At 36.7% G+C, this 62,846-nt stretch overlaps 5 protein-coding genes and 1 non-coding gene across 12 annotated transcripts; 1 reads left to right on the top strand and 5 right to left on the bottom strand.

The window, feature by feature from the left end:
• Positions 1-3,540: 3,540 nt before the first annotated feature.
• On the bottom strand, positions 3,541-6,037 carry sdhaf1 (succinate dehydrogenase complex assembly factor 1). Of its 2 annotated transcripts, none has more exons than XM_046868015.1 (2): positions 5,845-6,037; positions 3,541-4,232 (listed from the first exon to the last, which is right to left on the bottom strand). In XM_046868015.1, exon 2 carries the CDS (start codon positions 4,221-4,223, stop codon positions 3,975-3,977), a length of 249 nt encoding a protein of 82 aa, XP_046723971.1. In that variant the 5' UTR covers positions 4,224-4,232; positions 5,845-6,037; the 3' UTR covers positions 3,541-3,974. The 2 variants fall into 2 exon arrangements, with proteins under 2 accessions (XP_046723971.1, XP_046723970.1); XM_046868014.1 differs by having other exon boundaries at positions 3,541-4,257; positions 5,845-6,031.
• A 2,953-nt stretch (positions 6,038-8,990) lies between these two features.
• On the bottom strand, positions 8,991-23,766 carry qpctlb (glutaminyl-peptide cyclotransferase-like b). 5 transcript variants are annotated; one of them, XM_046868710.1, is made up of 10 exons: positions 23,520-23,766; positions 22,475-22,571; positions 22,265-22,331; positions 16,247-16,394; positions 15,636-15,782; positions 14,911-15,204; positions 10,997-11,158; positions 10,807-10,906; positions 10,117-10,233; positions 8,991-10,024 (listed from the first exon to the last, which is right to left on the bottom strand). In XM_046868710.1, exons 4-10 carry the CDS (start codon positions 16,373-16,375, stop codon positions 9,879-9,881), a joined length of 1,095 nt encoding a protein of 364 aa, XP_046724666.1. In that variant the 5' UTR covers positions 16,376-16,394; positions 22,265-22,331; positions 22,475-22,571; positions 23,520-23,766; the 3' UTR covers positions 8,991-9,878. The 5 variants fall into 5 exon arrangements, with proteins under 5 accessions (XP_046724666.1, XP_046724664.1, XP_046724667.1 ...); XM_046868708.1 differs by lacking the exon at positions 22,265-22,331 and having other exon boundaries at positions 16,247-16,456; XM_046868711.1 differs by lacking the exon at positions 22,265-22,331 and having other exon boundaries at positions 23,520-23,765.
• Positions 20,571-20,644, bottom strand: trnak-cuu. Its single transcript has one exon. It is a non-coding gene; the product is annotated as a tRNA-Lys (tRNA).
• Positions 23,767-24,165: 399 nt separating the features above from the next.
• Positions 24,166-39,802, top strand: LOC124397592. Its single transcript, XM_046867149.1, has 12 exons — positions 24,166-24,237; positions 24,485-24,552; positions 28,236-28,335; positions 28,447-28,555; positions 28,670-28,792; positions 30,205-30,402; positions 32,213-32,336; positions 33,333-33,547; positions 35,659-35,705; positions 37,079-37,299; positions 37,393-37,482; positions 39,163-39,802. Exons 2-12 carry the CDS (start codon positions 24,506-24,508, stop codon positions 39,314-39,316), a joined length of 1,428 nt encoding a protein of 475 aa, XP_046723105.1. The 5' UTR covers positions 24,166-24,237; positions 24,485-24,505; the 3' UTR covers positions 39,317-39,802.
• Positions 39,803-39,945: 143 nt separating this feature from the next.
• LOC124397591 lies at positions 39,946-46,885 on the bottom strand. Of its 2 annotated transcripts, none has more exons than XM_046867146.1 (11): positions 46,763-46,885; positions 45,742-45,853; positions 45,553-45,650; positions 45,156-45,460; positions 43,936-44,520; positions 43,327-43,474; positions 43,083-43,221; positions 42,457-42,597; positions 42,235-42,343; positions 40,758-40,839; positions 39,946-40,641 (listed from the first exon to the last, which is right to left on the bottom strand). In XM_046867146.1, the coding sequence occupies exons 2-11, from the start codon at positions 45,785-45,787 to the stop codon at positions 40,495-40,497; spliced, it is 1,800 nt and encodes a 599-aa protein (XP_046723102.1). In that variant the 5' UTR covers positions 45,788-45,853; positions 46,763-46,885; the 3' UTR covers positions 39,946-40,494. The 2 variants fall into 2 exon arrangements, with proteins under 2 accessions (XP_046723102.1, XP_046723103.1); XM_046867147.1 differs by having other exon boundaries at positions 40,502-40,641; positions 42,293-42,343.
• Positions 46,886-49,823: 2,938 nt separating this feature from the next.
• itpkca (inositol-trisphosphate 3-kinase Ca) lies at positions 49,824-60,040 on the bottom strand. Its single transcript, XM_046868426.1, has 7 exons — positions 59,395-60,040; positions 54,634-54,721; positions 54,290-54,503; positions 52,786-52,990; positions 52,597-52,698; positions 52,442-52,513; positions 49,824-50,762 (listed from the first exon to the last, which is right to left on the bottom strand). The coding sequence occupies exons 1-7, from the start codon at positions 59,770-59,772 to the stop codon at positions 50,550-50,552; spliced, it is 1,272 nt and encodes a 423-aa protein (XP_046724382.1). The 5' UTR covers positions 59,773-60,040; the 3' UTR covers positions 49,824-50,549.
• Between the last annotated feature and the right edge of the window lie 2,806 nt (positions 60,041-62,846).

Here is a 62,846-nt window from a genome sequence, read left to right on the forward strand (position 1 = left end):
AGAGGTTTATTCCAGGTAGATCAAATGCTGAACCAACATGGCTACTATTTTGTACTTTAACACCAAGCAATTCTGTCTGGATTTCAGCTAATTAAAATCAACTTTGCCAATGCAATAAGCATACATCCAAGCTTTATACGTGTTATTTAGAGAGAAAAAAGTCGGCTGGTGTGTTAACTATCATGGAATGTCCTGCCCGGTCACTGCACCTAAATCAATCTGAACTGCTCTGGAATGAACTGGATCACAACATCAAAAGGAAATATCTAACTAATGAATAGCACCTTCAGCCATTTTTAAAGGGAGCATGGTAAAGTATTCAGCTGAAAGTCTGGAGAAACGAACTGTCCAGATGCCAAGAGTGTGTAAAGTTGCTATTCACGCTAGTCAAAGATTTTTTCAATAAAAATAAAATCTATAAAATGTAAAAAAGTTTTGGCCAAAGTAAATCTTCATAGCGTTAAATTATATAGTTCCAATTAAAATGAAAGAACATGCATGTGTCTCTCAAAAATGATAAAGCTTTTAAAAAGCCTTGTCTACAAATATACTGTAATTCCTGGACTATAAAGCGCACCGATATATAAGCCGCACCCACTGAATTTTACAAATATTTTTATTTTGAACATTAAATAAGCCTCACCTGTCTAGAAGCCGCAGGTGTCTACAGTAATGAACTTTACACAGGTTTTAACGAAAGACACGTTACACACGGTGTAACAAGTGAAATATTTTGCGCTTCCTTTAGGAGCATAGCGGTATTTTGGGAATAGCATGCCACTGCATTTTTCCAGTATTACTGCGTGTGTTCAAGACTAGGAATATGTCCTTATTATTTTCTGATGCTCATTTCTAAGTTTCTTTGACTAACCCGTAACGCTGTTGCCAAGAAAAATAAAAAAGCACGAGTTTTGGAAACCTGTCTGTGCTTATATGATTTCTGTTGTAACTGGAGTTAGTGAGCTCTCTCTTCACCCAGACTCAACGCGTTACAACGGCTTGTATCTAAACAGTAGCCTTCCAGGAAAGTCATTGTTCACTGTCTTCTTCCTTCCTTTCACAACTATTTTTCTAGGGATTTTATCTTTTGGCATCGTTGTGCGTTTAAAAAAAACTTTTTTTCTCCCGATGCCGTGCAGCTCAGATCACAGGTGAGGTGCGTTTTTTCGTTTCCGTTTGGAAATTTCATTGGTCTAATGTTATGAGGTTCAGTTTTTTGGCTTGAAGTTTGTGAAACCGGGAAAAACCAAGGAAAATTCATAAATAAGCCACGGGGTTCAAAACGTGGGAAGAAAGTAGCGGCTTATAGTCCGAAAAATACGGTAATGCTTTCTTTAACCATATAGATACAGAGTGTAACACTGCCACCTCTGAGCTCGATCCAGAATACGTTCCTAAGCTCAGATCTGTGTAGAGTTTCACATGTTCTCCCCTGGTCTCTAAGGATTTCCTCTTTGTTCCTCCCACGGTATGACCAAGTGTGTGAATGTGTGCATGTTGTGTGTATTCTAGTGTTTTCTAGACAGAGCTCAAAATACATCACAAACCTGACCAGGATCAAGCACTAAGCAAAGTTGAATACATGAATGATCATCTTTTTTTAGATAATATAAACTGCAATCAATAACATGTTTGACAGAAACACCTCACCCTGTAAGCATCCACTTTGCTTTGACCTGTTAATCTATTAAAGACTTCTCGGACCACCTGCATGCCAGTAACCACTGTGAGGAACTGTTTGCACTCCACACTGTCAGTTTTCAACCAGCCAAGCAGAGCTAACTGAATTTAACACACAAGGCACAGATTAACAGTTTAGAAAGCAGTATTATCAAAAGCATGCCATTTTCATACTAACAGAATAACACAATTTATAGAAATGTTTGTAAATGTTTCTGTGTTGTGTTGTGTATATACTTGTATACTATAGTATATAGTACTATAGTGTCTATTCTTTCATATATTTGCATTTATTTTAGTTATTAATTTTTTTCTTTGCTGCTGTAACAAAGATATTTCCCCACTGTGGGACGAATAAAGGTATATCTTATCTTAAATTGGTTTGAAAGAGGCAGATGTAGAGGACAGAATAGCATGGAGACGGATGATGCACTTTGGCGACCCCTAACGGGAGAAGCCGAAACCAGAAGAAGATAAGAATGTCTGTAACTATATGTATTATACTATATACTATATAGTATACTATAACTATAATATTTTCATTGATTTATAATGAACATATATAAATAATTATTCCTTCACTTTACACACTTTATTATTATTTTAGCTAATATGAGCATTTGTATAAAACAATTAGTAAGTTCCTCTCTCGGCCTCAACCTCAAATAAAGCAAACTGATGGATTTATTTTAATATATATTTATATCACTTATTGGATTTGAATGTTTTATTACACTGTATGGTTTTGATATAGTCTATATTGTTAGCATTATTAGAATTGGACTAACCTGCTGAATTAACTGCGCGTCTCCCATCTCGCTGCTCGAGCTTGTTTTTGCCGACTCCGCCATTTTTGTCTGCCTGTGTTAATAGATTGATATCTAATAATTTAAAAAACTTACAGTAAAACTGAACAAATAATCATACAACGTTTTACTATCTTTATAACGTATGTTTTACACTCGTTTTGTTTAACTTCCTGTTTACAGTGCTTATTCTGTTGGATATTTAATGGCCTCTTTCAGTCATCAGCGCCCCCTAATGGGTTAACATGATCAGTGCATATTTATTGCTTTTTTTTTTTTTTATTGATCAGTGCATATTGATTTATTGCTTCTGTACAACTACACACCGATCAGTTCTAACCTATTATAATATCTATTATAGTTCTATTTGTCCCAATTACAGATATACCCACTATCTCAAGATTCTATCATTTCTAAACTTCTATAATTTTATTTATAACTTCTATAATTTTCTATAATTCAGGACATTTTGATGCTGGTTCATTAGGGCAAAGACCAAGAATATCATCTAGAGACTTAACCACTAAAAACATCAGTATTATAAAATTATAGTTAGAAAAGCAAGGTTTGTTTTGGTTTGGTTTTAAATAGGACTGGCTATTTTAAGTACTGCTGGAAGAGAAAGGTTTTTAGACATTATTTGAAGACAGTTAGTGAATCAACTGTTAAAAATCAATAGGACTTTCATTCCATTACCTAAGTGCCAGAACAAAGATGATTCCCTTGTACCCCTAGAGATAGTGGAACCAGTCATGCAGTGGTTGAGGACTGGACACTCAGTATTTAAGATGTTGAACATTTGATTGGAAGGTTGTGAGTTTAAATGCCAGCATCATCAAGATGCCACTGTCGTGCCCTTGTTAAAAATCTTAACTGTTTAGTTGTTTAAAAGAAATAATTGTAATTTGTTCGGGATAAGCGTGTCTACCAAATGCCATTTATATTTACACACGGAATTAAGCAGGTTTAGTGTCACTCAACTAATACCCACATTTTAAATGGCCCACTGTCAGCATTCAGCTGACACACAATAGATCCATTTCTCCTGTCAACATTCTCTTCCTCCAACTTCACATTTCTCCTTTATTTTTTAAAAGGAATGCAACCGAAGCATACTATACAAAAAAATAAATAAATCACATAGCACATCATCACTGAATGTCTAAAATTAATGATTAATTATCAGTATTCATATGTAGCAAAACACTAACTTTTATTTAGCTAAAATCTACAACATGACCATGCCGGTAATTATTTTTTGGTGAACAGAGTGTGTTTGAGTGTTGAGCAGGTCAATTATTATACTTATAATTACTCAATGCTCCTCACACCAACACTCACTAAGAATAAATCATCAGATTCATGCTGCATAAAGTGACACGATTGCTTACCAACACATTTTCATTTAAAAGATTGATCAGTTATTGTGCAGTTTTAGTGGCATCTCAAGAAACCCTGTATGTCCATTATATATACAGTATATATGAATTAGCTGTCCTTCTTGGCTGTGCTGAAGAATCCAAGTTGTTTGGTGTTTACATCTCGAAGTTGCTCCAGCTGTCTCTGGGCTCGTCTACACAAATATTCTATATGCATCACATCTGTCTTTTGGATGGCAGCGTTCGTGCGAAATTCCTCCTGTATTCTGGGTAAAAAGCCTGGCTTGTCCCGTCCGGCACGCAGGAACTGTCGGTAGAGAGATAACACCTGCTTCTGAAGCTTACTGTGACGCATCATGATGGAGATCTAGAGAGAGCATGAAGACGTAAACCTATAAAAAGCAAAGAGGTTGACAGCATGTATACATGCATAAGGTTATTGGATTAAGTACAAAGATTATTATTGAATTTGTATTTATTTATTTTTCTATTCCTAGACCTCAAACATTCAAGTGTTCGAGATGTTTAAAAAGCTCATACGATTCTTAGGGTCAGGTGTCTACTAGGGCTGGGCGATAAAGTCTAAAAAAAAAAAATCCCCGATTTTTTCACAAAAAATCCGATTTGCGATTTATATTGATTTTTTCCCCCCTGCTTAAACTCAATCTGCATATGACAAAACATTTTTTACTTTATTAAATAAAGTTTATTTACCCTTCTGGGATTATAACCCACTTTGGGTTAAAGTGCAATCAGAAACAACAAGCCAAAAATACAAGATGTCGGCCCTGCCATTGTAAATTGTGAAAATAGAACGTAACATAACATAAAATGAGCAAACCTACAAAGAAAAATGTTTTATGAGTGTTTAAATGTGGAACATGATTGAAAATGCACCTGAGCTTTTGAGTGATTTTGCCTTTACTTTTCTCCAAAACTCCACAGTAAAATGAGATCAAATTTAAGAGAGTAATAGACAGGGACACTGTAAATAAGAAGTATTTGAAAGATTGAGCAAACCTATAAAGAAAAATGTTTTATGAGTGTTTGAATGTGGAACATGGTTAAACATGCAGTGATGCTTTGAGTGAATTTGCCTTTACTTTTTTTTAAAAACTCCACATTAAAATGACTGTTTATGACTGTTTGAATATGGTGATTTAAATGATCTGATTTTTCTGTTTCTTAAAGGAAACGCCGTTCTGAAGCGTCTTTACATGTATTTTGGTCGCTTCCACCACCCGTACCGTAAGTGTACGATTGGACGCGCAACACTAAACAAAGTGCGGCTGCTTAACTTTACTTGGGAACGAGTTCTTCTCTGCTCGCTGCCATGTTGTTTGTGTATCTCTATGGCAAACGCGCGGGGGGAGGGGGGCGGGGCTGAGTTCGTTCGGAACTATGGAAGCCCAGAGGGGAGCGTCGGCGGACATTAAAGAGAAAACCGATTTTTATTAAAACAGATCGATGTAAACTACACATTCGAGTTAATCGATAAAATCGATTTATCGCACAGCCCTACCTCCAATCTTCTGTGAAGATGTTTTATTAGATTATGGATTGTGCTTGTGGAGATTTGTGCTCATTCAGGTACTAGCTGTCTCTTTATTTTTAATAGTACACCCATAGAAATGATAGAACCATTAAATAATTGTTAGTTGTCCCTCGGGGAGAATCATTTCAGGGTTCTTTGAGGACACCTACACCAACAGAAACGATCATGTATCAGAACTACAGCATTAATATAAGCATGTGATTTGCAGCTGCATTACAGTCAGAGCTGCTTTTCTAGAAAATGCACCACCACTTTTGACCAATCAAAACACCGCCTGTAATACGAATATCTTACATTTAAATAACTATTTAAACTGTATAACTCCATTTAGGCTGTAAGACACAATATGACAGAAATGTCACGTTCATAATGCTGAATAAGCTGCACTTTGATTTATCTAACAGAGGAAATCAAAGTCACACACCTCAGTGATTCGCTGCTGTCAGTGAGCGCTCGGTACTGCAAAAGCTCGATCAGGACTGATATCACTCATATTTATTCCCAAACTCTCAACTCACTCATTAAAACTATGCTAACTAACTAGCAGACTACATGCTACTGTATTCATGCTTGACCTTCATTTTTTTGCTCGTCGCTGTGAAGTAATAACGGGATCACATTTCTATCTAACAGCGCCCTCTGGTGTTCTGGCTGTAATGGCGCTGTCATTACTGTTACTGCAGCATTGAGCTCTTTCATGCACACTTTCAAGCATACATAACCATTCATAAACCCTTCATGCATACTTAAATGCATACATTACCAACCATAACCTCTCCATGCATACTTAAATGCATACATAACCATTTATAACCCATTTTATGCATACTTATATGCATACATTACAATTTATAACCTGTTCATACATACTTAAATGCATACACAACCATTCAAAACACCTTCATGCATACTTAGATGCATACATAACTATTCATAACCCCTTCATGCATCCTTATATGCATAAATTACCATTAATAAACAATTTGTACATACTTATATGCATACATAACCATTCATAACCCCTTCGTGTATACATAGCCTTTTTAACCCTTTCATGGATACTGGCAGCACTTCCAGTTTGTTCTTTCCATCTAAATTAGTCGTACCACAAAATGGAAGTATGTTTTCAGTCAGTAGCTTGCTGTGGGATAAACCCCTGACCAACTACAATCTGTGCTGGGGGGTACTGCAGGGTCTTGCAGGCATCTTAGCAGTGGCTTTTCTTCTGCCACTCCACCTGTCAAACCTAAAGCTTGAAGTCTGCACTTTACATCTGAAACTGATAAAGACTCGATTACTACAAGCAGTGTTAAGCCACACTTAAAGTGGTTGTCCTGTGAGCCACCTAAATGCAAGCTGTTGACTCTCAGAAACTTGTCTTCTGATTTTCTGGCTTCTGATATTTCTTTGGGTCTGCCAGATTCTTTTTTGTCAGTTTTTCCTGCAGTTTCCAAGTGCCTCTAAAGCAGGAAATTGTATTCTCTGCCACCATGGCTTTTTTTTTTTTTTTTTGGCAATTTCGCATTAAAAAACAATTTTTATTAAGTATAAAACTAACAAACTTTAAAAGAGAATTTTTTTGTCACTGACACAACACTATTATCACTGCTTCCTAATAAATTAAGCTCCATAGCATAATTGCTAGTGCCACAGTGGCTCTATTAGCTTATCTGTCATGTTGCTACCAACACTACTCCCTCAACTCTGGGGAGGTGGAAGCTCAGTGGTTAAGTCTCTGGGTTACTGATCGGAAAGTCAGAGGGTCAAGCCCCAGTATCGCAAAACTGCCACTCTTGGGCCCTTGAGCAAGTCTAAACCCCACTGTGGTCCAGGGGTGTGTAGAAAATGGCTGACCTTGGCTTGCCCTCTGACCCCAGCTTCTTAACATCGATGGGATATGCAAAGAAAGAATTCCGCTGTGCTGTAATGCACATGTGACAAGTAAAAAACACCTTTACCCTAATGTGGGACATATGACCCAGAGAAAAGCCATTTAAGTTGTTTTTCTTGCCTATAGTTGAAACCACTTTGTTTTCAAATAAAGTGGACCACAAAATTAACCACAAATGAAGTATATGTGAATCACTTTAATTCGATCTGAGTTTATTTGTTAATTTGTGCTGAGTCTTGAATCTAAGACCACTTGAAACATTAACACTAAGCAAGTGTTGAAACAACCCACAAAATCTGAAGAAATGAAATAAAGCAAAGGTTCCTTCAAAATAATTAAACATTTTCTACTTAAAAAACAAACAAACGTCAAATAGACAATATTCTTTTCTTCTGACATACATTTATTTCTGAATGCAAAAAAGTAATATTTGGAAAAGTAAATTGTTTTTACTTTTGTATACAACAGCATTCTGACCCCTGTCACTCGAACACAACAATATATTAGGAAGATACCACAGGAAATTCACTGAAGAGCACAGGAAAAAGAAAAGAAAGTTCTCTCTCTCTTTTTTTTAAACTGACATTGCATTTTGTAATATTGTGTGTCATATGAACATACAATTCTGTTACCAAAATTATAGATTTGAAAGAAATTATAGAAATTATTCATTTCAAAAAGTGCATTTTAAGTAAATTGCTATCAAAATTCCTTTAATGGCCTCATGACATTAATATAAACGCTTGTTAAACGCATTTTGTGTATTTGTTATTTTGTGCAAAACCATTCTCTTATTGATTTAAGAGCAAAATGCAAACGTTTTTAACAAAAAAATTGTTTAAAAATTTCATTTAATCTATATCATGCCACATTCTGTAAAGCTGTAGTTTTCCGTAATACGATCATTTCACTGAAGGTAATCTATACATTATTCAGGTGCATCTCAATAAATTAGAATATAATTAAAAAGTTGATTTATTTTTGTAATTCATTACAAAAAGTAAAACTCGTATATTATATGGATTCATCACACACTGACTGATATATTTCAAGTGTTTCTTTCTGTTAAATTTGATGATTATGGCTTACAGATAATGAAAACCCAAAATTCAGTATCTCAGAAAATTTGAATATTAAAATATTAAAAATGAATAGATTTTTAACACAGAAATGTTGGACTACTGAAAAGAATGAACATGTACAGAACTCAATACTGAATTACTGCAGCAATGCGGCGTGGCATGGAGGCAATCGGTCTCTGATGCTGCTGACGTGTTATGGAATACCAGGTTGCTCTGAAAGCAGCCTTCAGCTTTTCTATGTTGTTGGTTCTATTGTCTCATATCTTCCTCTTTACAATAACCCATGGACTCTCAATGGGGTTTAGATCGGGTTAGCTTGCTGGCCAATCAAGCACATGAATACCATGGTCCTTAAACCAGGTGTTAGTACTTTTGGCTGTGTGGGCAGTCCTGTTGTAAATTTAAATTAGCATTTCCATAAAGCTGGTAAGCATGACACGGTCTAAAACTTCCTGGTAGACGGCTGTGCTGTCCGTGGACCTGATAAAACATAGTGGACCAACACCAGCAGTTGACATCTCCCCAAACCACCACTGACTGTGTAAACTTTACACTGGACCTCAAGCAACTTGGATTCTGTGCCTCTCTTCTCTGTTCTTCCAGACTCTGGGACATTGATTTCTAAATTAAATGCAAAATTTTCTTTCATCTGAAAAGACAACTTTGTCCCACTGAGCAACAGTCCAGTCCTTTTTGTCCTTTGCCCAGGTAAGTCAACTATGACACTGTCTCTGGTTTCACAAGATTCTAATTTTCTGAGATACTCTTTTGGGTTTTCATTAGCTGTAAGCCATAATCACCAAAATTAAAATAAATAAACACGTGTGTGATGACTCTATATATTATATGAGTTTCACTTTTTGTGAAAGTGTCGAAACATCATAATAATATATCATAATTTAAAAAAAGCTAAAAGTAGTTTTCATTCATTTAGAAAATACATAGAAGAGTATTTTTTGCCATCCTGCGTGCTTACATCTACAACTGCGAGAAGTGCATCAGTGCAAATCCTGGACCTTTAAAAGGCCTGTAACAGCAACATTATGCTAATGAGGAGAACGTATCCTGAAAGGCAGGCCTATTTTATACAGAAGGATTCCTGTTCTTTTTCTTGTCATAATATGACAGTATTCCACTGCATTATTTAAGTGCATGTAAATAATCTAGATCTTAAGTTTTGTTCAGACATTACAGGGTGTGTATATATTGATACAGAACTGCAGAAATATTTATTATTATTAGCATTCTTTATAGAAGCAGTGTAAACTTTACAGAAATGCTAATGCTAATGCTCTGCTCCTTTCGTACAATCTAAGGCTATTGAAAGGTAGCTTGAGCTTATTGTGTATATTATTTAGTATAATGCAGTATAGCACAGTCCCAGTCATACTGTATTTTAGATTTAAACTGACCAATAAGGCAGCTTTACATATTTAGCATAGAGGTATGTGAGAAGATTACAAAGGTACACAGTGTACTTATCATCTACAATCCGAGATATTCTGCTAAAAAGACCACCAGAACTTTGGTAAGATTCTCCACTGTATGGCCATCAACCTTGTCAGCACCGTCTTCCACTGTATGTCGATATGATGGGAATGGTGTAGCAATTATATGTAGAACTGGAACCCCTGCAATAAGCCAAACAAGAAACGTGGACATTTTCAGTATTTTTAGAAATAGGAACGAGCTAAATTAAATAGGCTAAACTTCCCATTCTTACCTTGCTGAAGGAAAGGTATATGGTCATCATCTACCGGTGCCACAGTTAAATCCTTTCTGAAGTACACCTGCCCGCTGGGGTGAGAAGACAGCAAGCCCAGATTATGGAGTCTCTTTTCTTAGACAGAATCAGAGATACATAAAAATATAACAATTATGATGATAAATGAGGGATAAAGCAAGGCCAGGTGTGCGTCACACACTGTGCACAACGTACTGTAGAGGCAAAGAACCACATAAGAAGTAAATAGCAGACCTATCTGTTGAAAAAAAGGAAAAACTGTCTTTTAAATTTGCCATGTAAAATTTTACAAAAAAACTATAAAAATATCAGTTAATTTTCATCAATTGTTTTATATAAGGTTTTTATTGTTTGATGTAGAATTTCGCCTGCCCATAATCTAAGTGACGCGATAAGATTACATTTAAATGTGTTATATTAAGTGCATGTATTTAATTTATTTTATTATTATTAATACACATGCTTTTTTTATTTAAACTGTGTAATCGTGGATTTCAAATCAACAGCTATTTATTCAATAACATTAATATTATTCGCAATTATACAGCTCTACTAGTAGTAAACATCAAAAATTTGACCCGTATTTATCTTATTACAGATATTTAACAGCTTTAATTCAGTGGGCCAAGTCAAAACACTAAAACTTTGCTTGAATTTAAAACCATTTACCTGCCAATACAAGTCGATCAAACCAGCGAGCACTGTTCTCAAAATGATTCACAAATGTTGGACTTCGGGCACCAATCAGAGCCAAGAGAATGAAGAGATCCTGATAAGTGCAATAATTTCTTGTTGTTATCAGAATAGCTGATTACAGTGAAACAATATATATTGAAGAAAAAAAAAACCACATTCCTACCACGGCATGCAGCAGAGTTGTGTGTTCAGAGCCTGGAGGATGTGGAACACTAGACATGTGTTCAACGAGGTGCCGGGAACCATACAGAGAGTCTGTGGTAGACCACTCCTCAAATGCTTCTGCCCCATCAAAGAAGACCAACTGCAGTGTCACCTGAGACATCTTCATAAAGAGCAGACACACTGTTCAAATCTATTTACTATTTACATGTTACAATCTAAGACAACATACTGACGATTTAGTGTGAATGAACATATATGCATTTAAAAGTGATCAAATGATCACACTCTTGATATCACAGAAATGAGGATGGGTTCCCCTTTTGAGTCTGGTTCCTCTCAAGGTTTCTTCCTCATAACATCGAAGGGAGTTTTTCCTTGCCACAGTCGCCATGGCTGCTCATCAGGGATAAATACACATTGTTCACCTTAACTGTTAAAATTCTGTAAAGCTGCTTTGAGACAATGTTTGCTGTGAAAAGCGCTATAGAAATAAACGCGACTTGACTTAAAAGTAAGGTATTGTGGCGCTAAAGTAGAAAATACTACTAAGGTTTTATAATTGTAGGTTTCTTTTTTTTTCTTTTTTTTTTTTTTTTACAGTATGTAATAATGTTTGGATCTCCTCAAGACATTTTAAAATCTGTTAACACCTATATGGTGCAAATATTTAAAAACCTATATGGTCTCAACCATAAATACAGAAACAGCATTGGAACAGTTTGGAACATTCATCTGCCTGGAGCACAAGACTATGTGTATTAATATCAGGTCTGGTGAGAGACTGGTGAGCAGCCATTATTCCAATTTATCCTAGAAATATTTAGTATTTGATAACAGGCTACTGTGCAGATCACTCCAGTTATTCTACTCCAACTTGGCAAACCATGTCTTCATGTGTAAACTCCTCTGTCCTGAACACTTTTCCTGTGTCCCATGATGTACAGTTCATGCAGCTATGTAGTTATTATTCTTCAGGGGGAAAAAAGTGGATTTATGTTTTTGAAAAAAGAGAACATTTTTTTGAAAAAAATAGTGGATTAAGGTGATTTGTTTGTCCTTGTGTTTCAGAGAATAGTATCAATTATTCATCTGAATGACCCCAACACAACCTTATCATGTACAGAAATTCAATTCCACTGAGAAGATGCTAAAAATATAACATCTCATTCATTTCCCTCTCACTTCTGTGACATGTAATATGACATCTACAGTGTACATCAACCCAGTGTAAAGAGATTCTGCCATCAATATAAAAAAGAAATCACCTTGTTAACAATTATCATCAATAAAGATTACATGGAAGTAAAAAGCAAAGCCTGGCCGTTACAAAAGTATGACAGACTTATTTTTAATTTGTATCTATATAATATTAACTACAGAGAGAAGGAGCTAACCATAATAGCCAGTTACGTTAGATATGACAGCAAGATAATTCAATAAACTCTGCACTGATGTCCAAGAAATCTTTACCTAGTGCTTGTTAAATCAACTTAAAAAAAAAAAAAACCTCAACCAGCTTGCTATGAAATGCTGTGCCAGTGTTGTCTTGTGTTGGAAATTACATCATCCTTGGAACAGAATAAGAACATAGGGGTGAAGGAAATGCACATAAGATAAACTGCACACCCAAACAACACCCCCCTAAACCCTCTTGGCACATTTGAACATTTTGTAGTGTTCCAATCTGAAACGAAAATTCAGGATTTGGGATTTTACAGAAACAATAGGTCCTAAATCTGGGCAAAATATTGAGACGAAAGATAACACTGCTAATCACTTTTTAAACATAGTAAAGCATGATGGTGCTAGTATCATGCTGAGCAGTGTGAAGTAAAGCATGGTGGTGGTAGTATGTAAGGCCTCTTGGTTGCTTCTATGACTAAAGCCCTCCTTACCTGGTTAACTTTTTTTTTTTTTAACTTTTATCCATAACTAATGCTCAGCTATTCTGGTTTTATATTTTATATAGCTTTTTTTGTCATTATGATGCTCTTATATATTTTTTTTTAATAGAATTTGTTAGTGAAAACATAGTGTAAAATGTTATTCCTAATGTTCCTACAGGATTCCCACAAATTTTAAGATAATCCGCAACTTGCTGTTAGTTAGGTTCCAAATGAGAACCCACAAAATTTCCGAGCCGCGAGTTCCAAATTATGAATTATAAGGGGGAAGACTGTATACATTTTCTTTTACATTTAATGATCTACAGTGCTGTGAGAATTTTTTGGTTAAAAATTTCTTGTTTTTTTTGTCACACTTGAATGTTTCTGATCATTAAACTAATTTAAATAATAGTAAAAGATAAAACAAGTGAACACAACATGCATTTTTTTAAATGAAGGTTTTTATAATTAAGGGTGTTACAAATTCCAAAACTACATGGCCCTGTGTGAAAAAGTGTTTGTCCCCTAAACCTAATAACTGGTTGGGCCACCCTTAGCAGCAACAACTGCAGTCAAGCGTTTGCGCTAACTTGCACTGAGTCTGTTATAGTGCTGTGGAGGAATTTTGGTCCACTCATCTATGCAGAATTGTTGTCAAAAATCAGCCACATTGGAGGGTTTTCGAGCATAAACCGCCTTTTTAAGGTCATGCCACAGCATCTCAATAGGATTCCGGTCAGGACTTTGACTAGGCCACTCCAAAGTCTTCATTTTGTTTTTCTTCAGCCATTCAGAGGTGGACTTGCTGGTATGTTTTGGATTATTGTCCTGCTGCAGAACCCAAGTTCGCTTCAGCTTGAGGTCACGAACAGATGGCTGGACATTCTCTTTCAGGATTTTTTTCTTAAACAACAGAATTAATTGTTCCATTTATCACATTAAGTATTCAAGGTCCTAAAGCAGCAAAACAGCCCCAGACCATCACACTACCACCACAATATTTTACTGTTGGTATGATGTTCTTTTTCTAAAATGCGGTGTTACTTTTATGCCAGACGTAATAAGACACACGCCTTCCAAAAAGTTCTCATCAGTCCACAGAGACGAGGCTTTATGTTCTTTTTGTTCAGCAGTGATTTTCATCTAGGAACACTATTTTTGCCCAGTCTCTTTCTTATGGTTTAGTCATAAACACTGACCTTAACTGAGGTAAGTGAGGCCTGCAGTTCTTTGGATGTTGTTGTGGGGTCTTTTGTGACCTCTTGGATGAGTTGTTGCTGTGCTCTTAGGGTAATTTTGGCAGGCCACTCCTGGAAAGGTTCTCCACTGTTCCATGTTTTTACCATTTCTGAATAATGGCTCTCACTGTGGTTCGCTGGAGTCCAAAAGCTTTAGAAATAGCTTTATAACCTTTTTCACACTGATAGATTTTCGTTTGTTTCTGAATTTCCGTGGATCTCGGCATGATATCTAACTTTTGAGGATCTTTTGGTCTACTTCACTTTGTCAGGCAGGTCCTATTTCAGAGATTTCTTGATTGCAAACAGGTGTGGCAGTAATCAGGCCTGGGTGTGGCTAGAGAAATTGAAAATTTGAGAAAAAGTGAGAAATTGTTTTAACAGTTTTAACAGGGGGCAAACACTTTTTCACACAGGGCCATGTAGTTTTGGATTTTGTTTTCCCTCAATAACAAAAATTTTCATTTAAAAACTGCATGTTGTATTTACTTGTTGTCTTTTACTAATATTTAAATTAGTTTGATGATCTGAAACATTAAAGTGTCACAAACATGCAAAAAAATAAAATAAAATAAATCACTTTTTCACACCACTGTATAGAGGGTGTGTTTTTCTGATCAGCATTTTTGGTGCCCATAACACTGTGTGCAAGGCTGGACAATTTGGAATGCATACACTCCCAGTAAATTACATTCCAGTTGTATCACTAAAATGTTCATGCCTGGGGGGATTTAAGACAGAAATACAGTATTATATCATCACAAACAGAAAGGGCAAATAAAATGTACCTGCTGTTTGAGCATTTTTAGATGGCTGTCCAGTGCAGTGGCAAGCTCTAGCATCATAGCACAAGGAACAGCTGAGTCACTTGCCCCCAGAAACACTTGCTTTGGCTCCTGATGCCCTAAAGGCATATTCTTTGTGTCATAATGACAAGCTAATAGCAGGCGGCGTGGAGCCATGGGATCCAACACTGCCAAGATGTTGGAGAAGTTGATTGGGCCAAGTGGGGTTACAGAGTTGAAGGAATCAATCTGCACTGACCACCCCGCAGTTAGAGAGTCCAGCACAGAATAAACATGCTGTGTTTAAACAGAAAAGAAAATTTATTGAAGCAACCATATAAAAGAAAAAAGAATGAATCTCTGTACCCCATGTCTATAGTGTATGCCTGATTATCACAGAAATGAATCATGGCACATTTTCTAATCCTGAGAAAATAACTAAAACCTGGTCACTCAAAACACATTATTCTATCTGAAACATCACATTCTTAAAACATCATGGAAATGCCTTTGAAGAAGAATCAATGAAATAATTTTCTAATAATGTTTATTTACTTCCCAACAACTGCCCACAGATATATTATGTAGCTCAAACATATATTTGAATTTATTTTCGCAATTTAGGAAAATGTGTGTTGAAATAATTGTCTATAGTAACTGCTGGCATGTTTTCTAAAGGGTTCCTTGTTTTAAGATATTTTGAAAACTCAGTTTAATCATTACTTTACCCTTTGAACAGTACGACTACCATGAGAGCCTGGGTGCCGCTCTACGAGGATAGGCTTGAGATGGGCATACCACAGCCGAGCCCATTTCACCTCAGAGACAAGCCGCTTTACCTGGGCAGAGGTGGGCTTACTTGGCCTGTGGGTCAGCTAAAGAAATTGTGGGATAGACATTGACATGTTATATATGTACATGTGAGGTCTTGATAGCACAATTATTTAGAATTCAAATGTTATAGTTTAAATATCTCTAAAACAGCTTTACAGTCATTAATATCTTATGCTGCATAACATAAAAATAAGAAATAAATATAAATGAAATTAATACTTTCAGGTTAGCTCATGTTAAATACAAATCCTAAAATCCTTTAAATGTAAAGAAAAATAATCAAATATAAATAGCATTTAATAATTTAACTTTAATAAAAATATTTTACCTACTTTCGCTAGTAGTGTTAGCCATGGCTTTAAATGAAAATATGTTAAATAAATATAGCTCCAAAAATCTACACAGAATAATCTTACTGGCAGATACAGTGACAGATATGGATGCCAATGACTTGTCCATAATTTCAGATGTTATCATGAAACTGAGAGTGGTGTAGGTTACCCACTTTATCATTTTTAAGGTCTGGAACTCTCACTGATAAATCTTCTGATCTTGCATCGTGGTCAGACAGCATTAATCCCAGACTCAGAGTCACTGCCAGCAGCAAGCACAAGCAGAGTAGCAGCATTCTCATTCGGCAAATAGGTGGCTGCCTACACAAGCCAAAAACACAGCTCAGCTGAGTGGCCTTGGACCTTCTGTGCTTCATCTTGAACTGTGCAGCAAGTAATAAAATCGATCAACATACACAAAGATCGTTGAAATAGCCAGTTTCCACAGTTTTCCTCTGCAAAATATATGATGTAAATTTAGTAGATAAGCCAATCCAAGTTAAATCTTAATTTAGCTTCTTCTTCAGTATTAACCAAATAATGAACAAGCTCCTTATAGACAGTATGTAACTACCATTTTATTATTCTGCATAAATCTAAATGACCATGTGATTTCTGAAACTGTGATTTCAAACCGTTAAAATGTCATACAGTTTTAGACCCCCAGGGCCCTACTCTGATTTTCTCATAGAATTTGCTACAAGTTTCTTCAAACAGATCATTCCAGAGGTAAGTAAACCTGTTTTAAAAATAATAAACTCTTCTATTAGCACTGGTTATGTACCTAAATCCTTCAAACTGGCATCACAAATTTAGCTACTTCTTTAGACAAAGCATTAATTGTTGGTAACTTTAATATTCATTTTGATAATCAGGAAGACTCCTTAAGAGCAGCAGTTGTGTAAGTTTCTAGATTCAGTTGGAATTAATCAGAATGTTATAGGACCCACCCATAGTGGTGGACACACTCTTGATTTGTTGTTAACATTTGGATTAAAAATAAAAAATGTAGCCATAATTCCACAGTCTGAAGCTATTTCAGACCATTATCTCATCTCTTTTAAAATCTGCCTCAGTCATTGCATTAGTACCTCGTAACGTTAAGCGTACTTTCACGTCAGCTACAGCAGTACGTTTTTATGAATAATCTTCCAGAAATTACGATATTAAATAGATCCCCGTCTGACCCTGCAGAGCTCGACTGGGCCACTGAATACCTAGAATCAACGTTCTGTTACACTCTAGATCAGGGGTCACCAACCAGGTAGCCCGCAAGGACCACATGAGTAGCCTGCTGGCCTTTTCTAAAAATAGCTGTTTCCTACTTTGTTAAATCATTGTTGATAAATATTGTGAGAAGTCATTAACATGATCAGTGTCTTCACAAAATTGAGCAAACTGAAAACTGTGCGTATCAAACTGGTAGTCCTTCACATTAATCGGTACCCAAGAAGTAGCCCTCAGTATCAAAAAGGTTGGTGACCCCTGCTCTAGATGATGTCCACTTAAGACCAAAATGATCAGGGAGAAAAAAGGATCACAGAGGTATAATGATCATATGCGCACCTTAAAACAGACCACTCGGAAATTAGAACGTAAATGGCGTCAAACTAAATTAACAGTATTTCAAATAGCATGGAAGGAGAGCCTCCTAAATTATAGAAAATCTCTTAGTGCTGCTAGATCAGCATATTTCTCCACCCTCATAGAAATTAACAAGCATAATCCTAGATTTTCATTCAGCACGGTAGCAAAATTAACAGGAAATAAAAGCACTGCACTAACACGCACACCATCAGTAGGTAGTAATAATTTCATGAACTTCAAGAAATCCAGATGATTACTATAAATCCAAATTATTTCACAAGTAACCCTGTAGACAGCAGTGTAATTATAAAAATCAATTACAAAGCTTCACTCCTATTCATGAGAATGACTTAATTTCATTAATTTCCTCATCAAAATCATCAACCTGCATTCTCGATCCCTTGCCTACAAGTTTCTTCAAACAGATCATTCCAGAGGTAAGTAAACCTGTTTTAAAAATAATAAGCTCTTCTATTAGCACTGCATATGTACCTAAATCCTTCAAACTGGCAGTTATCAACCCCCTAATTAAGAAACCCGACCTTGACCCATGTCAGCTGTCCAACTACAGGCCAATATCAAATCTCCCCTTTATATCCAAAATTTTAGAACTGCACAGCAGTTATGCTCACATCTGCTTATGAATAACATTTTTGAAATGTATCAGTCAGGATTTCGGCCTCATCATAGCACAGAGACGGCGCTAGTTAAGGCGGTAAATGACCTGTTATTGCCTTCTGATCAGGGTTTTGTCTCTTTACTTGTTCTGCTCGGCCTAGTGCTCGACCTTAGTTGCAACTTTTGCTAGACTTGAGAACGTTGTTGGAATAAAGGGAACAGCTCTTATTCGGCTTAGGTCTTGACTGATTTGACTGATCGTAATCAATTTGTTGATGTAAATGGTGAGTTCTCCACACTCTCTGAGGTAAAGTTTGGTGTTCTGCAAGGATCTGTCTTAGGCCCACTGCTTTTCTCTATATATATGCTGCCTCTGGGGGAAATTATACATAAACATGGTATTCGCTTTCATTGCTATGCTGATGATACACAGCTGTATATTTCAGCAAAGCCAGATGAGAGAGATCAGCTTAACAATGTTGAGGAGTGTGTAAAGGACATTAAAGAGTGGATGCTTAACAACTTTCTTCTCCTCAACTCAAATAAGACGGAAGTACTTTTACTAGGACCACATGCAGCTAGAAGCAACCTTTCCGATTACGTAGCATCTCTGGATGGTGTTTCTGTTTCTGCGTGTACAACTGTCAAAGACCTTGGTGTTATTATTGACCCTAGTCTTTCCTTTGAGGCTCACGTGAATAATATTACCAGGATAGCCTTTTTTCACCTTAAATATAATGTTGTTACAGGATGCAGAAAAACTAGTTCATGCTTTTGTTACATCTAGATTAGACTACTGTAACGCGTTACTGTCTGGATGTTCGAGTAAGTGCATAAATAAGCTTCAGTTAGTTCAGAATGCAGCAGCAAGAGTCCTCACTAGATCTAGAAAATATGACCAAATCACTCCTGTTTTAATCAGTCTACACTGCTCCCAATCAAATCTCGCATTAATTATAAAATACTACTACTGATGTTGTTCTGTATTGTTAAAAGATTTATGATCAAACTCTTGATGTCACCCAAATGAGGATGGGTTCCCCTTTTGAGTCTGGTTCCTCTCAAGGTTTCTTCCTCATTACATCTAAGGGAGTTTTTCCTTGCCACAGTCGCCATGGCTTGCTCATCAGGGATAAATGCACACCATTCACCTTGACTGTTGATTTCTGTAAAGCTGCTTTGAGACAATGTCTGTTGTGAAAAGCACTATACAAATAAACTTGACTTGACTTGACTTGACTTGACTTGACTTGACTTGACTTGACGTATAAAGCACTTAACGGTCTCGCACCGCAGTATCTGAGTGAACTTCTGTACCAGTATGATCCTCCATGCGTACTTAGATCAAAAGGTGTAGGCCAGGGGTTTTACACGGGGGATGCGGGGGATATGTCCCACGCACTTTTTATAAAAAGTAAATTCGTCCCCCCTTACTTTTTTAGTGGAGAGTGTGTGTTCACAACATGTTGAGGTTTTAATGGAGCAATGTATATAAATGCAGAGTGATTTAAAATTCAAAGAGACAAGATAGTCTACACATGATGTTAACGTATACATGGCAATCAGTCACTCACTTGTCACGTCATCATCACACGCCCTAGTACTGTAGCTCGAGTCGCATCCGCGGTTCTGCGCGCGATCCAACATTTGGTTGCAATGAGCTCAAAGCGGCAAAAAACGCTTCACTCCTTTTTTTTTACAAAAAAGTCAAGCAGTGTAAGTTGGCATATGGTATCCGAATTGTGTTGCACAATGTTTAGTAACTCTGCCTGTTGCTCTTGTTGAATAATTCGCAAGTTTTAAAGGATTTAAAGGATTATAAGGAAAAATAGCTGCTTGGACAAACTTTTTATATGTTAGCTTTAACACTGTGTAAAAAGCTACTACTTTTAAACAAACCAGCCAGGAAGCTTAAAAGAAGTGACACTAAATGTTTATTTCATCTCATTGTATAATTGATATAGGGTCTTGACATGTTTGTCAGTTGAGTTCAATACATATTTTCTTTCAATAGTTTGTTTTGAATTTGTTTTGGAATTTAAATATTCCTGAAACATGGACTGTAGAACAGAACAAAAAGAAAGTATTATTTGAATGTGCACGTATCCATTACTGTGTGCCATGTATACACAACATGTATGTATTTCTTTCGGCTCCTCCCATTAGGGGTCGCCACAGCGGATCCTCCGCATGTTTTGATTTGGCACATGTTTTACGCTGGATGCCCTTCCTAACGCAACCCTCCCCAATTTATCCGGGCTTGGGACCGGCACTGAAAGTGGCTGGGGATGGTTCCCTGACCGGGAATCGAACCCGGGTCGCAGCGGTAAGAGCGCTGCATCTTAGACCACTAGACCACCAGGGGACCCATGTATACACAACATACAATTTGAAATATGTAAACAATATACTCTTAGTACCATTATAAGGACATATTTGTACTTTATACTCAAAAAGGTACACATTACTACCTTAGAGTACTAATGTCTACCTTAATGTACAACTATAATTTTTTTGTGGTAAATAAGGTACAAAGATGTCCTTTTAAGGGTACTGTCCCAGTAGCAAGCTGTTGTATTTCTTTCTTTCTTTCTGTTTTATAATCATATATAATCATAAAGCATATAAAGCAATAAAAAATATGATTCAAAATAAAACCTGTCAATTACACAAGGTTAACTGAAAAAAATAAACAGGTAACACTAGACATTTTCGTCCCCCCACTTTTGAAATAATGGCTACGCCACTGGTGCAGGCTATTTGTTGGTACCTCAAATAATGAAGACTACAGCAGGTGGCAGATCTTTCTCTTATAAAGCCCCACAGTTATAGAACAGCCTTCCAATCGGTGTTCAAGTCGAGGTTAAAAACGTATTTATTTAGTCAAGTCTTCTATCAGTAGATTTTTTTTCTTAGGTAAAGTTGCAGATCTGGAGGGAAAATGGATATAGAGTGTTTGGTGAACTGGGATATTTGTATGCTGTCGTCCCCTCACTTTCACACGTTCACTCAGGTTTGTTGACGGTGGTGTGGTGGGTTGTCTCTTATCCCAGAGATCCCTCATGTCGGTGTGTCCTTCTGGTTCTCCCTTTTAGCTAAGCTGCCATAGCGAGTCTTGCCGGAGTCCAAACCGCACAGTGACATTACTTTCATACAACAATAAAGAAACATAATAATCCATATCCTTCTCCTCCTGTCACCCCTCTTCTCTCTCTCTCTCTCTCTCTCTCTCTCTCTCTCTCTCTCTCTCTCTCTTTCTCTCTCTTTCTCTCTCTCATAGTCGAGTTAAACATGCTCCTGAGGTTCCAGTGACCACTGTTCCTGCCCCTCCCCCCTTCGTGGATCTTTCCACTTTGTCCAGGCCTGCCTCTGGATAGTGTTCTCTTCGATTGGAGGCCACTCTGTGCAGGATGGATTGGACTGTAGTTAATGTCAACAGTCTGCTACATTGACTCAGGACTTCTTTTCGCTTCTGATCATCTTCACTGTACTGTGCAACCCTGATGAGGATGGGTTCCCTCTTGAGTCTGGCTCCTCTCAAGATTTCTTCCCTATGCCATCTCGGGGATGCCATCTTGCCACAGTCGCCACCGGCTCGCTCATCAGGGACAAACTCACTTATAAAGAACATATTAAATTTTATTCACCACATTTTCTGTGTAAATCTGTTTTGAGACAATGTTCATTGTTAAAAGCGCTATACAAATAAAAATGAATTTTATTTTATTTTATTTTATAAACTTGTATGTTCAAATGGTTTTTGGTGATTTAGACATATAGATTAAGTAGTATAATTGTTTTTTTGTTTAGTTTTTTGTTAGCAAAATTAGCTTTGTATGTGAAAAAGTTTTTTTATTTGAATTTTTGCATATTTACCACACTTGTTTTCCATTCCTTGTACAAAATACGAAGGAAGACAAGGAATATATGAAATATAAATACAGTTTTTAAATTGCTATTGTATTGATTGGATAAAAGTACTTCACCCATGTCAAAAAGTAACTGCCACCGTAAACTTCATCATTGGCTTTGCCTACAGCAACTATACACTTCCTGTAATTAGAAATCAGTGTTTCACATTGATGAAAGTCATTTTGCATCCAAAAATATGCAGAATTGCTTTAATTAATATAAATGTAATATTCAACTTATTTTTAAGCACAACATCTAAATGGGGTTCAAGTCAGGACTCTTACCTTAATGATTTCTTGTTTAAATTTTGAGTAATTCAGAGGATATGTTCTTCTGCTTCAACTTCAGGTCATGGACCAGATATTTTCATTCAGAATCTTTCTAAAAGTGGAATAATGAATGTTAAGCATATGAGGTGAGGAAGGACTGAATTTCATTAGATGTTCCTCTGGGTTCTTTTCTGATTTCTGAGATTAGTGTGAATTTATGTAGGTTGGTCATTTCTGAGATGAAACAGCACAATTTGAAGTTCTCTTCATTCGCCATTTCCTCATTCATTTTTTCCTATATTATTTGTTTGTTTGTGTTGCAGCGCCTCAGAAATGGGTTTGCGATGCTAATCTGATAAATTGCAATACTGTTCTCCTACATTCTGATGGGTTAGGGTTAGGGTTTAAAACCTACTTTGCCACACTGCTATAAAGGGATGTTTAGATACAACAACGTTGGCGATCACCTCCACGTTGTGTCTGGACTAAGTAAACCAAATTATTAATTACATTTGTTTAAATTGAATACTGACTAATGGTTAGTTTGTTTGTTAGTTTGGGAGTGGGTGGGGATTCATTGTCATCCTCTCATCATAATCAGTAATATTCCTAATGGAAATATAATTCCACCAGAATCACAGTGCTGCAGTCAGCATAATACAATACCAAAAAAACTGAATGTGACATTATGACAAACAACAAATTGTGTATAAATAAGTACAGATAACAGGCTACACACACACACACACACACGCACGCACACACACGCACACACACACACACACACACACACACACACACACACATATATATATATATATATATATATATATATATATATATATATATATACAAAATAGAACAAACATTATAAAGACTGAACTCCACTGCACAGAGTAATCGATATGCAAATGATGTTAACACATAATTATAATGAACTTTTTGTGTCTAAATCTATGACTACTTGTTAAAAGCAACAGACATACAACTGATACAACAAAAAATACTGCGCTACATATGAACCCAGAATACAGTACACAGTATTGAGCAAAACACTTACTGTATCTGCAGTGCCAGTTTGCTGGAATAAAAACAGCACGCGATGCTCAACCTTGATGCAGTCACCTAGTTTTTGGAAAGGACGCTAAATTGCATCGTCCCCGTCATCCCACAATGCATTTTATTTAACAGTTCGTATTCGCGTATGCCATTCGCATAGTGTTTCTTCCGGACAAGACCAGCACGCGCGTAGCTCTGTGCTCACACTGTGACAGAGACGTGCCGGAGAATCGGAATCGGAGTCTACTGAGTCTACTGACTGCACTGCATCCAAATGATTCATTGAGTCAATAGAGAAAATTAATAGCATACGAATAGAATAGAAGAACGCCACTCACACATTGTGTGTGTGTGTGTGTGTGTGTGTGTGTATATAATGATAGATAGATAGATATAGATAGATAGATAGAATTTTTTATCATTTTTTTAATGACATAATAATAAGCAGAATAAAGTAAAAATTCAGTTTTTCTGTTGTTTTTGGAATTACTAACTACCAACAAATCGTTAAAACTGTAAGCCATGTTCCGCTTAGTAACAGCACGGCAACGCTGCTACCAATAAGATAAAAGTGAACTGCTGCGCTCAGAACCCTGTTGCTCTTCATACGAGACTCTAAGCTTATTATTGGTTGTGCGCGAGCCAATCAAAGCGATCGCGCAGTGAGCGGAGCGCGAGATGTCACCGATTCTGTCATAACAATCTATTTGGTAATAAAGGTGAGTTAATAAAACACAAGAAAAATTTATATTTAAAAGAGGTCAATTATAGTTTCTATGTTAATCGTCCATGTTTATTACACCAAACTGTCGCTTTTTTTCTTCGTTTATTTTGTATTTGTGTGATGAGAAGACAAACTTTTGTTCAACACGGATTTGGAGCAGTCACGTGACCACTTTGCCTCAGGACTGAGGAGATGTAATAAATAGATTATGGAATAAATGTGTTGTATTTTGTTGCACACAGGTCTGTGGTGTTGGTGAAGCCATGCCTCCAACCAGTACGAAAGTAAAAGGCAATTCTTGCAAGAAGAGGTAATGAAATAATGTACTAGGGTGAAGGTGCTGGCTTCTTGTCAGTTCTTATACATAGATCAGAAAGCTGAAGACAATTAGATATTCATAAAATACCATTGAAATACAATATTTGTAAAGTCCTAGAATTGATTCGCCTGGAAAATTCATCCACTGAGAAGACCTATTCCAGTGTTATTAATGATTTATTGAATAATAAATAATTTTATATATATATATCAATTAAGCACCAAAATCGACCATGATGTACACATCCGGCAATTACAACCGTGCACGTGGAAACATAGCAAAAGTTTGATTTTTGTCCTGACAATTTACGTAATTTAAAACAGCACAATTTCTTTAAAACATTTACAAGACTATCTTGCCTTCACGTGCTATTTTATGTATGGTTCCACTAATAATGAACATACATTTGCTTAAGGCATATATTTATATTTGTCCATGCCCATGTTAATTAAAGTATTAAAAATACCCATACTGACAGAAATACACAGAATTGTTGACATTTTTGCAGATTTATTAAAAAAGAAAAACTGAAAAGTATTCAGACTCTTTGCTGTGACACTCATATATTTAACTTAGGTGCTATCCATTTCTTCTGAACATCCTTGAGATGGTTCTACAACTTCATTTGAGTACAGCTGTGTTTGATTATACTGATTGGACTTGATTAGGAAAGCCACACACCTGTCTATATAAGTCCTTACAGATCACAATGCAGATCAGAGCAAATGAGAATCATGAGGTCAAAGGAACTGCCCGAAGAGCTCAGAGACAGAATTGTGGCAAGGCACAGATCTGGCCAAGGTTACAAAAAAATGTCTGCTCTTAAGGTTCCTAAGAGAACAGTGGCCTTGGCTGTCCGGCCAAACTGAGCTATCAGGGGAGAAGAGCCTTGGCGAGAGAGGTAAAGAAGAACCCAAAGATCACTGTGGCTGAACTCCAGAGATGGAGTCGGGAGATGTGAGAAAGTTGTAGAAAGTCAACCATCACTGCAGCCCTCCACCAGTTGGGGCTTTATGGCAGAGTGGCCCAATGGAAGCCTCTCCTCAGTGTAAGACACATGAAAGCCCGCATGGAGTTTGCTAAAAAACACCTGAAGGACTCCAAGATGGTGAGAAATAAGATTCTCCAGTCTGATGAGACCAAGATAGAACTTTTTGGCCTAAATTCTAAGCGGTATGTTTGGAGAAAACCAGGCACTGCTCATCACCTGTCCAATACAGTCCCAACAGTAAAGCATGGTGGTGGCAGCATCATGCTGTGGGGGAGTTTTTCAGCTGCAAGGACAGGACAATCGAGGTTGCAATCGAGGGAAAGATGAATGTGGCCAAGTACAGCGATATCCTGAACGAAAACCTTCTCCAGAGTGCTCTGGACCTCAGACTGGGCCAAAGGTTTACCTTCCAACAAGACAATGACCCTAAGCACACAGCTAAAATAACGAAGGAGTGGCTTCAAAACAACTCTGTGAGTGTTCTTGAATGGCCCATCCAGAGCCCTGACTTAAACCCAATTGAGCATCTCTGGAGAGAGAAAAATGGCTGTCCACCAATGTTTACCATCCAACCTAACAGAACTGAAGAGGATCTGCAAGGAGGAATGGCAGAGGATCCCCAAATCCAGGTGTGAAAAACTTGTTGCATCTTTCCCAAAAAGACTCATGGCTGTATTAGATCAAAAGGGTGCTTCTACTAAATACTGAGCAAAGGGTCTGAATACTTAGGACCATGTGATATTTAATTTTTTTTTTTAATAAATCTGCAACAATGTCAACAATTCTGTGTTTTTCTGTTAATATGGGGTGCTATGTGTACATTCATGAGGAAGAAAAATGAACTTAAATTATTTTAGCAAATGGCTGCAATATAACAAAGAGTGAAAAATGTAAGCTGTCACATAACGTGTTGCCATAAGGCCAGTAGAGTCAGTACCTGTGGCCTTTTTTTTTTTTTTATCAATTATGCTGCTTTTTCCGGAGACAATAATTCCACATGTGCAACATTGAATATATATATTTAAATATATACAGTGGAACCCGGTTATCTCGACCTCGGTTACCTCGACAACCCTATTAAGTCGACGTTTTTGAAGTGGAACCGCCAAATTATCGCTTTGTCGAAGCATTTTTTTATCGGTTATGTCGACTTTTTTATGTCGCCGAACCCTGATATCTCGAGCACAAGGGGGGAAAATTTGCCATTTAACGTCAGTTATCTCGGTGCAGCCGCAGAAGAACTCGCGAAAGTGGCGGAAAAATCAAGGCTTACAGCTGCTACAGGTGTTGTATTGTATACTGGTGAATCTCTGCTGTTAGTTAGTGCACATATGCCTTTTGTTGTTAAATGTTATGCGATGAATGGGAGGTGAAAGTAGAAGCGCGGCGCTGAACAGCACACGGGAGAACGTGGGATGAGCAGCAAAAGCATAGAATGAACACCGGCAGGATCGGGGAATCGCGATGCGCTTTGGGAAGAAAAGCGCAGCCGTTGAGAGAGTGCCGGTGGGAAGGCACGTACCGGGATACGCATGAGCAATAACAACGACCGCCGTGAACCAACATATACCAACAATAACGGACGGTGAGAGTGTGGAAGTTTAAATAGGAGCTGGTGATGATGATAAACGAGCACCATATGTGCACGATTGAAGCCGGGAGCTTCAGAGAAAGCGGCCGAGAAAGCACCGAAGGGGGCGTGGCAGGTGGATTCCTGACAGATAAACATGTACTGTATGTATTTTTATAGCATGCCTTCATCAAACAAATCGCGGCAACACTGTTGTGTAAAAAAACCCTTCAAAAACACGTGCATGCACATTCTCATTTATTAACGCACATCATGTACATAAAGAAATTTCAAGCACGTTAATATTTTGCCGCCATTTTGATTTTCATTTATCTCGATCATCGGTTACCTAGATGCTTTTTGGCAACCCCCTAGGACATCGACATAACCGGGTTCCACTGTATATATATATATATATATATATATATATATATAGATAGATAGATAGATAGATAGATAGATAGATAGATAGATAGATAGATAGATAGATAGATAGATAGATAGATAGATAGATAGATAGATAGATAGATAGATAGATAGATAGATATGGATATGTATATGCGAGAATAATAATGAGTTTCATTAAATGAATATTTTCTCTACTTGACACTATACGTGGCCAATTCGGAGAGACTTTTTGAGGGACACAATGCTTAACCTTTATGAAGTCAACTATTTTTTAGAAAGACAGTAAACTGCATCATAGATTGGGTTCATCCTTCAACTTCTGTCATTTGTGTCCAGTACTTTTAATAGTTTAGTGAAACTTGTAATTGGACTGAATGCAGGGTGTGTTTTAGTCTGTAATAGAGTCACTAGGTTCATTGTCATGAAAGAGCCGACATGCATATAATCAAGTTCTAAAGGATAATTATTAAGCTTGACAGGAATCCTGCTTATACTCAAGCCTGAAACTCTCCCCAGTCCGAGTCAATGAGCGTTCAGTAAAACAATAACACATAAGAATAACTGTAAACCTGTAATTTGCTAATACAGTAATGTCAAAACCTCAGAGATGTTTAATCAACACATTTGGACCAATCAGGTTTTATATGGAGTGCTGTGGAATAAATGAAAATGGCCAATTGGTAAAAGATTATTGGATCATTTTAGGGATCGCTGTTACTGGAACACAAGCTGGAGCAATAGCCTGAAAGAGATCCGTTGCCTTCTTCCTGTTTCTGAGCCAGCAAGTGGGCGTTCTCTTTCTAAGGTAACCATACAATATACTGAATCTTAACACTAACAGCACCCACAGCATCTACTGCTTTAAAGTGAAACAAAAATAAAATAATAATCTATGTTTATATGCTCTTGCTAACAGAAAGAAACTTTAATCCACATGCTCCAATACTTCGACTTTCTCCAGACACATATTCAGAGATTACAGGACAACCTCCCTCCCCACTACCTTCCAGAAAGCAATGTCAGAGGTGCAATTCATTCTTCTTATGTCCTTTTTAAATTATTTTATGTAAGTGGATGTATAAATTTATATACTTTTTTGTCTGTGTGTGTGTGTGTGTGTGTGTGTGTGTGAGAGACAGATGAGTCTAATTCAGAGAGCGAAGACACAGCTCACTCAGAGCCCAGCACTCCTCCACGCATATTAAAAGCCAAGCGCAAATATAGTTGCGGCCGCCCCCGCAAGAAAGACACTCTGAATTCAGGTAGGCAATGCAGTCATGCCTAGTGTTTTGTCCATAATGTAGAAAAAAAATTATAATCTGTTAAGTAGTCTTACAATTTTATATTTACAGAACACAGTAAGAGTCACTAATTTTAGAGACAACTGGTGGGTTATAGATGTGGTCTTGTGACAAGTTCTTTTTAAATTCAATTTATTACTGTGATTTGTGTATTATACATAAAATAGTGAGATCAAAGTAGTGAGGGATGAGATTGTTTTTCTGAAATGTAGTAAAAAAAAAGAAGTGAGTAAAATTTTGTGTTAGGTTAAAGTTTCCTATACCAAAATGGCAAAGATTTTTTTTAAGAACAAACATGATGCATTACAATCTTTTTTACATTTCTTCTTCTTCTTCCTCTTCCTCTTCCTCTTCTTCTTCTGCTTTTTCGGCTGCTTTCATTAGGGGGCACCACAGCGGATCATCCGTCTCCATACTACTCTGTTCTCTAATTCAAACCAACTACCTGCATGTATCTCCTTACCACATCCATAAACCTTCTCCTTGCTCCTCCTATTTTCTGGCAGCTCCATCCTCAGCATTCTCTTACCGATATAACCCATGTCCCTCCTCTGCACATGTCCAAACCATCTCAATCTCGCCTCCCTCACCTTGTCTCCAAAACATCCTACATGCGCTGTCCCTCTAATAAACTCATTTCTAATCCTGGTCATCCTCATCACTCCCAACGAAAACATCTCTAAAACATACAACATCGCAGGTCTCACCACAGTCCTACAAACTTTCCCTTTTACTCTTATAGATACTCTTCTATTACAAATCACTCCTGCCACTCTTCTCCACCCACTCCACCCTGCCTGCACTCTTTTCTTTACTTCTCTAACACATTCTCCAGTATTCTGCATTGTTGACCCCAGGCACCTTCACCATGTTCTTCACATATTCACTTCTTTTTCTTCACAATATTTTTTTACATTTACGAATAGGTATCTTATTACCAGTTTTATTCTGGCTATACAGAACTTTTTTGCACTGTTGTGACACTACAACTAATTTTAATCAATGGTTAATGGGTTGATGATTGTTTGATTTTTACACATTAACATAATCTCTCAAAATGTTAAGACTGCCACGAATTAGATTAAAGATCGCTTTATTTATATGGTTATGTATAAAAGTGGTGGTTTTATGTTATGGTGTATACTGTTGACTCTTATTCAAAAACACATTTATAATTACATCCTTAATGTTTCATCAAATTGAATAACTAGCAATATAAGAAAATGTTTAATTGTATTAATTAATTAATTAATTACTATTTTTTAATTAATGTAATTTATTTCTTTAGATTCACATTTTGCACTTAGTTATGGATGCCCTTATTTCTGTCTGGTTGTGAACTAAACCAAATGATGTGATAAAAATGTATGCAGAACTGTTTGATGACAACATTCAGACTCTCCATAAAGAAGATGCTGATGAAAATGTAATGACTATCACAAAAGGAGAATGCACACAAGCTACTGATGAAACTTTGTGTTCTTTCGAGGACAACAGCTCACTTCCATGCTCTTCTGATTCCAACTACAGTGTCAGTGCACTTCTGCCAACTACCTCTTCTTCCACAACAGGTCAAAAGTGAATTTAAAAAGGCATCTATATATTATTATTATTATTATTATTATTATTATTATTATTATTATTATTATTATATACAGTATATAAAAGGATGACATACATTAGACTAAATGCAACATCCACGTTAAGGGGATTTTGCATAGTTTAATTAAGTATCAATTAAAATCTTAATGTGTTCATTTCATTTGTAATTAAATTTATTGAGTGAAAAGATGAAAAATCCATGTATTTGTTGTGACTACCTAAAATTTGCATCGATTCTTACACTTACACACTTTGTACACTTTCACAAAACCATGGCTTGTGTAGGATTGGGGTCAGGTGTCTGATTCATGTGTTAATAACCATCAATTTCATATGTATAATAAACACAGTCCAAACTATTTATTGAAACAGAAACAGCTTTGTAGGAGGCTTAAAACTGGGTAAAAACTCTGCTGCTAAGGTGAGGTTGTGGAAGTTTCATGTGACAGGACATACGCCATGGCAAGACTAAGACACAAGGTAGTTCTCAATGGTGATAAATACAGGCAGATACTTATCCATCATGCAGTACAATCAGGGAGGTATCTGATTTGCCTAAAATCTATTTAGCAGTAGTACAACGACCCTAAATTTTCAGCCAAACATTCATTAAAAACTGTCTTCAGCATTGAGAAGAACAAGGAGTCCTAGAAGTAATGGTTTGGCCTCCACAGAGCCCTGATCTCAGCATCATCGAGTCTGACTGGGATTATATGAAGAGAGAGAAGCATGTGTGCAAGTGTACTTAGAGGAACTGATGCCTTTTTTTTTTTTTTGCAGGCCAAGGCTGGCCACACCAAAGATTTATTTACTTTGGATTTGGATTTTTCTTTTGTTTCATTTTGTTCTTTGATAAAGATAAACTTACACTTATTCTTAGTTTACAGCATTTTTTTCACACCCGCTCAAAATTTGTACTCAGTACTGTCAATTATATAAAATGTCAAAATGTAAATTAGATTATATGCAAATAAAAAAAATTGAAAGATATTTTCTCATAAAATTAAATTGAATTGAATTGAATACACACTTCACTTTAATAGGACTCTTGGCTATTGCAATTATCTAATGAGGCAATCATGTGGCAGCAGCACAGTGCATAATTCATGCAAATCCATAGATTTTCACACACAACAGTCTTTAGAGTTTCGAGTTCTTTACACAGAAGGGTGCAAAAAACTGAGAAAGGTCAGGTATTGAGAAAGCTCAGAGGAAAATGTCCATTCTGGTTCAAGCTGTCAGGAGTGAAGTAAGTACGTAATTGCTCTTTACAGCTGTGATGAACAGAATCTGGACAGTCCAAGATTAGAAAGCATTGCCAGTCTTCACCTGCCCCGTCTCAGTACGCCTGTTCATGGCTCACAGGAATGGAACCTGTGGTCTTCTCCTGTTGTGTAATATTCAGCCCAAGGTTTGAATAATTGTGAATGTCTGAGAAGCTTTTCTGCTCAACACAAATGCAAAAAGTACTTTTTTGAGGTACATGTCTGGCTGTTCTTCTCTGACCTTTCATCAATAAGACTTTTTGTGTGGCTGCCACATGATCCATTGATTGGATAACTGTTTAAGTGTTTAGTTCAGCTGTTCCTTTTGAAGTACCATGTCTTTACCAGTGGTCACAGATAATTGCATGTTTTTACAATACGCTGAACGGTTGTGAAGGTTCCTAAATGGATTACATTAGCCTATTATTTAACCCTATAAGTGCACTTAGAATAATCTCATTACAAACACTTTGTAAAAAGACACATAGTAAAATAAAACCTGGACTCTTTGCAGAAAGCAGTGTGGATCAGGAATCACCTTGTCATGGAGTAGGAAGCCAGTGCTCTCTCTGTGATGATAGGACAGGAAGTGAAAATGGAAGTCAGGGAAGCAAGGAGCTAAGTTCTCCCCTATCAGGGTATGTGCTTGCAGTAGATTATTAAACATTTAAAAAAGAATATAAAAAAATATGTCCTGCAATACATATATTGGAAAAAATGTGCAAAAGAAATCATCCTTAGTGTGTCTGAAATCTGAGTCACTGCTTAGAGATGCCTTTGAAATCTCTGGGTGGTTAAGGCTATTTTTAACACTGCCATCACAAAATCAAATGTATAAATTACATAATTTTTATTACTGTGTGTATATTGGTATAAGTATTTACTGTATTTGGGCTGTCAAAATTAAAAACATTTTAATGCGTGATGCAGCACGCATTTCTGTTTGACCATTTTTATAAAAATATATATATAAATAAATAAATGAATACAAAAGAGGCAAAATTAAAAACCTTCAACACACATTTATTCATGACGTCCTTCCTTTAGTCAGATATAAAACAAAACAAAAAATCATTATTTAAGCACCGAACACCAAAATCCTTGATGATTCACACATCCGGCAATTAAAACCGTCCATGTGAAAACATAGCAAAGGTTCTGTTTGGTGTCTTGATGATTTACCTAATTTAAAACATTATAATTACTTTAAATTACATTTACAAGAATATTTTGTCTTTATGCTGTATGTTGAATATGGTTTCACTAATAATAAACATGCCTTTGCACAAAGCATCCATATTTGTGCATGCCTATTGTGATTAAAATATAAAAAACTTTAAAAGTATTAATTTTATGTTTAATTTAGAACAGATAAAAATGTGTGATTAAGTTGCGATTAGTCACGTTAACTCATGGAAATCAAGTGATTAATCACGATTAAATATTTTAACCGATAGATAGCCCTAATATTTATAACGTATATAAATAACACTTGGTTAAAGGACCTGATTTGCTGTTAAAATGTAATAATCAACTTTGCGGTGGTAACATTAAAGCACTTCATCACAAACCCCATGTTCTGTCATGTTTTATTCATTCATAGGTTCTACCTAAACTGTTTTCCCTGTATTTAGGTCATTTGTTTTGAAAGACCGGATGTTTGGAGTTCTTCCTCCTTCGGGCAAAAATCATTTTGATGATAGTCCTACGCTCCCACAGACACCTCTGCTGCCATTTCTGCCACTGCTGGGATTTCGAGAAGGGCTGAATCTCAGTCCCTCTCTACTCACATCACCAGCTCGAGGACTCAGTCACACACTGCTACCTGAGGGACAGGAGGAACTACAGAGTAAGACCAGATGCACAGGGAGCAATTACACTACACAGTTACACATTTCCATCTCCATCCTTTATTGCTCTAACTTGCAGCACATCCTTCCCAGCTTGGTCCCTCTGCCTGGCCAATCGGTATAAATCCTTTTCTCCTTTCTTAGTGTCCAACCTCTCATACAGCTCCTCATATGCCTTTTCTTTGGCTTTCGCCACCTCCCTCTTTACCTGATGCCGCATCTCCTTGTACTCCTGCCTACTTTTCTCATCACCCTGTCGATCCCAATTCTGTTTTGTTAACCTCTTTCTCCCTATGCTCTCCTGCACTTCCTCATTCCACCACCACGTCTCTTTGTCCTCCTTTCGATTTCCAGAAGTCACAACAAGTACTTTTCTAGCTGCCTCCCTCATCACTCCTGCAGTAGTTGCTCAATCATCCAGCACCTCTTCACCACCACTAAGCCCCTGTCTGACCTCTTCCCTGAACCTCACTACACTCTTCCCCCTTCAGTTTCCAACATCTTATTCTTCTTTCAGTCCTCACTCTCCTCCTCTTCTTCTTCACCTCCAAAATCATCCTACAGACTACCATCCGATGCTGTCTAGCTACACTCTCCCCCACCAACACCTTACAGTCTCCAATCTCTTTCAGGTTACATCTCCTGTATAGAACATAGTCCACCTGTGTGCATCTTCCTCCACTCTTATACGTCACCCTATGACCCTCTTTCTTCTTAAAATATGTATTTAGCACTGAGATTTCCATCCTTTTAGCAAAATCTACCACCATCTGCCCTTCCACATTCCTCTCCCTAAAGCCATACCTACCCATCACCTCCTCATCACCTCTGTTCCCTTCACCAACATGCCCATTAAAGTCTGCCCCAATCAGCAATCTTTCATTCTTAGGTACACCTTCTACCACTTCATCTAATTCACTCCAGAATTTTTCCTTCTCCTCCATCTCATTTTTGGAGCATAAGCACTGATGACATTTATAATCGCCCCATCCTTACTCTATCAGCTCTTCAGCTTTTCACCTCCACTACACTCTTACTTCAAAATCACCCCTACACCATTTCTCTTTCAATCCACACTATTATAGAACAGTTTAAACCCACCTCCAGTGTTCCTGGCCTTACTCCCTTTCCACTTTGTCTCCTGAACACACCGCATATCTACCTTTCTCCTCTCCATCATTTCAGCTACCGCTCTCCCTTTACCAGTCATAGTACCAACATTTTAAGTACCCACCCTCACCTCCACTCTCCTACACTTCTACTTCCTGATGTCTTCCTCCTCCCCTTCTCCTCCTTATGTCAACAGTAGCCCAATTTCCACAGGCTAACAATACTAACAATTGGCTAACGATACCTGTGGTGGTTGTTGGTAACCCCGGCCTCGACCGATCAGGTATGAATTTCTGATTCGTGATCCGCATATTTGATTTGGCACGTTTTATGCTGGATGCCCTTCCTAACGCAACCCACCCCATTTATCCAGGCTTGGGACTGGCACTAAGAGTGCACTGGCTTGTGCATCCATAATGGCTGAGTTAAAATTGTACTATTGAAAAAATAATAATAATAATAATAATAAAATAAATAATAACAAAATATTTACTGTAAAATTAGACAAACTCTTTCCCAAGGGTTCAAATTATTTGTATGCTGGTTATAGTCAGACAGGCAGACTCATTGATAGATTTTTATGGATGGTGATATCCTGGATTTTTTCTTGCCCCTAAAACTGCACTTAACAGTGCTTATGAGACTTCATAGTGTCGTATTTATCCAGGTAGTGTAGCTTTAGAGCAACACTATAATGTTTCCAAATCTTAGGCTTCTGCTACAGTTATTTCCCAGGTGTTATTTCCTTTATGAAAAATACTTGTACATTCCAAACACAGCAAAGACTACTGTAAAAAAAAAAAACAAGTAACTATCATTTGGTCTACGATAAAATGCAACCTACTGTACAGCTTTATTCTATAACTTAAAACACATTTTAAAATGGTAAAATAAATAAATATGGAAAATACAGATAGAGAGTACAGACATTTGACTGAATATAGGTAGGTAGCAAGATAAGTCTTGGTCACTATCAATTGACTGCTTTTTTTTCTTACAGCATTATTTGAAGATGTGTGGGTCACTCCTAAACCTACTGCTCCAAAGGTACTTCATTTGCTATGCAGTTTTCTAAATGGGTCATGTATATATATATATATATATATATATATATATATATATATATATATATATATATATATATATATATATATATATATATATATATTATTATATATTTTTTTGAAATACAAAAAATATATACATTAAAAAAAATTAAATATAAAAATTATTTAATAAATAGAAAAGAGGGTAAATTAAAACATTTACATTACATTTACATTTACATTTGCGCCATTTAGCAGATGCCCTTATCCAGAGCGACGTACAAAAGTGCTTTAAATCTCTAGTAATGAATAAATCTACACTGGTACGCAAGATTACAAACTCAATATAAATATAACTCGAATTCTACGAACTTGGAAAGTGCTAATTTAGGTATTTCAGGAAGAGTTAGGTCATCAGTCGTCGCTTAAAGATAATCAGGGACTCTGCTGTACAGACATCTAGGGGAAGTTCATTCCACCACCTCGGTGCCAGAACAGAGAAGAGCCTTGAAGTGTACTTACCTCTCATTCTGAGAGAAGGTGGTACCAGTCGAGCAGTGCTGGAGGATCTCAGAAACCTTCACACAGCACATTCATTTACGACGTCCTTTCATTAGATATAAAAAAAACCCCTCTGATATAAAAAATAAATAAATAATAAACTCAAGTGCTCATTGAAAAGAAAAAGGAGTAATGGGAGCCTGGTATTTCTCTGTTCTTTAATTCATGTGTCTAATAGACATGAACAAGTTCTTTGAAAAATATCTATGACCTTTGAAACATGTCTAGTTTCCATGCTCTATGTTAAGTACCGTTTCTATAATAATAAACATACATTTGCAATGTGCTATTAAGTTGTTATTAATTACGAGTTAACTCGTAACAATTATGCAATTATTCTTGATTAATAAATTTTAATCGATTGAAAGCCCTAATATATATATATATATATATATATATATATATATATATATATATATATATATATATATATTAGTACAATCTAAAACAAATGTAAAGCAGAGTCCATTATTTTTTAAAGTTTGGGGAGATTTGATGCGTTTTTGGTGTGTTCACTTTGGTGTGTTCAACTACATAACGATAGTAATCATCATAAGTCATAAAGGTTTTATGCAGTTTTGGATAAATAAATTGTCAATGTTGTATGGATGTGTGTGTCTGTGTGTGTGTGTGCGTGTGTGTGATTAAAATCCTATTATAAACTACACTCTTTAGTTGTTTACAGTTCATGCATTAGCTTTAGTTAATGAGATAAAGCAGTGTTCAGTATGTAAAATGTATTAGAATGTATCTGCGCTGTGGTATGAGCAGCCTGAAAGGAGTATTTCTCATCGTTGCATTTTTCTGGACTAGCACTGCACGAATGGCAATGACGGACATGCCTGCACTCAATGTGAGGAAGAGGACAGATGTTCAGATGACATCACCTGGACCCCAAATCAGCGTTCCCATGTTAAGAAGAAAAGCAAGAGGGCCTTTCGTAAAGGGCAGGCTGTTTCAAGCCCAAGCCAGAAGAAGAAGTGTGTGAATGGTTTTATCATGTTCTGTCGCATTAACAGGAGATTGTATCTCAGGTATCTCAGGTTTTATAATGAGATTTGGATATTTTTTTTTACAAATGAATTGAACGAGGACAGTAACGATACATGTCTCTGTCCTCTGAGCAGAACCCACCCTGGACTTCCTTCTACTGTAGTGACTAAAGAGCTGGCTAACTTGTGGCACATCATGCCTAAACATGAGAGGCGTGTTTACTGGTAGGCAGGTTTTCATTAAGTGTGTTATCGCATTACTACAGAAGAATACACAATAGTACAAAATGTTTTGTTTAACAATTTGTCTAAACAAACTTTTAGATGATTTAGAACAAATAAAAAAATTACTTCTTTTAGCAAACAAAATCTACTTTACAAAATGTCTATTCACCATGAATGTTACATTACACATAAAACTAGATTCGCTGATAATAGATCTAAATTTTAAATAGTTAATAAAGCAGAGTGATCATTCTCTCAGTAAGGGATTTCATCAACCATTTTAGTATATCTGCTCAAGGGAAGATAATAAAAATTAAATTTGGATAAATTTCTAGTAGTCAATGCGTAGCTTTTACAGCAGTACAGATTCACTCTCCTATAAAAATAACTCAACATACAGCCATTATTGTCGAGATAAGTGATCATGTCAAAACTGTGTCCAAAGTGTCAATATTTTGTGTGAGCAACACTGTTATCAAACACTGCCTTAATCTGCTGGATGTTAGACACATGGTGCTTCTCCACCTTCTGCTTGAGGATGCCCCACAGGTCCATTACCTTCACCTTCAGCAAGGCAGTTGTCATCTTGGCAGTATGTTGCACTCATGCAGCCCCAGACCATGAGGCTACCACCACCATGCTTCACTGTAGGCAAGACACAATTTTCTTAATACTCCTCACCAGGGTGTCACCACACATGCTGAGCCAAACAAGTTTATCGTAGTTTATCAGACCGCAGGACATGGTTCCAGTAATTCATGCTCTTGGACAGGTTGTCTTCAGCAAACTGTTTACAGGCTTTCTTGTTAACCAGCTTCAGAAGAGGTTTTCTTTTGGGATGATGGCCATGCAAAATGACTTGCTGCAATGTGTGCCGTTTGGTCTGAGCACTGACAAGCGGAAATTTTCGCTTCTGCAACCCTTGACGCAATGCTGCAGCACTCATGCGTCTGTTTTTGAAGCAGCTTCTGCACCTGACGCACAGCACGAGGGCTCAACTTCTTTGATCAATCATTTGTGAGACCTGTTCTGAGTGAAACCTGTTTTGGAAAACCTCTGTATGACCCTGGCCACTGGACTGTAACTCAATTTTACAATTAACAATACTAATTCTCAAATCCTCAGAGTTCTTTGCCATGAGGTGCCATGTTGAACATCCAGTGGTCAGTATGTGAGAATTGTAGGTAGAGCACCAAATCGGACCTGCTCTAATACAATATACACAAATTTGTATGGTCCTGTCAAGCAGACAAAAACATGAACATGATGAAAAGGACATGTGGCTTTGCATGGTTACACAACATACACTTGTTTTCTCTTAGGATGTACTCACTTTTTTTTACCAACCCTTTTGACAATAATGGTGTATGTTGAGTTATTTGCAGATGACAGTAAATCTATACTTCTACACAAGCTGCATATTGACTACTCTAAAATATATCCTAGTTTTATTTCCATAGTATTGTCCCTTGAGAAGATTTACTACAATGGTTGCTGAAATGTGAGTGGTGTATGTATATATATATATATATATATATATATATATATATATATATATATATATATATATATATATATATATATATATATATATATATATATATATATATATATATATTTATTTATTTTATTTATTTATTTTATTTTATTTTATTTTATTTTATTTTTTCTTTGTTTTAGTCTTAAGGCCAGACAATTCAGTCGTCAACACAACCGGAATGTGCGCAGTAAAGGCCAGGACGCAGAAGAGGAAGAGGAGGTTTGCATTCCCAGTCCACTACACATGTTACTGGCACACAGAAACATGTGGTTTACCTCCAGTGAAAAGTCCTGAACATCAGTTTATGCTCTTACTGCAGCTATACCATATTGAGATTAGAGTTATCAATAAGTGTTTCTAAAAAAACAAACATAAACAAAAACATAAAAAATGGAGACATTTACAGCTGCTTCTTGGTAGACGAGTAGACAAGCAGTGGAGACATGTTTGGTCCCTAAAATTTGTTTCATTCATTGTTCAATTGAAGTCATGGAAGTTTACAACCACCAGTTTAGCACTGTGTATAAACTGCACATCTATAAATCACTTAAACCAATGTGAAATTGTTTGATGAAGAAGTTTCTTGAAGCCAAGACTTTTCCTCTGTTTTATTTTTATCTTAATAGAAACATATCTAGTATTATTATCTTTTTTATTATTATGATTATTATTATGTTTATGTTTATCATTTTTATGCACTACCGTGTTATTGAGTCAAACAGTGGATTTTAAGGTGAGTGTGTGATTCTTTAGCCAGGATGCTAAACTAGTAGCTATAAGCTTCCATAACATTTATGTATTTTTACTTAAAAGGTTTGTAGTTTCTGTACAGAACTAAGGAAGCAAACTTTGGACACCAAACATATTATTGATGATTGACTCCATCTCGTGTAAAGAAATATTATATGATACACTGACATGTATATTTTTCATATTTTGTTTATTTCCCAACATAATTCTTAAGTTACCTATCAACTATTGTTGGATAGATGCATTTTAGAGTTACAGTGTTTTTAAAGCAGCGTAATTTGGGTAGGTTTAGTTTTAGGTTGGGTTGCTTACATATTTACCAATTACATTAAACTGCAGATATAAAAAACAACCAAAAAAAAAAAAAAGCAGCAGTCAAATAAAAAACATTTTAAATACACAATATAGTTCACAGAGTATCAGTGATTTTAAAATCATATGCATAAAGTATATGCATAATTGAATAGAAACATTTTAGAAACAGATGTTTGTTGATTTATTTATTGAGACTTACATTTTATTATTATGTTTAGTTATGTTACAGAATTATTGTGTGTCTGGATGTTTCATCATAGTTTTAATTTAAGAGTTTAAAAAAAAAGTTTTGTGAAATTGTATAACATTTGTATGTTGTCATGATATTTTTATTTACTGGCAATTAAATTTTAAGCCATTTGGAGTTTTAACACAAAGAGGCCTCATGGTGTTGCTTCTGGGTTCTTCTACTCCACTGATTCTGGGTTTATGCCGAACATCTGGCAGATTTTGTGCAGCTGTACGTTAGCAGATAGCGACTCCTCTTTCAGGTGCTCGTTGCTCATGCGAAGTTTTAACACTTCTGCCAGCAAAGCCACCTTGTCCTTCTTCTCCTGAGTGAGAGAACATGCAGGATAGAGAGAGAAGGACATGGGGTTAATGAGCAGGTCAGTAGATTCCCAGTGCAGTTGTGCTCTGACATTGTTTTTGGCATTAATTTGAAGCTCACCTTCAGCAGATCAGTGCTGAGCCTCATCAGCATGGTCTCCAGGTGAGAGAGTGGGTCACGAAAGTTAATGAGAACATTGCCTCTGGAACAAAATGTTGTACAATTTGAGTCATCAGACACATTCGAGTCATTAAAATAATGCAGGAGTTACTGTATTTACTCAATATTTCTAATTATAACAAAGAAGTTTTCAACAAATCACAATAATGTACACATAAATAACACTGAATAGGAATTTGAAGTGCCTCAAATTCAATACCTTCCAGAAAAAAAGAGTTATAAACAAATATTTTAAAATGTAGTTAATGATGGTTTCAAATCAGAACATCACATTTCCTTTCTTTAATTTGATAATGTTATTATTATTAAGTCATTATATGGACTAAAAAAAGCCAGATGGATTATAATAGAGTTAAACAGGTATTGTTTGTTTCATATTCTCATATTTATCATTTATTAGTGACTTATTAGTAATTTATTAGTCACGTTATCTAAGACTTAAAACAAGGTATACAAAAAGTACACAGTTCTTTAATGAAGAATAACATCATTTTTGACATGGTAAGTTTTTCAGTGAAGATACACTTATTGAACTTTGAAGGGGTCTCAAAGTCAGACAGTTAAAGGCAAAGCTGTAAGTTCTTATTTGAGTGTGAAAAGTATTCAGGATTAGTAGGTTTATGATTCTTTTATTTCTTTTAACAGACAATATGTCCATTATTAAAGCAATTTTGCTGTACTTTATATCAGCTTGGCTTGGCTTTGTGCCTACAACCAAATACCAGCTGTGCTGATATACTGAAATTCTGTACAGTAGCATGATTGCAAGTACAATATTTTATACAACAGTTCTATGAACAAGACAGTAATACTGAGTAACTGACGTTTCAGATGAAGTAGCTACAGTAAATTTATTTTTACTTTGTGATCGAAATTGTTTGCAAAGAAGCCATGCACAGCAGAGTGATGTGTGCTGCACAGCAGGCAACATATAGAACGACTGACTGCCCATTGTAGTGCAGTAGCAGTTTCAATTAAACAGATGCTAAAGTGTGACTTTTCGGTTGCAAATACAGACAAGCAGAGCGATACAAATAAACAGTGTCACGTGCCAGTGCTGTTGTACTGTTCAAATGCTGCTTGTCCAATCAAATTAATGGTCCAGTGCTGACTGATGGTCACAGTGAATTGTGTTCACGTGTTCTGTTAATGAGGTACATTTCAAAAACCTAACCTAATCCAACCTAGCTACCTAAATAAACTAAATGGAGCGCATATCATGTCATGTATTCCAATATGACTTGGGCAAATTTTAATATCCAAACTAAATTAAATTAGGACATATAACTCATTTTGTCCTTTTTCCTGACGTTTCATTTTGCTGTTTAGAAATTTCGAAAGTCTGAAAACTAAAAATAAAAAAAATGAGAGAAAAAACCTAGATTGAATGAGCAAAACTGTAAAAGATTTGACTCACTCTGGAGCTTCACTGAGAGCATGAGGAAGGTGTGGACTGTGTGGTTCAGAACTCCTACCTGGCTGCATGTCACGGGACTCACCAGACAGGAGATCAGCCACCCCCTGTGCTACAAACACCGTAAATAAAACACGCAGGATTTACAAACATAAGCTCTTAAAAATCATGTTGTGAAGTCATTACGAGAATTATATATACAGTATTTTTTGGTTCTTTATTTACTTTCATAAGCCTCAGCTGCGTTCACCAGTCTGTTCCAGTCAAGCGTGCAGGCTGTGTTTGTCAGATGCAGGGGATCCTGATCAAACCGTGCATCCTGGTCCGACACTAGTGTGTCTGAGAGACCACATCGTGGTTGGCACACTATGGAAAAAAATCTTAATGAATACATTTTTTTTTTTTTTTAAATACATCATTATTTTAAAATCACTGATTTTTTCAGTAGTAACTAATAATACTAGCATTGGAAGCAGCACTGATAAGGTTTTGCTATACAAATAAACAAATGAATAAACAAATTGACAGAATATGCTGTTGGTGTATTTCCAGATCATTATTTGTGTGAAATTTTTATCTTTCACATTTTTGCCAAAAACAGAAAAAAAAAATTTATATATATTTTAAATTTTGTTATGATTTTTTTGGTCAAAATATCTATTAATAAGCCTTTCAGTCACAAATTTTGCCAAATGTCAAGTGTCGTATGAGGTAGTCACCTTTTGTTATCACTGTCACTGTTTCAGGATAAAAGATGAGGTCATTGGCTCCTGTCTGCGCTGCTTCTTTTTTTAATATGTGCAGCAGAAAAATAATATCAGGTGTATCTGACACTAGTCAGGAGCTCTTACCGTTGGTGTCAGACTGCAGAAAGAGTTGGTTTGGTGTGGGAACAGGGCGTCTGGTGAAGACAGGGCTGGAGAATATTAAGGGCTTTGGTGAAGGTGAACCTTGATGACACTCAGTAGAACTTCTCTTTGTTTGTTTTGGCTAAAACACAAACAAACATGGCAGTCACTGTGAAGTGTTGCCTAAGGAAATCACTTTCAGTGTTCGTCATTGAAACAATGGTTTGGATCGTGAAAGAGCACTAACCGAGTCAGTTCCTTCATCCATCAGAATGAGCTTTTTCAAGTCTTCCACTACAGTGGTCTTGTGAGCAGGTTGTGAGGTACAGCCTGAGCGGAGTGTAGCAATCACTCGAGGCTGGCCAAACACATTTTTTGACTTTGTGTCTACCTGCCTGAGTGAAACATCATGTAAAATAAAGAATGCTGAAAAATCACATTTGCTCTATTAATCAGTAACTGCAGGTTATTTTCAACTATAGCAAATTACTGATTAGAAAATAAAAAAAATAAAAATAACATTGCAAGTATAGACTTAAATATATCTTAAAAAATAATATTCCTAAATCCGTATTATTATTGAATATCTAGGCATTTTTCATTTAATATAGACACGATAATTTCATTCATCATTATTCAAAGGAATATGTCTTACTGCAATTCTAGATTTTTTTTTTCATTCATTCTGCTTTATTAAATGATTCACAATATAAATATTATTTAAAAAAAAAATGTATTTACTTAACAAAACATAAAAGTAATTTTTTGAGAAAAAAAATAAAAAATAAATGTAAATATTATTGTGTAACATATATTTAAATTCCTTTAAACTGCTAGTGGTTTGAGTTGAACACACCTTTTATTACTGTTGGTGACTGAATAATTTCCTGCATTAGTTGAGTCCTGTTTGTTGTTCAGTTGGCTGTTGTTTTGAATGCATCTGCCATGTGATTGGCTGGATGAGGCACAGATAGAAATATCCTGGGGACTATTAGAAGTGTAACTGGTGCCATTGTACACGCTGAGTTTACAGTAGCCAGTAAGCTTGCTATCTCTTTGTAAATTCCGATGGTCTGGTGAAGAAGGACTTTGTGAAAGTGTAAAGCTGTTGTTGAACACATGTGGATCTCGAGCCCATTTCTTTACACTGAAGAAACTCTGTTTTTTTGTAGACTGAGCTTGGTCACAATGATTCCAAAGATGTTCCTTATTCTTTGAGATCTCTGTGCTGGTTAAGTTCAGTGAACACTTTTGCATGCTGGAGAAACAACGAGTCTGGACTTCTTGGTCCTTAACATGCTGAAATCCTTGGTCATATGGCTGTTGCTGGAGTGGATTTATTGGGTTTGCATCTGGAAATGTTGGAGAAATTGCAGCCCTCATCAGTCGAGGCTTCTCCACCACTGAGGTCTTGATTCCTTGTGGCCTGGAGGACAGTGCACTAGAATAGACATATGCAAAGTAGTGAAATGGGTCAGGACAAGATTACAACAATATTTTCACACAAAACAGTCCCTAGAGTTCACTCAATGGGGTGCAATAAAGAAAAAACGTCCAGTGGGTGGCAGTGCTACAGACATGTTGATGTGAAAGGTCAGCAGAAAATGATCAAACTGGATTGAGCTGGATCAGGCACTCTGTACTACTCAAGCGTTTCATGTTGAATCACAAGGGAAATGGATACAACCACAAGATCCCATACACAGTTTTCTGGTCTTATAATGGTTTATCCTTTTAAGAATTCACAGGTGAAACCCTAGGCTCAAATCAAGAGCCATTCAGAGAAAATTTTGTTGTTCTAATATGAATATTTTATCTCAAACTCAAACAGTATTGTAATATCTTAAATCATTTATATACACATACAATTACAACTTTATCAATAGCAACTTATTGTAACTGTTCCAGTAAACGTTCCCAACCCCCGACCCTTAAAACAGAGCCAGTTTAAATAAGTGTTTTGATATTATAAATATATATTTATAGTTATTGTACTTATCGAAGACTTATTTTGAGTTGAGCAATACATTTAATAGCTGCATTATACACACTTTAATGATTATCATCAATCCTCACCTTTGCTTGAAAACAGCTAATTTGGTGTGAGGTAAAGGCAGAGTATGAGCAGAGTATTCCTTTGTGTTATTGGTCATGGAAAACTCTGCTGAAGGATCACAATGTCTCGATCGGGTGATTTTGGGACTGTAAAAGCCTGGCTGTGCGAGTGGGTGTGGACTACATGAGTGAGCCACACTTGCAGAACTGTCCCATGAGCACTGATCCGGCAGCCATTCACCCTTGAAGTAGAGGTCATGGCTGTCAGGAGAGAATGCGCCTCTTTCTGCAGCCGTTCGAAAACAGTCAGGGGGCAAAAAATGTGCCTGGAAGACAAATATGTGAAGCGATTTAATTACTCAGAGGCAAAGCCCTGAATGTCAGGGGTGATGCAGCAAAACTGAAAATGCAAAGTCACCCTTGGAAGGCTTCCGCAGAACTCCCCGTCCAGATGGTCCTGCTGATCTGAGCTTTTCTCAGCTGAACGAGGGGCAATCACCATGTGCCATCCTTCATCTGAAGAAATAAGAATCAGAATTCCTGCTGAGGGACAAACCTTAATTATTTCTTTAATAAAAGCAAAAACTGAGTTTTGTATGTAAGGTACCTGCATTGTCACATTTAGTTGATGTGTTCATCCTTGTAAACTCCATCTTCCGATTTAAGCTCCATTAAGGTATGTGTACATATTGCGCACTAAAAAGACGTGCTCTTATTGACTATATAGACAACAAAATCAGAGAAAGAGATGAAAGCTGATGTCATTCTTTCTGTTAACAAAAATAGCAACACATTTCTAGCGCTTTACGAGGTAGGAGAGAGGGAGGGGTAGTTCGGTGGTTAAGATATTGGTCTTCTGATCAGATGGTTGTAAGTTCATATCATACCATCACTAAGCTGCCACATCTAGGCCCTTAACCCTCAACTGCTCAGTTTTATGAATGAGATAATTGTAAGTAGCTCTGTATAGGGGAGTCTACCAAAGCCTAGAAATGTACATTCTTAAAAATAAAGAGATATTTCTTAACTTCTCAGACTTTCAAGAGGATTTTCTGTTATCATCTTAGTTATTCATTGTCCATAGAAGTAGTGGAGGTTCAGAATGCAATGTATTAATATAATGCAGATGTGCTCAGTTATGGCAAACACTACTAACATGATAACTGAAGCTTTAAAACTGTTAAGCAGATTGTCTAGAAGGTCTAAATCACTGCATCATTTTTTTTAAAATAGATCAAGGCTAAATGCCATTAAAAACGTATATATAGATCTATTTCAATAATATATAGATTATATCTATAGGTTATATAGAGATATTTGTTTTCCAATGGCTGGGTATTTTCAGCATAAAGAAGCATTTTTCTTTTTGACTTTTTCGTTAACAATTTAACCACAACTGAACAATTCAACCACAACTGGAGTATTTATGAAGTAAGATCACAGCAACTTTCACATCTTTAATATACATTTTAATAGCTCATCATATTCCTCTCAGATTTCCAATATAATCTTTAGTCATATTATTATACTAACTAATAATGAAACAATGTCATCTAACACATTTCTCTTTTAAACATAAGTAGATTATGTAAAAAGATGAAAGAAGGCATTTGAAAACCAAAACTTACTTAAAAGTGGTTTCTACTCTGTGGCTTCCGTTCCACACTAATCCCAGAGCTCTGGAGCTTCTTCAGAGAACAGTGAGAGGAGATGTGATGGCACTGAGAGCTCCGATTCAACACAACCACACATACAAGATGCACAAGAGGAAGAGCTGTGTGGGATTTGTACTGATACTGAAACAGAGGATGGGATTGTTTTTGGGTTTTTTTTTGTCTCTTTGGTGTCAATAGTATAGTTGTGTGAATTGAACCACACTGTGCTATTCAACACTCTATTTATAATGTAACTGATACACATTCTTATGTAACTTTGCAGCATTATACAGAAAGAGAAAAAGGTACATATCAAATAAAATAAAACAGATAGCTAACAGCATTTTATTATTCAGTAATTCTGCAGAGCTGAAGATGTTGAGGTTTTCGTTGGGAGTGATGCCGATGGACAGGATTAGAAATGAGTTTATTAGAGGGACAGCACATGTTAGAGGTTTTGGAGACAAGGTGAGGGAGGCGAGATTGAGATGGTTTGGACATGTGCAGAGGAGGGACATGGGGTATATCGGTAGGAGAATGCTGAGGATGGAGTTACCAGGAAGGAAGAAAAGAGGAAGTCCAAGGAGGAGGTTTATGGATGTTTTGAGGGAAGACATGCAGGTAGTTGGTGTGAAAGAGGCAGATGTAGAGGACAGGGTGGTATGGAGACGGATGATCCGCTGTGGCGACTCCTAATGGGAGCAGCCGAAAGAAGAAGAAGAAGAAGTAATTCTCCGAACATATTCGAACAACAAAGTCACAGAAACATTTTTATTTTGCGATAAAAAGATGGATTTAAAAAGAAAAATCTGCATTTTGTTTTCATTTTCTGATATTTGCATCTAGATGCATTAAGCAATTTACAGTAGAACATGACTCCTTTTGTATATTTTGTATAATGTATTTTCTGTTGCCCAAATGCACCATGTTAGATTTATTGTTGAAATGGTTAGGACTCTGGGTCTGTTTGAGCTCTGGTTTTCATTTGAATTTACTGTATAAAAAAATGATAAATAAAAAAATAATAAGGATAAAGAAACATGAAGACCAGAGAGCTGTCCAGAGAACTGAAGATGACCAGACTAGTGGAGCTGAAGATGAGGAAAAAAGTAATAAACCACTGGTTACATAAACAACCAAACCTTAAACAGCTTGGCTAAATCTAGCAGACATACCACAACATGCACAAACACAGTAGACAGTAATGTCATGGCTTCGGCTTGCATGGCTGATTTTGGAACAGTCTCACAAATATATATTGATGATAAAGTTCATGATGGCAGCAGAAGAACATTCTCCAGGAACATTCTCTGTGCTCGTAAACAGCAAGACAAGACAATGACCCAAAACACACCGCACACAACAAAGGACTTCATCAGGGGAGGTTTTCAAATCAGTCAGCAGACGTCAACACAAATGAGAATATCTAACCTTCTGAAGATGAGAAATAACTGAAATAAAGTCATAATTAATATCTAATAAATATAAGGAACAGTTTGTTGAGGTCACTGGTTTGATACACTTACAGCAAGCAAGTCTGACACCAACAAAGGTGACAAACAAAAGTGGTTTGATATAAAATGATTCTCACATTCTTCTTCTTATTTCAAAAACAAATGTCTTCAGCGTAAAGCAGAAACAATCAAATTTGCCTTCCTTTTCAAAGTCTTTCTGAGATGCACTTTGTTAGTGTACAATTACTCATTGTAGCCCACTGTTTGCTCTGCACAAAAGCATTAGCCCACTCTTGTTCTCTATTTGGGATGTTCAACCAGTGACCACCAATCTGTATCTGTTTAACCACATGCTCTTAACTGTGTCTGTGCCTGTGTCTCTGTTTTAGTTAAACCTGAACTGAGTGTGGTCTAAACTTTTTTATTTATTTTTTTTTTATGTGTTCATTGGAAGTTCCATCCATTTAAATCCATTTAGTAGTTTTAGTTAAATTTTTTTTTTTAGTTTATAGTTCAGTTTTTTTATTGCAATGATTTTATTTTTTAAATAAATTTGAGTGGTAGTTTATTCTCAGTACAGAAATGACAGGGTTATTTATTAGATCATAGCCTGTTAATCATCTAAATGTATTTCCATGCACATTGTATTTTATTATTTCTTGGTCATCTGTCTCAGTGATTTTTGATCAGTCGATTGTTTTTTCAGACAATAGAGACCCTTTGGTACTGAAAGTGAAACATCACTCAAAAATAATAAGTATTATCTCTGAGTAAAGAAGCAGCTGGTGCTAATGCTAAGACTACAGACTTCACACAAGACCATTTTTTTCACTGACTGGGGTCATGCAAATAACTAAAAACAATTATGTGCATGTTATATTCTTCTTATTATTGTTATTGATTTCATTATTAATTCATGGAAAATAGCTCACATTCTCATAATACAGAATCAGTAGGAGCTTAATTTATCGGTGCACAGAAAAAACTGCCACTGAAACAAGTGTAAGAAATTGGCATAAGAAAAAGGCAAAGCAAATGATCCATGGCCGGTGGTTGGGGACCCCTGACCTACTGTATACTGCAGGGAGGTTTTCATTTCCAGAGTCACCTTTGGCTTGTGCATTAGAAATCAAAATAAAAAAAATCTACACCTGAAATGATGTACAGATGATTTGTGGTTAACACTACAAATAAAGTGGGTTTAAACTGAGCTGAACCCATGCTGTAGGTTCAGATGATGTATGCTACATTTAGACACCATGGGCAGTGGCATGGTTATGGCACAACTTCAGGTTTGTAACACCCTTTTTACATACTTAAACCCTGTGACCTGTGGATTTGGGGAACCTCACCAACTGGGTTTTTAGTTTGATGGGATTCTTAGTGCTATACCTTGTTACTTAAAGGTATTTTTAATTATGAAGCAACTTTCTGATTGATTATGTTTAGACTTTAGGAAACACTGTGCGAGGGCAATGTGTACTCTTTCTCTTAAGTGTATAATGAAAATGTCCGGAGCTCGGCAATTATATAACCTTGTGATTTAGTGTGCTGAAATATTTACGAAGACAAACACTTCATTATACGAACACCAGTTAATGTTTATTGTGTTGACGATAAAAATCAACACTGTCAAAATTACAGCACAGAAATCCGGAGTGATATCAGAAACTAGAACAGCAGCGCAATCACAAAACTCTAAATCACAGAATTATCATCAAGTCCACAGTAAGAAACAAGGCACAAACACATGGACTATATATTCGTTTATAGCATAATCCTAGTTCCCAAAATTGCAAAATCACCCAGAGTTATCTATCCAGATTTTGCCGTATATACAATTTTCTGGTCCTGGTGACGCATCCACACACATTTCTTGCAAAGAAAATCACTTAGGAATGTGTAGTACAGCATAGGTCAATGTCCAAGATGCGAGCTTAAAACTGTTAGGAGACTGAATACACAAACATCACTCCCAATATTCTAAATTAAATCTCTCTTTTCACAAATTAATGTACCAGTTTAACAAGCACCTGACTGACTTTGGTTGCAAACGAACGCTAAAATGTCTAACAGATCTACAAGTAGATTTTAAGGTTAAATCATTTCTTTTAAAGTAACAACACTGGAAAAACTGGAACCTACAGTACAAATTCGTTAATCAGACACTAAAAAGACGTTACTGGTTCCCGCTTAATGTCGACCCACAAAATATAAACTACACCATATTAAAAAAATAAAATTAAATAAAAATCTATATACACTGGTACATTTACAGACGTTTGCTTCAGAGAGATGAAACATATTCATTCTCGCTGCCCAGAGATCAAGTCAGTTAAAATATCAATAAAATTGTCCAGGCCCCAAAGGTAGCCGTCTTCTCGGTTCCCCTCCACCCACGGGCTGCGGTGATCCAGTGTGAGAGGAGGAGGCACGGGCATGGTCTTCCCAAAATCAATCATCCACACACCAGCACGGCCGCTCCGGTCATGAACAAACAGCAGTGAGCTTCCCACCACCTTCAGCCAAAGACACAAGAAAACTGGTTAACCAGCATATCAAAAACAATAAAAAAAACTGCAACTGAACGCAAGTCTGATGCTGAAAAGATATAAGATTTAAATACAGAATAAAGTGTGTTATTGTGTGGAGGTGAAATGTTCTGATGAGCAACAGTGACACATAAATAATTCGTTTGTTTGTAGCAAGCAACTTTGCACCACAGTGCCATTTCATCATTAATGCTTCAAAAAATGTTATTAACGTCACATCCTGGATATTTTCAACACAACATCATCATTCATTTGTCAGAACAAGCAGCTACAAAGGAGCATACGAGGCTTGATTTTGAGTATAGACACATTTATCCTGATTTTTTTTTCTTGTCATTTTATTTTCAAACATTTTTTCATTCGATTTCCAAATTATTATTTTATAAATAATCTCACTATTAGCAGCATTTGCCCTTATACAAGTTTTCACTTGGTAAGATACAGAATCATGTTTTTGTTGTATACATGATGACTGTTAAAATAAAATTATTAAAAAAAGATATTAAAATATATCTGATGAATACATACATTTTCAACCATTAACTGCTTCACTGGGAACAACAATTAACAGGAACTACAATGCTTACATATGCATGATTTAAAAATCAAAGCAAAAACAGACAACATCCCTAATACAGTGGAATCCGCTTATCTCGCCCTCGGTTACCTCGACAACCCTATTAAGTCGACGTTTTTGAAGTGGAACCGCCAAATTATCGCTTTGTCTTAGCATTTTTTTATCGGTTATGTCGACTTTTTTTATGTCGCCGAACCCTGATATCTCGAGCACAAGGGGGGAAAAAAATTGCCATTTAACGTCGTTTATCTCGGTGCAGCCGCAGAAGAACTCGCGAAAGTGGCAGAAAAATCAAGGCTTACAGCTGCTACAGGTGTTGTATTGTATACTGGTGAATCTCTGCTGTTAGTTAGTTAGTGCACATATGCCTTTTGTTGTTAAATGTTATGCGATGTATTGGCGGCGCGGAACGTGGGATGAGCAAAATCATAGAATGAACACCGGCAGGATCGGGGGGAATCCACGACGCGCTTTGGGAAGAAAAGCGCAGCCGTTGAGAGAGTGCCGATGGGAAGGCACGTACCGGGATACACATGCGCGATAACAACGACCGCCGTGAACCAACATATACCAACAATAACGGACGGTGAGAGTGTGGAAGTTTAAATAGGAGCTGGTGATGATGCTAAACCAGCACCATATGTGCACGATTGAAGCCGGGAGCTTCAGAGAAAGCGGCCGAGAAAACACCTGCTACGCCGAAGGGGGCGTGGCAGGGGGATTCCTGACTGTTAACAAACATGTACTGTATGTATTTTTATAGCATGCCTTCATCAAACAAATCGCGGCAACGCTGTTGTGTAAAAAAAAACCTTCAAAAACACGTGCATGCACATTCTCATTTATTAACGCACATCATGTACATAAAGAAATTTCAAGCACGTTAATATTTTGCCGCCATTTTGATTTTCGTTTATCTCGATCATCAGTTACCTTGATGATTTTTGGCGACCCCCTAGGACATCGACATAACCGGGTTCCACTGTAGATGCCTTTACCATTATATCATATTATTAAATAATAACAAAAAGTATAAGAATATAATTTTTTTTAAAAATCAAATTTTTACCTCATGTGTTCTGAAGAACTCCGATTTCTCAAGAACCAGGCGCAGCTCTTTTAATCTCTGTTGATAATTTCTCTGTAATTCCAAAGAACATTATGTCATAAATAACTCAGACTGTGATGCATTTCAATGAAGAAAAAATACAATTCCTGACATACCAGCAGTGGGACATCACTGTCAACAAAATCCTTTAGAGCCTGCATCACCTCCTCCTTACACTTTGTCCTTTTAAAATTAGTGTTGCATGTTCCGTCAGATTTCTGTACATGGACGAGAGAAAAGGGAAACACCACTCAGAACGCAGTTATGCACCAATACAAATGCAATATTTCTCTTGCACAAATCACCTTGATGCCCTCGATGCGGAAGCCCAGTGTAGCCGTGGAGCTGAGCGTTTCTCTCCATTGCATGTATCTGGTTTTCAGTACCGCTTGCTGAACATTTTCCTCTGGAGTCGGAGCCATAGGGTCCACTGCTACCATTTTCTCATACATGTCTTTACGAGGCTGAGGACGCTTCCGTGCTTTCTTTAGTTCCTCCTCCAAATAGGTCCTGATCAGACATGAACCAGGCAACAATTACAACTTTTTATTCAGTGTTCATGAAATTGTACAGTTTATCTATTAAATTATTGTGGAACAATAAAACAAGTTCCTTCGTGTTATCGCTTGTTACAGGATCCCTCATTCCACCATCCCTCAATTATAGGATTTAAATCTGGGACTGGCTTTGCAGTGTTCTGTTAGTATACATTATATATCTAAAAGTTTGAGGACAACTGACCATCACAGTTAAATCAGTTACCCCAGCTGTTCCACAAAGTTGGAAGCACAAACATGCCAAAGTCTCTTTGTACATAATCCAGAGAGGACAGTTGGGTTTCAAGGTTAAACTCCTGCACAAAGCCTGGGCCTCAACCCCACTGAACATGACTTACTGGAATGCTGACTGCACCCTGGGCACCTTCTCCCCTGACAACAGAGCCTGAACTCTGTAATACGAATGCTGAAATAAGCTGCCTGATTTAAAAAAAAGAATAAAACTGAATTGGAGAATCTGAATTTTATTAGATTTTTGACTAGAATAAGTTGAATACAAAGAATCATCGAGGCAAATTATTTTCCACAATGCTTCGTTTAGTCTATTTAACTTGACACGGAGCACTGCACCGCCTGCTAAACCCTGGAGCGCTCTTGACAGGTAACACAAAAGATGCTGCATAATGTGAAATAGAGGAATTGGAAGAACATAGCGAGGGGCGAGGGGAAGATTCAGGCCAAAGAAAAACGACAGAGTTCGACAAAGACAAAGTTTGGCATCATTTCAAACTGTAACATGGGGAAAAAATCTTAATAAATCAAATTAAACACTGTACAGTGTGGTTATTAAATACTTAATAGGCTTAGTTTTCAGATATTCTTGTACGCAAGTTCAGCAATTAAAAAAATTAATAATAAATATAAAATAATTACTTGTTCATCTTAAGAACCTATGTATTGTTTTTATCTTGTATATTTAGCATTGCTCTTTATTAATTGCCCTAGTTGACAAGTCTTTTTTTTTTTTTGCTGTTCTGAGATTTTATCTCGGTATCTACATTCAAGGTTTTTTTTTCTGTAGATACTGAGATAGAATCTCAGAACAGCAAAAGGAAAAAAAAAAAAAAAAAAAAACTGAAAGTGGTTCATTCTAAATAGATTTTCCAGACAAGAACTATTGTATAAAATCAGTGCTATGAATTAAACAGTCTAGTTTTCATTATTAGGACTAAACAAAACAAAAAATCTTTAATAACAATTTGTTTAGATTTTAAATGACACACTCAGTAGGCTAAAGCAACCCGGAGCTCACCGGCTTCCCATTTTGCAGTCCATTATGCAGGGTGTGTCAAAATAAGACAGCAAGTCGTCCATGAGGTTGTAGTCCTGCCCGTCTCTCTGGGTCATGCCATGATACCCGGGCACGAAGGGCCGCAATATGTCACTCATGAGCCGCTGCAGACACTGCTGCTCGTACACACAGTACTTCTTCAGCAGCTTCCCATCACAGCTTGTCTGAAAATTACCTGTGAAACCAGAGAAAAGCATGTGAGGCGAATAAGGTTGTGGTGATGACATTTGACATTGCAAACAAAACAAATGAACTGGAATAAGTGTGAAGCTCACAAGACATAAATATTGCAGCTGAACACAAACCTGCATGGCCAACCACTTGCACCCACGGAGAGCGCTTCTGTAAAGGAACCACAAAAGGAGACCAGTTCACCATGGTTTTATTCTTCTCCTGCAAAGGACAGTTTCCACAGTTCAGGTCAAAGAGCCAGATTTATTGCGTTTCTTATCCAGTTTATGAATTAATTTGCTTCACATAATAAAAAAATAACAGCCTGAAAGAAAAATCTCAAGTAAATAAATAAAACAAATGTCACCCAAATGTGAGGAGAGATGAAAGAAACAGTCAGATTTTTTCGCCTGTATTTAATTTAAAGTACATAAAACTAACCAGTTACATAATGTTCTTTATTTGCAAACCAGAACACATGAACCATACCAGATTAAACACCGCAGGTTTGAACTTTTTGAAACGCATTTTTCTGTTCTGTTGTAAATCATTTACACAAATGCATGTGATTGAACAAGCCACAACAGACGATCTGCTACAAAAGACAAGCTGGTTCATGTTTAGATAACTGAAGTCACTGAACTTGGGCTGGATATTTCCACTCGTTTATCAGCTCTGTCATAATATTGTTCGAGTGCTCAGTCTGCGTCCTTGAAATTTTTTTTGTGTCTTCATTCAAACCAAAGACTACCATCTGATGACGTCTTACCTACAAGTCAAGTCAAGTTAATTTCTATAGCGCTTTTCACAACAGACATTGTCTCAAAGCAGTTTACAGAAATGAACAGTTAAGGTGAATGCTGTGTATTTATCAGGGATGAGCAGCCATGGCGACTGTGCCAAGGATGTGGCATAATACCGATCCACAGAAAATGACACAGTGGCTTAGCTGTTCTAAGCATGGTTTTTTTTATCGTCTGTCAAATAGCAATTTACACACACAAAAAAAGTTCTTGCTAATGTAAAGTGCTAATGTCAGGCAACATCTTATAAAATTCTGTACCGCTAACAAAGGCATATCAGCTAATAACAAACTGAAGAAATCCCATATTCACTGTGGGCAGTTACAGCAGTGACTAGTTAGTTAGTGTCTTTGTTCGTTAAAAACATTTGCTTGTTCTTCGTTTATGGCCAATGATGAAATTAGCATATAAATTTCTTTATGTTTTACTTCATAGTGAATAGAAACATTTTTTTCCACACAGACATCATGACTAAAGTGGTCAGACAGCTACATGCTGGAGCTAAATCTTTTCAGTTTATAATCAGATAAAATGTCTGCAACATTCCTGCAGTCCTCCAGTCGGAATATCATCCGAATTGGTTCCTTTTTTTGGTTTTAAAAGGCAAAAACATTTATTTTGGTGAAGAAACATACGAATAAAAACATTTATTAAAAGGAAGGTTTCTGGACCATTGAAGTCATTGATTTAAATTCACTTAAATTTTGACCAACGGGAATGGGTTTCCTTTGCACAACACACATTTGACAAGCAAAATAATGCGAAATGCAGAGGTGGCATTATTAATCATTCCTGTTCAGTAATGCTGCCAAATTCGAATGCCTGGTCATTAACAATTTTAACATTCATACAAAACTTTACCCAAAAGTACCAAATTATGTGCTAGTGTAATATCGAGGACAACACACAAGTAACCCAAAGGTAATTTCCTCAATTTCAACAATCTTATATAATCAAAAATCAGTGAATATGCCTTTGTGTAATCATGCATCATAAACAATAAAATGGTTTCATGGATATGGAATGACAATAAAGATCGTTTTAAAAAAAAAAAGAAAATACACAAACTACCACATGATAAGGACACTTGATTTATGAGTGCCCTGCGCTAATCACAAAAGTCTTTAACATATCGGTTTCAAAATCTTCAAACCCCACATCTCTAATCCTTACCTCAGTCTTCAGCTCGCACAACTAACTCCTTCTACACTAGCGCCCATCAAGACAATCATTGACAATGCTGAACTTGCTAAACTTATCAAGCAATATACTGCGCTGAGTGATCGCTCCCTCATCTTACACAATAACTGATGAAACATTTACAGAATGGACTTGTTTTGCTAATGCCACAGACCAGGAAGCCACTCGTAATAAATAAAGTGCTCTTTCTGCTCATTTCCGGTAAAAGCACTCCATCTGGGTACTCATTTTCACAATCTACATTTTGAAACAAATTAATTCGAATCTCTGGAACTATTTAGAATATATGGCAGTTGAAGAATGTTGGAACACCACCACACCTCGTACCAAAGTCTGGTGCTGGTGTGAAGCTGTAATGGGATGAATGACAGTTCACTTCAGGAGTTTGAATTAGTTAAGAATCGTAGCTCTATCATGACAGAGGTCACATCAGCCCAACTGCAATTCGCATTATGCTAAACTGGTAGTTGTTTAGTTCGATTACTTTTGAGCGATATTAGCCAAATTTTTTACACCATGCCAAGATGTCAGACAAACCCACTCTCTGGATAAGCTTACTACATAAAGGATGTTGATTCTGGAAGGTGTGGTCTTTGAGAGAATGTAAGGGTAAACTTAGATAACACAGGGTTACCCCCCCTACACACTAAAACTAAATGGTTTTTTTAACATAAATATGAATAAAAACAGATAGGAATATGATTCCAGAATAAATCAACTTAAATTTAAATAACTTAAAATATTTTGCTTTCCATAAAAATATATCCTGTCAAATTTATACAAATTATCAACATGAACATGCTGCAAAAAAAACCCCTGGAAAAAAATCTATAAAAATTGTGCTTTTAAGTAAACGTTAAAATAAATCAAAATCAGATTTTTTCGCTCTATGCCATTTTATAAAAAATAAACAAACTAACTCCTGTCAAAATTATACAAATTCAAAATATATACATGCTGCAAAAAAACCCTGGAAATATAAATAAAATGTGCTTTTCAGCAAAAGCTAAAATAACAGCAAATCAAAAAATTCTGTTTTGTTTGCTCTTATACCATTTTGTCGCACACCATCATGCAGCTCTTCAAGCAGCTTCACTTTGTGATTTTGCTCTGGTGGAAAAACATCTGCTGAAATGTCGGATTCTTCTTTAACTCTTCTACTTTCTGTATCTTTGTTTTTCTGCTCTACATTCAGGTTTTTCAGCTTCTCCTGATGTTTTGTCTCGTAGTTCCGTCTTAGATACAATTCCTTAATTACAGCCAAATTAGCGTCAGTAAATATATACTCAGAATCCCATCGGTTTTGAAACGGCTCTGTTTTCAGAATCAGCTTTTCTCTTGTGTGAGGGGAGAGCTTCACAATAACTTTACAATAGGGTTGTATACATTAACAGAAGCTTGACTTGTTTGACGCTGGAATGTTCCCAGGTAGCATACCCTTCGGCAAGGCAGCTGAAGCGCTGCATTATGGGATCTGTAGTTTGTGTGTTATCAGTGCTTCATATCGCCGGGACATTAATAACAATTAATAATAAATAAATAAAAATAAATCATCTCGTAAGCCAGATATAATTGTACGTCAGGCCGGATGTGATTCCTTGTGTTTGACACATATGGTACAAGTGCACAAAATACTGAATGATGAAATGCGAGTCAGAACTCTTCAATCTAAAACATTCATCAACCACAGCTTGTGTTTTCTTTAAAATCGGGTTCTTCTGGTTGTCTACAGCATCAGGAATATGATGTATGCTACTGGAACGTTAAACATGAACCAGTGTAGCTGTAACTAACACAAACAAACAATAGATTCATCCTAAAAAATCATTAGTTTAAAAGGTGCAAACTATAACTGTAAAATAAACATACTTTGGAGTGCTGTGGACAGGTAACACAGAAGATGCTGCAGAATGAAAAATAGAGGAACGGGGACTTTCAAACTAAATCACAAAGAAAAGACTGTAATATGCACTAATTGGGTTTAGTTTTCACAGATATTCTTGTATGCAATTTCAGCAATACAAATGTTAATCTTTCTACAAATAATTTTTCTTCTTCAAATTTTAAGAGACGCGTCTTCTTTTCTCTTGTATATTTAGTATCGCTTTAAAAAAAAAAGAAAAAGTACTTCTTGTCCGGGTTAAAGCGATGGAATAACTGGTTGAATAGCTGCAGATGTATTTTATATTTTCGATTGTCCAAAGTAGCTTTGATGACCACCTGGCAAACTCACAGCATTCTCTCACCAGAGTCACATGGTGGTCACATGGAAAGGTTTTCAATTAATAGATGTGTTTTATCAAGGGCTCATTTGTAACATTTCTTGCCGTCTTAGTGTGCTTTAGACCCTCAATTGTCTTGTGCAGAGCAAAGAGTGAATACAGAGTCAATAACCGTATTAATGCTCGTACATTTGTTCTCCATCAGGACAAATGATCCCAAATACACCTCTGGCGTTCGTAAGACCCATTTGTCCAAGAAGAGAGTGGAGTGCTGCAAACTTGAGCCTCCACAATCTGCCTACAGCCGAGTTGGTTTGAGGTGAGCTGGATTGGAGAGTGAAGGAAAAGCAGTTAACATGCACTTAACACCTCTGGGAACTCCTGAAGATTGTTGGAAAGCATTCCAGGTGACTGCCTTATGAGGTCGACTAACAGTGTGTGCAAAAGCTGTAATCAAAACACTGCCACCTTCGTAATACTGCTTTTTTTTATCAGATTATGAAAAATACTAATAAGAAATGACGCATTATAATGAATATGAAACGACAAAGAAGCAGGACAACAAAAACGGAAAAACACAAGACGAAAATGACCTTCATGACAGTAGATGTAGTGGCTGAATGTGGAAATGAAACTGGAATCGGTGCATGGACGCGTGAATCAAACTCACCGCGTTTCTCCCCTCACTGAACTCCTCCTCGTACTCCTCAAAGCTGGAGGTGGGAGAGAGGCCCACAGAGGAGCAGTCTGAGAGCTTCCTGAGCCCGAGTGAGAAGGCGGGGGAGCCGCCAAAGCCGCTGTCTGAGCACAGCGACTCCTCGTCGGGCTGCGAGCCGCAGGAAAGTCCGCTAGGTTTGGGCTGATCGAGCTTCTCGGTCTGGGCCACGCACGGATCACAGGTCACAACCAGTTCAGGAGGAGCAGCTCGCACAGAAAAAACACGGCTCTGCTGCTCGGGGTGTAGCGCTGAAAGAGTCGACCAGTGAAAGCTGTGGATCATATCTGCAACATCCGGACATGGAGCAGCGCTGCCGGGCGTTTTAGTCATCCTGATCACTCGTGCAGTATGAGCCCGCAGCTCCCAACCGCTCCTTAATCCTCCAGAACAGATCGGGGTGTGTTTTTCACAGGGCGTTTACTCGCCCATTAATTCGCATTAGTCTGTGCACGTAACCGTGATCGCATTATCTTCATCCGACTCGCACATTTCTCTTAATTCTGAACCGGTGCTCGCAATAGAAACACGCCTGGCGCGTGCGGCTCTGCACCGATTGCGTGTTAGCAGCGGATTCCGCTTCCTCGCCTGCGCTCATTGGTGAATTGCACTGGCCACGCCCCCTTTGACCCTTTCCTTAAAGTTAAAGCACTGCTTAATCCCATTGTTATTATAAAGAATATAAATAACTTGTTACAAATCACAGCAAATAAAACCCCATACAATTTCTCTCATTTTACAGTAATCATTATCTCAAATTTCTTACATGCGCTTCATCTTTAAACAGCATTTGAAATTAATTTTACATATAAAAAGCAGTATGTAAAGACTTTTCATTCATCCCTTAACCTTGGGCTTACAGCTGAAAATGCCCTACTTAATTTTAAATGTTAACAGTTCCTGATAAAAGTGGGCTACATACACAATTTAAACATCTTTAAAAAGAAGACACTTTGAGCTTTACTGTCCATTATTATAAAGTTAATATTGCTCAAAAAGATAAGTTATATATATGATAAAATATCATTAAAAAATTAAATTTTTATTTTCTTCATATTTAAATACATGAAATCAGTCCTGGAGCAATCCGGGAAAGTAATAGGTTAAAAGCCACATGTCTCATGAGTTTATATTTTAAATTAAATGAAGATATCATGAAAAATGAGATTCCTACAAACATTTATCTGAGACTATGTCTGGTTCGCCCCTGTCTGCCCACCCAGCCCAAATTTAGGACTCACAGCTGAAATGCCCTACCTAACTTTAAATTAAACTAAAATAAAAATGGGGATATCTTTGGAAAGAAGACACTTCGAGCTTTACTGTCCATCATCAAAATTGATATTGCTCGATAAGTTAGTTAGATAAGTTATAGATGATGAAGTGCCATGGATGTACATTTCCTGCATTGGACATTATTTTCATTTCATTTATAAATACATGAAATCAGTCCTGGAGCAAATCCAGAAAAGTACTGAAAGCCACATGTCTCATGAGTCTATATTTCAAATTTTATGAAGATTTTCATGCCAAATTAGATTCCTACAAACATTTATCTGAGACTGTGTCTGATCCTTTCCTCCCTCCCCCTGTTTGAGAGACTCCTGCTAAACTCAGGTAGTCATTCATACTCTATTCATACAGTCTGCATAGAAATGAATGGCTGACCATTAAAGGCTTTTGTTATACATGTTTGACTATTAATGTTGATTTGGCATTCATACTGATGACCAGGTAGCCAGACAAGCTATTGTTTTACAGTCATGGCCATTCATATTGATGTGCGGCCATTTCAAACTCAACAATACACACACACACACACACACACACACACACACACACACACACACACACACACACATTCTTTTTAAGCATTTCTCTTATAAAAACAAACGGGCACTAAAACCTATAATGGTTTAATTTTGTAAAGGGAGATATATTGTAACTTACAGATGTAAAATAGCATCTCCATGCAGATCTCCAAGTCTCTGTTGTTACTCCGCCCCCAAGAATATTTTCCACATCGCTCATTTGCGCAAATCTCCAATAAAACAACTTTTTTGATTGTCCATTTTTTTATTTGTTTTCTTTTTTGTTTGTTAACAAAGTCCAGTTAGAACGAGATATAAACAAGCTGGTTGTGCAGAACTCAGAGATGGATCTGTTCCTGGTTCGTCACTACGCACGTGCTGCTTCGGCCAGTAAGAGTTTGTAATAAAACTAAAACTCTCACTCGTGAGGAATAAAATCCTCCCATATATCGTTAGAATCCTGCACTTATTGGCTACATTTTCCATCAGTCATTTCGTTTCCATTATGCTACTGACTGGAAATAAAAGTTTTTGAAATGATGGGTAGTGGTAATAAAGTCACCTGGACACCTGCCTGTAAAGAGAAGCCCGAGATTCCGCCTGTTTTACTGTTTTTTTATGTGTGTGTGTGTGTGTGTGTGTGGTGGGGGTCTCATTTGTTTTGTAAAACTACATTCTATCAGCCATATTTGTTTTTGTGTTTGTTTTTTACCAGCAAGATGCCTTTTTGTGCAGTTTTATGCTGTACCATAAACAAAGGAATGTCTATCTAAATTACAACACTATTATTTGGTTGGAGCAAAAATGCTTTACGGCATGTTGTTTCACAGGATTTGCAGCAGTGGATGTGTTTGTGACTCGTTATTACAATAATAATTTAAGTAGTTCATTTTTATGCATATTGTATTTGTGTACAAAATACAACTGTTATACGTTTTCCATTGAAAAACAGTGATCTGAAATCGCTGCTTGAGGCTTAGAGCTTTAGAATGATGTATAGTTAGTCATGGTTACTCTTCTCTCTTTTTATTTAATCTATTGCTAAACATTAACACCTGAGAACAATGGGATATCGGTTGCGTGGCAACCCCGACGACTAAGAGGGTTAACTATAGTTAGAGAGACTATCACTATAAGCATATTCTAATTTATCTATCTATCTATCTATCTATCTATCTATCTATCTATCTATCTATCTATCTATCTATCTATCTATCTATCTATCTATCTATCTATCTATCTATCTATCTATCTATCTATCTATCTATCTATCTATCTATCTATCTATCTATCTATCTATCTATCTATCTATCTATCTATCTATCTATCTGGTGGATCAGGTGGATCCCAAATGCAGCTTCACCATCTCTTTTTTCTCACCCCTATAGGATAAGGAATCAGTATATGATAAACTTGCATGCTTTTAACAATAGTTCAGGAGGCAATTAAACAAATTTCAAAGAATATATAAATGCATTTGCTGAACATCCCTGTCTCCTATATCAAAATCTTCTCACACACCAGCCTGCCCCTTTTCTAGCATTTTATATAAACCCGGAGATTTGTCCTGAATGATGTGTGTGAGAGAGGACACAG

This window comes from Silurus meridionalis, chromosome 15 (assembly GCF_014805685.1).
Source record: "Silurus meridionalis isolate SWU-2019-XX chromosome 15, ASM1480568v1, whole genome shotgun sequence".
Classification (NCBI taxonomy): Eukaryota; Metazoa; Chordata; class Actinopteri; order Siluriformes; family Siluridae; genus Silurus; species Silurus meridionalis.

Excerpts from the sequence above, each read along its gene's own strand:
- sdhaf1 (XM_046868015.1), bottom strand. The coding sequence starts at position 4,223 with ATGATGCGTCACAGTAAGCTTCAGAAGCAGGTGTTATCTCTCTACCGA.
- qpctlb (XM_046868708.1), bottom strand. The coding sequence starts at position 16,450 with ATGAAGCACAGAAGGTCCAAGGCCACTCAGCTGAGCTGTGTTTTTGGC. Across the intron at positions 11,159-14,910 it reads TAAAAATGCTCAAACAGCAG|ATGTCTCAGGTGACACTGCA; the intron begins GTACATTTTATT and ends CTCTTTATGAAG. Across the intron at positions 10,907-10,996 it reads CAACTCTGCTGCATGCCGTG|GATCTCTTCATTCTCTTGGC; the intron begins GTAGGAATGTGG and ends TGCACTTATCAG.
- LOC124397592 (XM_046867149.1), top strand. The coding sequence starts at position 24,506 with ATGCCTCCAACCAGTACGAAAGTAAAAGGCAATTCTTGCAAGAAGAG. Across the intron at positions 28,556-28,669 it reads TCCAGAAAGCAATGTCAGAG|ATGAGTCTAATTCAGAGAGC; the intron begins GTGCAATTCATT and ends TGTGAGAGACAG. Across the intron at positions 32,337-33,332 it reads CTAAGTTCTCCCCTATCAGG|GTCATTTGTTTTGAAAGACC; the intron begins GTATGTGCTTGC and ends CCCTGTATTTAG.
- LOC124397591 (XM_046867146.1), bottom strand. The coding sequence starts at position 45,787 with ATGGAGTTTACAAGGATGAACACATCAACTAAATGTGACAATGCAG. Across the intron at positions 45,461-45,552 it reads TCTGCGGAAGCCTTCCAAGG|GCACATTTTTTGCCCCCTGA; the intron begins GTGACTTTGCAT and ends TTTGTCTTCCAG. Across the intron at positions 44,521-45,155 it reads TTAGCTGTTTTCAAGCAAAG|TGCACTGTCCTCCAGGCCAC; the intron begins GTGAGGATTGAT and ends TGTCTATTCTAG.
- itpkca (XM_046868426.1), bottom strand. The coding sequence starts at position 59,772 with ATGACTAAAACGCCCGGCAGCGCTGCTCCATGTCCGGATGTTGCAGAT. Across the intron at positions 54,504-54,633 it reads GCAAGTGGTTGGCCATGCAG|GTAATTTTCAGACAAGCTGT; the intron begins GTTTGTGTTCAG and ends CTGGTTTCACAG. Across the intron at positions 52,514-52,596 it reads ACAGTGATGTCCCACTGCTG|AGAAATTATCAACAGAGATT; the intron begins GTATGTCAGGAA and ends TTGGAATTACAG.